Here is a 62,512-nt window from a genome sequence, read left to right on the forward strand (position 1 = left end):
TGAATATTCCTAAATATATTTTATTGTCAGTAAAACATTTGCATCTCCAGACCTCTAATTATGGAGAAGCCTTGATATTTTCTGACTTATCTCTTTGAGTGTATCCCATCTGGTCTAAGCGCCTGATGTTTGTTTAATGCTTCATGACACACGTTTAGTATCTATGCAAGTGTTACAGTTCTGAGCGAGATAACAGTCTGCCTCTCCGCCAGAGGCATAAAGGACATGTTAACCGCAACAGCTTGTATTTATATGACAATGTTAATATAGTAAAATATCCTGAGGGACCACATGGAATTGTTGTCAGACAAAATTTGTCAGTGAGTTGCATTCAGGGACATTAGGTCAGGTGACCTAAATCTTGCTTAAATAAGTATGTTGTTAATCAGGATCTAGTCCTGTGTGCTTACAGTAAATGTGCAAACACAGGTCCACTCTAATAAAAATCACTGGATAGTAGTTGGGAGAAGTTATCCTAGTCTATTTCCCTCCTCCCCCACTCTTCACCGATCCCAAACTCTAACCTAGATAGATTACAGTCAAGCTTTATTGCCCAGTACATACAGTAAACGTGATAATTATTAAATAGAATCAAAGATGTGATGGATTGTAAATAAAAGATGTCTTGTATATAATTAGCTACCTCCTTTAACAAATATGGGTGTAATCATTTATATCCCTTTATATGTTTTGGAACTGATAGAAGTACAACTGTCTTATGATAGTTTGCCAGAAGTTCAGTTCCCAAGTTCATTCTGCTTCTACTCTGACATGGATTTGCACATGCTCAGTTGATCCAAAGTTGCAATGAGGACTTTGCCATTTCCACTGCCTGTCTTTCTTGATCTTCTCAGAGTATGAAAACTGGTCTGCAATGTTAAAATCTGAGCTAAAATAGAGAGGAAATTATGGTGTTAATTGACAACGGTACTCAGAAGCAGCATCTTGAGAGAAAATATATGATCCATGTGCCTACACATGGCTATGAGCTGAAGAGTTACACCACAGAAGAGGCATTGAAGCAAGTTGTTCTTTCCATTATTTGAAAGCCAGTACTTTTAAGGAGCTAGCCAATTAGTTCCACTCTCATGTTTTTGTTTCTTATACAGTATATTCAATTTGCCTTTTGAAAGTTCCCATTGTATCTCCTTCCTACTCAGGTTGCAATGTCCAAATGCTGTTATTTCTAGTTATTGTATTTATTGTGTTAAATCTGGTTTTTCTCTTTGGTTACTCAGCAACAACAGTTTCCATCCATGTTCTCCATAGAAGCCATTACAGTTCTCTGTATCTCCATTTCTAAGCAGAGCAATCTACTTTGTTGTTTTTTTGAGGTCAGGTCATTTGAATCATTGCCCTTATATTTTTGGGTTACTGTTCCATAAATGATCCTAGTTTGTGGTGACCGAGCCTTGAGGTGTGGCCTCGCACTGATTTCAATTTTTGTTACGTTTTCTTACCAAAACTCCTCTGGATTGTGAAGTTTCCATTTGGTCCTCTGGGGGGGGGGGTGGAGGGTTATGCAATGACAAATGCACTGGGTTTGACATTAAATGCAGGACACAATTTATCCACGTAAAGCCTTTCAGCAGTGGAACCTCAGGCCCAGAGTTGGAGCAACAGAGGAAGTGTATTTCCAGGAATTGTTCCTGGTGATGCCTTTATGAGTTTGATATAAGCAATGCTGTTGGCTGACAAAGCTTTCAAACCTGCAGGTCTCATTTAACTGATAAAAAAGTAGGAAATGGAAGAAGTTCATTAGAGCTAACCATTCCCATTCCTGATTGATATCACACCATTTTCTCATCATATCCATTAATCTTTGATTTCTCCAGTGAAATAATAATATACAATTAAATGATTTTAAACCCATGTGTATTGTCTGCTTCTGTGACTTACCTTGATAATTTGTTTCATAATTCTTTTGCGTGAAATGTTATGCATAACACCCTTTATTAACCTCAGCCAATCAAGTGTTGATACTTAACCATTTGAATTGAGAACATTTTCCCTATTTGTTAATAAATAATAATGAAAAAAAATACCAAGAACTTCATTTAGTTTGCTTCAGAGTTTTTTAGCCATTTATCTGAAATCATGCTTATCTCAATACAGTAATAAATGCAGGTCCTCCCCAGATTATGAATGCCCATTTGTATGAGTGAGAGACTGGGGACCAGCAGGACGGGTCTGCCACTGCACTGAGGCTGTGGAGAACCAGGCTGGCAGCAATATTACTTAGAGGTACCACCTGGTAACAGGCCAATGAGCCCGTGCCACCCAATTACACTCATGTGACCAATTCACCTATCAGCCCACGTCTTTGGAAAGTGGGAGGAAACAAGAGCACTCAGAGGAAACTCACGTGGTCACGGAGAGAACATAGAACATAGAATAGTACAGCATATTACCAGGCCCTTCAGCCCACAATGTTGTGCCGACCCTCAAACCCTGCCTCCCATATAACCCCCCCAACTTAAATTCCTCCATATGCCTGTCTAGTAGTCTCTTAAACTTCACAAGTGTATCTGCCTCCACCACTGACTCAGGCAGTGCATTCCACGCACCAACCACTCTCTGAGTAAAAAACCTTCCTCTAATATCCCCCTTGAACTTCCCACCCCTTACCTTAAAGCCATGTCCTCTTGTATTGAGCAGTGGTGCCCTGGGAAAGAGGCGCTGGCTATCCACTCTATCTATTCTTCTTATTATCTTGTACACCTCTATCATGTCTCCTCTCATCCTCCTTCTCTCCAAAGAGTAAAGTCCTAGCTCCCTTAATCTCTGATCATAATGCATACTCTCTAAACCAGGCAGCATTCTGGTAAATCTTCTCTGTATGCTTTCCAATGCTTCCACACCCTTCCTATAGTGAGGCGACCAGAACTGGACACAGTACTCCAAGTGTGGCCTAACCAGAGTTTTATAGAGCTGCATCATTACATTGCGACTCTTAAACTCTATCCCTCAACTTATGAAAGCTAACACTCCATAAGCTTTCTTAACTACCCTATCCACTTGTGAGGCAACTTTCAGGGATCTGTGGACATGTACCCCCAGATCCCTCTAATCCTCCATACCACCAAGTATCCTGCCATTTACTTTGTACTCTGCCTTGGAATTTGTCCTTCCAAAGTGTACCACCTCACACTTCTCTGGGTTGAACTCCATCTGCCACTTCTCAGCCCACTTCTGCATCCTATCAATGTCTCTCTGCAATCTTTGACAATCCTCTACACTATCTACAACACCACCAACCTTTGTGTCGTCTGCAAACTTGCCAACCCACCCTTCTACCCCAACATCCAGGTCGTTAATAAAAATCACGAAAAGTAGAGGTCCCAGAACAGATCTTTGTGGGACACCACTAGTCACAATCCTCCAATCTGAATGTACTCCCTCCACCACAACCCTCTGCCTTCTGCAGGCAAGTCAATTCTGAATCCAGCTGGCCAAACTTCCCTGGATCCCATGCCTTCTGACTTTCTGAATAAGCCTACCATGTGGAACCTTGTCAAATGCCTTACTAAACTCCATATAGATCACATCCACTGCACTACCCTCATCTATGTGGCTGGTCACCTCCTCAAAGAACTCTATCAGGCTTGTTAGACACGATCTGCCCTTCACAAAGCCATGCTGATGGTCCCTGATCAGACTATGATTCTCTAAATGCCTACAGATCCTATCTTTAGGAATCTTTTCCAACAGCTTTCCCACCACAGACATAAGGCTCACTGGTCTATAATTACCCGGACTATCCCTACGAGCTTTTTTGAACAAGGGGACAACATTCGCCTCCCTCCAATCCTCCGGTACCATTCCCGTGGACAACAAGGACATAAAGATCCTAGCCAGAGGCTCAGCAATCTCTTCCCTCGCCTCGTGGAGTAGCCTGGGGAATATTCCGTCAGGTCCTGGGGACTTATCCGTCCTAATGTATTTTAACAACTCCAACACCTCCTCTCCCTTAATATCAACATGCTCCAGAACATCAACCTCACTCATATTGTCCTCACCATCATCAAGTTCCCTCTCATTGGTGAATACCAAAGAGAAGTATTCATTGAAGACCTCGGTCACTTCCACAGCCTCCAGGCACATCTTCCCACCTTTATCTCTAATCGGTCCTACCTTCACTCCTGTCATCCTTTTTTTCTTCACATAATTGAAGAATGCCTTGGGGTTTTCCTTTACCCTACTCGCCAAGGCCTTCTCATGCCCCCTTCTTGCTCTTCTCAGCCCCTTCTTAAGCTCCTTTCTTGCTTCCCTATATTCTTCAATAGACTCATCTGATCCTTGCTTCCTAATCCTCATGTATGCTGCCTTCTTCCACCTGACTAGATTTTCCACCTCACTAGTCACCCATGGTTCCTTCACCCTACCATTCTTTATCTTCCTCACCAGGACAAATTTATCCCTAACATCTTGCAAGAGATCTCTAAACATCCACCACATGTCCATAGTACATTTCCCTGCGAAAACATCATCCCAATTCACTCCCGCAAATTCTAGCCTTACAGCCTCATAATTTGCCCTTCCCCAATTAAAAATTTTCCTGTCCTCTCAGATTCTATTCTTTTCCATGATAATGCTAAAGACCAGGGAGCAGTGGTCACTGTCCCCCAGATGCTCACCCACTGAGAGATCTGTAACCTGACCCGGTTCATTACCAAGTACTAGATCTAGTATGGCATTCACCCTAGTCGGCCTGTCCACATACTGTGAAAGGAATCCGTCCTGGACACACTCAACAAACTCTGCCCCATCTAAACCCTTGGAACTAATCAGGTGCCAGTCAATATTAGGGAAGTTAAAATGTCCCATGATAACGACCCTGTTATTTTTGCACCTTTCCAAAATCTGCCTCGCAATCTGCTCCTCTGTATCTCTGCTGCTACCAGGGGGCCTATAGAATACCCCCAATAGAGTAACTGCTCCCTTCCTGTTCCTGACTTCCACTCATACTGGCTCAAGAGAGGATCCTGCTACATTACCCACCCTTTCTGTAGCTGTAATAGTATCCCTGACCAGTAATGCCACCCCTTCTCCCCTTTTTCTGCCCTCTCTATTCCTTTTAAAGCACTGAAATCCAGGAATATTGAGAATCCATTCCTGCCCTGGTGCCAGCCAAGTCTCTGTAATGGTCACTACGTCATAATTCCATGTATGTATCCAAGCTGTCAGTTCATCACCTTTGTTCCTGATGCTTCTTGCATTGAGGTACACACATTTCAGCCCTTCTACCTTACTGTCTTTACACCATTTATTCTGCTTCTCTTTCCTCAAAGCCTCTCTATATGTTAGATCTGGCTTTACTCCATGCACTTCTTTCACTGCTCTATTGCTCTGGGTCCCATCCCCCTTGCAAATTAGTTTAAACCCTCCCGAACCATGCTAGCAAACCTACCTGCAAGGATATTGCTCCCCCTCGAACCCCTCGAGTTCAGGTGCAACCCATCCAATCTGTACAGGTCCCACCTTCCCCAGAAGAGATCCCAATGATCCAAAAATCTAAAACCCTGCTCCCTGCACCAACTCCTCAGCCACGCATTCAACTGCCATCTCCTCCAATTCTTACCATCACTGTCACGTAGCACTGGCAGCAATCCTGAGAACGCCACCCTTGAGGTCCTGTTCTTCAGCCTTCTGCTTAGTTCCCGAAACTCACACTTCAGGACCTCATCCCTCTTCCTGCCTATGTCATTGGTCCCTACATGTATTATGACTTCTGGTTGCTTTCCCTCTCGTACCAGAATGTCGTGCATCCGGTCAGAGACATCCCGGACCCTGGCACAAACCATGTGGGTGTCCTTCTCACGTCCACAAAATCTCCTGTCTGCTCCTCTGACTATAGAGTCTCCAATGACGACAGCTCTCCTCTTCTCTGTCCCACCCTTCTGCACCACCGGGTCAGACTCAGTGCCAAAGGCCCTGCCACCGTGGCTCACACCTGGTCAGTCGTCCCTGCCAACAGTATCCAGGACGGTAAACTTATTATTCAGGGGAATGGCTACAGGGGTGCTCTGCACTAGCTGTCTGCTCATCTTTGTTTTCCCCCCTCTGACTGTCACCCAACGACCTGCTTCCGACAGCTTAGGTGTGACTACCTCCCTGTAGCTCTCATCAATAACTGTCTCATTCTCCCTTATGAGTCGAAGGTCATCCAGCTCCTGCTCCAGATTCCTTACATGGTCTTCCAGATCGTCCAGCCGTATGCACTTCTGGCAGATGTGACTCTGCGGGAGAGGGGCATTTCCCCCAAGACTGCCGCATCTCACATGAGAGGCACGTCACCGTATTCATCATATTAAGTATTCATCATACTAAGTATTCATCATACTTAATGAATACTTTGCTTCAGTATTCATTATGGAAAAGAATCTTGGCGGTAGTAAGGATGACTTACAGCAGATTGAAAAGCTTGAGCGTCCAGACATTAAGAGGTGTGGTGGAGCTTTTGGAAAGCATCGTCAGATAAGTCTCCGGGACCGGAATAGGCTACTGTGGGAGGCGAGGGAGGAGACTGCTGAGCCTCTGGTGATAATCTTTGTATCCTCAATGGAGATGGGAGAGGTTCTGGAGGATTGGAGGGTTGCAGATGTTGTTCCATTATTCAAGAAAGGGAGTACAGATAACCCAAGAAACTATATACCAGTGAGTCTTACTTCAGTGGTTGGTAAGTTGATGGAGAAGATCCTGAGAGGTAGGATTTTTGAACATTTGAAGAGGCATAATATGATTAGGAATAGTCAGCATGGCTTTGTGAAAGGCAGGTCATGCCTTATGAGCCTGATTGAATTTTTTGAGGATGTGACTAAACATGTTGATGAAGGTACAGCAGTAGATATAGTGTATATGGATTTCAGCAAGGCATTTGATAAGGTACCCCATGCAAGGCTTATTGATAAAGTAAGGAGGCATGGGATCCAAGGGGGCCTTGCTTTGTGGATCCAGAATTGGCTTGCCCACAGAAGGCAAAGAGTGGTTGTAGACGGGTCATATTCTGCATGGAGGTCGGTGACCAGTGGTGTGCCTCAGGGATCTGTTCTGAGACCCCTGTTCTTTGTGATTTTTATAAGTGACCTGGATGAGGAAGTGGAGGAATGGGTTAGTAACTCTGCTGATGACACAAAGGTTGGGGGTGTTGTGGATAGTGTGGAGGGTTGTCAGAGGTTACAGCAGGACATCGATAGGATGCAAAACTGGGCTGAGAAATGGCAGATGGAGTTCAACCCAGATAAGTGTGAGGTGGTTCATTTTGGTAGGTCAAATATAATAAGGCCATAAGACCATAAGACAAAGGAGCAGAAGTCGGTCATTTGGCCCATCGAGTCTGCTCCACCATTTTATCATGAGCTGATCCATTCTCCCATCTAGTCCCACTCCCCCACCTTCTCACCATAACCTTTGATGCCCTGGCTACTCAGATACCTATCAATCTCTGCCTTAAATACACCCAATGACTTGGCCTCCACTGCCGCCCGAGGCAACAAATTCCACAGATTCACCACCCTCTGGCTAAAAAAATTTCTTCGCATTTCTGTTCTGAATGGGCACCCTTCAATCCTTAAGTAATGCCCTCTCGTACTAGACTCCCCCATCATGGGAAACAACTTTGCCACATCCACTCTGTCCATGCCTTTCAACATTCGAAATGTTTCTATGAGGTCTCCCCTCATTCTTCTAAACTCCAAGGAATACAGTCCAAGAGCGGAAAAACGTTCCTCATATGTTAACCCTCTCATTCCCGGAATCATTCTAGTGAATCTTCTCTCTACCCTCTCCAACATCAGCATATTCTTTCTTAAATAAGGAGACCAAAACTGCCCACAGTACTCCAAGTGAGGTCTCACCAGCACCTTATAGTGTCATAAGGAGGCGGTGGCTGGGAACGGACCCAAGTGCAAGACACAGACACTGAAGTACTAGGGACAGGACTAGGATACAGGGTGAGGGCTAGGACATGGACACGAAAACCGGGAACCCGGAACAGGACTGGACAAGAGAGCTAGGAGCCCGGGCTTGGATTCTGAGCCAGAGACTGGACAAGGACCCAGCACCTCGGTCTTGCTTCTGGCTCAGACCCCAGAACTAGGCAAGGAAGAGGCCTGGCTGGCAGGCAGGACGAGGCTGGAGTCTTCAGGCTTGATGCTAGAGATTAGAGGCGAGGCCTGTCAGGAGTCAGGAGGCTGGAGACTAGAGGCGAGGCTTGGCAGGAGGCAGGAGGCTGGGGACTAGAGACGAGGCTTGGTAGGAGACAGGAGGCTGGAAACTAGAGGCGAGGCTAGGCAGGAGGCTGGAGTCTTCAGGCTTGAGGTTAGGCAGGAGGCTGGAGTCTTCAGGCTTGAGGCTCGGCAGACTCCTCCTGGGCAGGGCGCAGATTACCACCCAACGGAGGCATGGAACAGGAAGGGACAGAACCAACCGCAGGTAACAGCAAGATGGCCTGGCTTACCCGATGGAGGCAAGGGACAGGAAGGGACAGAACCAACCACAGGTCACGGCAAGAGGCCTGGCTTACCTGGGTGGAGGCAAGGGACAGGAAGGGAGCTAGGTACAGGGTGGCTCCAGGACAAGACTGCAGCCGAGATGAGGTGAGAGTTACCAGCAAGACAAGGCAAGGCTTCTGGCAAAGCAAGGCGAGATGAGAACTTCAGGCGAGGCGAGAGTTACCGGCAAGACAAGGCAGGGCTTCAGGCGAGGAAACAGAAGGCAGAGGAAGGGATACAAGGTGTAAGGACAAGAACAATCCAGCAGCCACACCCTGGTCTCTGAAGGTATTTATGCAGCCAGGCCCAACGAGCATCAGCTGCCTTAATTAGTGCTTAACAAGAACAGAAACAGGGTAGACAGGAAAACCTGGAGCAAGGGTCGATGGAGTAGACCGTGAACCGGAATAAGGACTTCAAGGACCGGACCATGACATATAGAGCCTCAACGTCACATCCCTGCTCCTATACTCTATTCCTCTAGAAATGAATGCCAACATTGCATTCGCCTTCTGCACCACTGACTCAACCTGGAGGTTAACCTTAAGGGTATCCTGTACGAGGACTCCCAAGTCCCATTGCATCTCAGAACTTTGAATTCTCTCTCCATTTAAATAATAGTCTGCCCATTTATTTCTTCTGCCAAAGTGCATAACCATACACTTTCCAACACTGTATTTCATTTGCCACTTCTTTGCCCATTCTTCCAATCTATCCAGTCTCTCTACAGACTCTCTGTTCCTCAGCACTACCGGCCCCTCCACCTATCTTCGTATCATCAGCAAACTTAGCCACATAGTCATCTACTCCATAATCCAATCGTTGATGTACAATGTAAAAAGAAGCGGCCCCAACACGGACCCCTGTGGAACACCACTGGTAACCGGCAGCCAACCAGAATAGGATCCCTTTATTCCCACTGTTTCCTGCCAATCAGCCAACGCTCTATCCATGTATGTAACTTTCCCATAATTCCATGGACTCTTATCTCGTTAAGTAGCCTCATGTATGGCACCTTGTCAAAGGCCTTCTAAAAATCCAAATATACAACATCCACTGTATCTCCCTTGTCTAGCCTACTTGTAATTTCCTCAAAAAATTGTAATAGGTTTGTCAGGCAGGATTTTCCTTTAAGGAATCCATGTTGAGTTCCGCCTATCTTGTCATATGCTTCCAGGTACTCTGTAACCTCATCCTTGACAATCGACTCCAACAACTTCCCAACCACCGATGTCAAGCTAACAGGTCTATAATTTCTTTTTTGCTTCCTTTCCCCCTTCTTAAGTAGTGGAGTGACATTTGCAATCTTCCAGTCCTCCGGAACCATGCCAGAATCTATCGACTTCTGAAAGATCATCGCTAATGTCTCCGCAATCTCCACAGCTACTTCCTTCAGAACACGAGGGTGCATTCCATCTGGTCCGGGTGATTTATCTACCTTTAGACTATTCAGCTTCCTGAGTACTTTCTCTGTCGTAATTGTGACTGTGCACACTTCTCTTCCCTGCCACCCTTGAGTGTCCGGTATACAGCTGATGTCTTCCTCAGTGAAGACTGATGCAAAATATTCGTTCAGTTCCTCCGCCATCTCCTTATCTCCCATTACAATTTCTCCAGCATCATTTTCTATCGGTCCTATATCTACTTTCACCTGTCTTTTACTCTTTACATACTTGAAAAAGCTTTTAGTATCCTCTTTGATATTATTTGCTGGCTTCCTTTCATAATTAATCTTTTCCCTCTTAATGACCTTCTTAGTTTCCTTTTGTAAGCTTTTAAAAACTTCCCAATCCTCTTATGTCTTCCCACTAATTTCTGCTTCCTTGTATGCCCTCTCCTTTGCTTTAACTTTGGCTTTGACTTCTCTTGTCAGCCACGGTTGCATCCTTTATCCAATCGAAAATTTCTTCTTTTTTGGAATATACCTGTCTTGCACCTTCCTCACTTCTCGCATAAACTGCAGCCACTGCTGCTCAGCCGTCCTTCCCGCCAGTGTCCCTTTCCAGTCAACTTTGGCCAGTTCCTCTCTCATGCCACTATAATTTCCTTTACTCCACTGAAATACCGACTCATCAGATTTCGGCTTCTTTATTTTAAATTTCACAGTGAACTCAATCATGTTATGAACACTGCCTCCTAAGGGTTCCTTCACATCAAACCCTCTAATCACCTCCGGTTCATTACACATTACCCAATTCAGTACAGCCGATCCCCTAGCGGGCTCAACAACAAGCTGTTCTAAAAAGCCATCTCCCAGACATTCTACAAATTCTCTCTCTTGAGATCCAGTGCCGACCTGATTTTCCCAATCCACTCCCCTGTTAAAATCCCCCACAATGATCATAACACTGCCCTTCTGACAAGCCTTTTCTATTTCCTTTTGTAATTTGTAGTCCACATCACTGCAGCTGTTTGGAGGCCTATAAATAACAGCCATCAGGGTCCTTTTACCCCTGTGATTTCTTAGCTCAACCCATAAAAATAATAATAGCAGAATATAGTATTAATGGTAAGACTCTCGGCAGTGTGGAGGATCAGAGGGGTCTTGAGATCTGAGTCCATAGGACACTCAAAGCTGCTATGCAGGTTGACTCTGTGGTTAAGAAGTCATACAGTGTATTGGCCTTCATCAACCATGGGTTTGAGCTTAAGAGCTGAGAGTTAAAGTTGCCGCTGTATAGGACCCTGCGGCAGACCCCACTTGGAGTACTGTGCTCAGTTCTGGTCACCTCACTATAGGACGGATGTGGAAACTATAGAAAGGGTGCAGAGGAGATTTACAAGGATGTTGCCTGGATTGGGGAGCATGCCTTTCAAGAATAGGTTGAGGGAACTTGCCATTTTCTCCTTGGAGTGACAGAGGATGAGAGGTGACCTGACAGAGGTTTATAAGATGATGAGAGGTATTACTCGTGTGGATAGTCAGAGGGTCTTTCCCAGGGCTGAAATGACTATCATGAGAGGGGACAGTTTTAAGGTGCTTGGAATCAGGTATAGAGGAGATGTCAGGGGTAAGTTTTTTACGCAGAGAGTGGTGAGTGCATGGAATGGGCTGCCGGCGATGGTGGTGGAGGCGGACACTATAGAGTCTTTTAAGAGACTCCTGGATAGGTACATAGAGCTTAGAAAAATAGAGGGTTATGGGTAAACCTCGGTAATTTCTAAAGTAAGTACATGTTCAGCATAACATTGTGCGCCGAAGGGCCTGTATTGTGTTGTAGTTTTTCTGTTTCTCTGGTTAATCAATATATAGATGTTCCAAATAGAAAGAGTGTGGTACTGGGTCTCCGAATAGCGAAAGAGTCAGGGCAGCTGACAGTAGTGTGTGTAGGGGAACACTTTGGATCTAGTTGTTCATAATGTCATTAGTTTCACAATAATTATGGAGAAGAACAGGGCTGATCCTGAATTTGAAACTCTAAATTGGTTGATAGTGTCAGAGAGGATCTGGTAGTTGTGGATTGGACAGTTTGTTTTCTGGCAAAGGAATGCTTGGTAAGTTGGAAGTCTTCAAAAATGAAATAATGAGAGTACATAGTTTGTATGTTCCTGTTAGAGCAAGAGGGAACCACAATCAGTTTTAATATCACTGGCACATGTTGTGAAATTTGTTAACTTAGCGGCAGCAGTACAATGAAACACAATAAAGAAAAAAAACAATTACAGTAAATATGCAAACAACAGGAATTCAGCAGATGCTGGAAATTCAAGCAACACACATCAAAGTTGCTGGTGAACGCAGCAGGCCAGGCAGCATCTCTAGGAGGAGGTACAGTCGACGTTTCAGGCCGAGACCCTTTGGTCAGGACTAACTGAAGGAAGAGTTAGTAAGAGATTTGAAAGTGGGAGGGAGAGAGGGAGATCCAAAATGATAGGAGAAGACAGGAGGGGGAGGAATGGAGCCAAGAGCTGGACAGGTGATTGGCAAAGGGGATACGAGAGGATCATGGGACAGGAGGTCCGGGGAGAAAGACAAGGGGGGGGGAACCCAGAGGATGGGCAAGGGGTATAGTCAGAGGGACAGAGGGAGAAAAAGGAGAGTGAGAGAAAGAATGTGTGCATAAAAATAAGTAACAGATGGGGTACGAGGGGGAGGTGGGGCCTTAGCGGAAGTTAGAGAAGTCGATGTTCATGCCATCAGGTTGGAGGCTACCCAGACGGAATATAAGGTGTTGTTCCTCCAACCTGAGTGTGGCTTCATCTTTACAGTAGAGGAGGCCGTGGATAGACATGTCAGAATGGGAATGGGATGTGGAATTAAAATATGTGGCCACTGGGAGATCCTGCTTTCTCTGGCGGACAGAGCGTAGATGTTCAGCAAAGCGGTCTGCCAGTCTACGTCGGGTCTCGCCAATATATAAAAGGCCACATCGGGAGCACCGGATGCAGTATATCACCCCAGTCGACTCACAGGTGAAGTGTTGCCTCACCTGGCAGGACAGTTTGGGGCCCTGAATGGTGGTAAGGGAGGAAGTGTAAGGGCATGTGTAGCACTTGTTCCGCTTACACGGATAAGTGCCAGGAGGGAGATCAGTGGGGAGGGATGGGGGGGGACGAATGGACAAGGGAGTTGCGTAGGGAGCGATCCCTGCGGAATGCAGAGAGGGGCGGGGAGGGAAAGATGTGCTTAGTGGTGGGAACCCGTTGGAGGTGGCGGAAGTTACGGAGAATAATATGTTGGACCCGGAGGCTGGTGGGGTGGTAGGTGAGGACCAGGGGAACCCTATTCCTAGTGGGGTGGCGGGAGGATGGAGTGAGAGCAGATGTACGTGAAATGGGGGAGATGCGTTTGAGAGCAGAGTTGATGGTGGAGGAAGGGAAGCCCCTTTCTTTAAAAAAGGAAGACATCTCTCTCGTCCTAGAGTGAAAAGCCTCATCCTGAGAGCAGATGCGGCGGAGACGGAGGAATTGCGAGAAGGGGATGGCATTTTTGCAAGAGACAGGGTGAGAAGAGGAATAGTCCAGATAGCTGTGAGAGTCAGTAGGCTTATAGTAGACATCAGTGGATAAGCTGTCTCCAGAGGCAGAGACAGAAAGATCTAGAAAGGGGAGGGAGGTGTCGGAAATGGACCAGGTAAACTTGAGGGCAGGGTGAAAGTTGGAGGCAAAGTTAATAAAGTCAACGAGTTCTGCATGCGTGCAGGAAGTAGCGCCAATGCAGTCGTCGATATAGCGAAGGAAAAGTGGGGGACAGATACCAGAATAGGCACGGAACATAGATTGTTCCACAAAGCCAACAAAAAGGCAGGCATAGCTAGGACCCATACGGGTGCCCATAGCTACACCTTTAGTTTGGAGGAAGTGGGAGGAGCCAAAGGAGAAATTATTAAGAGTAAGGACTAATTCCGCTAGACGGAACAGAGTGGTGGTAGAGGGGAACTGATTAGGTCTGGAATCCAAAAAGAAGCGTAGAGCTTTGAGACCATCCTGTTGGGGGATGGAAGTATTTAAGGACTGGACATCCATGGTGAAAATAAAGCGATGGGGGCCAGGGAACTTAAAATCATCGAAAAGTTTAAGAGCGTGAGAAGTGTCACGAACATAGGTCGGAAGGGATTGAACAAGGGGGGGATAAAACCGTGTCGAGGTATGCAGAAACGAGTTTGGTGGGGCAGGAGCAAGCTGAGACAATAGGTCGGCCAGGACAGGCAGGTTTGTGGATCTTGGGTAGGAGGTAGAAACGGGAAGTGCGGGGTGTGGGAACTATAAGGTTGGTAGCAGTTGATGGGAGATCCCCTGAGCGGATAAAGTCGGCGATGGTGTGGGAGACAATGGCCTGGTGCTCCTTAGTGGGGTCACGATCGAGGGAAATAAGACGAGGTATCCGCGAGTTGTCGCTGTGCCTCGGCAAGGTAGAGGTCAGTACGCCAGACTACAACAGCACCCCCCTTATCGGCGGGTTTAATAATAAGGTTAGGATTAGTGCGGAGGGAGTGGAGAGCAGAGCGTTCCGAAGGAGTGAGGTTGGAATGGGGACAAGGTGCGGTGAAGTCGAGACGGTTGATGTCCCGTCGGCAGTTGGCAATAAAGAGATCCAGAGCAGGCAGAAGACCAGAGCGGGGTGTCCATGAAGAAGAGGAGGGTTGAAGACGGGAGAAGGGGTCATCGGTGGGGGTGGAAGAGTCCTTGCCGAAGAAGTAGGCTCGGAGACGGAGGAAGAAAAGTTCCGCATCGTGGCGAACACGGAACTCGCTGAGGTGTGGGCGAAGGTGGACAAAGGTGAGGCCCTTACTGAGAACAGAGCATTCAGCCTCCGACAGTTGAAGGTCGGAGGGGATGGTAAAGACCCGGCACGGATGAGAGCTGGGATCAGAGGGGGGAGGGGGGAGGCTGGGGGTGTCAGTGGAGAGGGGAGGGTTGGGGTGAGAGGAAGATGGAGCCTCTGAGGGCCCAGGAGTTGACGGTGGGATCTGAGGAAGATGGGGCTGCGGAGTGGTGGTGGGGGAAGGGGAGACGGGAGTCACAACAGCAGCACATAAAGACCCGGCCTAGAGTTCAAGGCTGGAGTCGCAGTTGGTGGTTGCGCAATCGCTGTGAAGGTGTCCATGGTCCTTCCCCCCTCTCTCTGCTTTCCGCAGGGATCGCTCCCTACGCAACTCCCTTGTCCATTCGTTCCCCCCATCCCTCCCCACTGATCTCCCTCCTGGCACTTATCCGTGTAAGCGGAACAAGTGCTACACATGCCCTTACACTTCCTCCCTTACCACCATTCAGGGCCCCAAACAGTCCTTCCAGGTGAGGCAACACTTCACCTGTGAGTCGACTGGGGTGATATACTGCGTCCGGTGCTCCCGATGTGGCCTTTTATATATTGGCGAGACCCATCGCAGACTGGGAGACCGCTTTGCTGAACATCTACGCTCTGTCCGCCAGAGAAAGCAGGATCTCCCAGTGGCCACACATTTTAATTCCACATCCCATTCCCATTCTGACATGTCTATCCACGGCCTCCTCTACTGTAAAGATGAAGCCACACTCAGGTTGGAGGAACAACACCTTATATTCCGTCTGGGTAGCCTCCAACCTGATGGCATGAACATCGACTTCTCTAACTTCCGCTAAGGCCCCACCTCCCCCTCGTACCCCATTTGTTACTTATTTTTATGCACACATTCTTTCTCTCACTCTCCTTTTTCTCCCTCTGTCCCTCTGACTATACCCCTTGCCCATCCTCTGGGTTCCCCCCCCCCTGTCTTTCTCCCCGGACCTCCTGTCCCATGATCCTCTCGTATCCCTTTTTGCCTATCACCTGTCCAGCTCTTGGCTCTATCCCTTCCCCTCCTGTCCTCTCCTATCATTTTGGATCTCCCCCTCCCCCTCCAACTTTCAAACCCCTTACTCACTCTTCCTTCAGTTAGTCCTGACGAAGAGTCTCGGCCTGAAACGTCGACTGCACCTCTTCCTACAGGTGCTGCCTGGCCTGCTGCATTCACCAGCAACTTTGATGTGTGTTGCTTGAATTTCCAGCATCTGCAGAATTCCTGTTGTTTCTGGTATCTTTCCCCCACTTTTCCTTCGCTACATCGACGACTGCATTGGCGCTGTTTCCTGCACGCATGCTGAGCTTGTTGACTTTATTAACTTTGCTTCCAACTTTCACCCTGCCCTCAGGTTTACCTGGTCCATTTCCGACACCTCCCTCCCCTTTCTAGATCTTTCTGTCTCTGTCTCTGGAGACAGCTTATCCACTGATGTCTACTATAAGCCTACTGACTCTCACAGCTATCTGGACTATTCCTCTTCTCACCCTTCTCGCAATTCCTCTGTCTCCGCCGCATCTGCTCTCAGGATGAGGCATTTCATTCCAGGACGAGGGAGATGTCCTCCTTTTTTAAAGAAAGGGGCTTCCCTTCCTCCACTATCAACTCTGCTCTCAAACGCATCTCCCCCATTTCACGTACAACTGCTCTCACTCCATCCTCTCGCCACCCCACTAGGAATAGGGTTCCCCTGGTCCTCACCTATCACTCTCTCCCCACTGATCTCTCTCCTGGTACTTATCCTTGTAAGCGGAACAAGTGCTACACATGCCCTTACACTTCCCCCCTTACCACCATTCAGGGCCCCCAGACAGTCCTTCCAGGTGAGGCGACACTTCACCTGTGAGTCGGCTGGGCTGATATACCGCGTCCGGTGCTCCCGATGTGGCCTTCTATATATTGGTGAGACCCGACGCAGACTGGGAGACCGCTTTGCTGAACATCTACGCTCTGTCCGCCAGAGAAAGCAGGATCTCCCAGTGGCCACACATTTTAATTCCACATCCCATTCCCATTCTGACATGTCTATCCACGGCCTCCTCTACTGTAAAGATGAAGCCACACTCAGGTTGGAGGAACAACACCTTATATTCCGTCTGGGTAGCCTCCAACCTGATGGTATGAACATTGACTTCTCTAACTTCCGTTAATGGCCCCCCTCCCCCTCGTACCCCATCCGTTATTTATAAATATATATATACACACACACATTCTTTCTCTCACTCTCCTTTTTCTCCCTCTGTCCCTGACAATACCCCTGGCCCATCCTCTGGGTTCCCTCCCCGCCTTGTCTTTCTCCCCAGACCTCCTGTCCCATGATCCTCTCGTATCCCCTTTGCCAATCACCTGTCCAGCTCTTGGCTCCATCCCTCCCCCTCCTGTCTTTCCCTATCATTTTGGATCTCCCCCTCCCCCTCCCACTTTCAAATCTCTTACTATCTCTTCCTTCAGTTAGTCCTGAAACGTCGACTGTACCTCTTCCTGGAGATGCTGCCTGGCCTGCTGTGTTCACCAGCAACTTTGATGTGAATTACAGTAAATATATATGTTGGCTCGTGGCTAAGTGGTTAAGGCGTTCGTCCAGTGATTTGAAGGTCGCTTGTTCGAGCCTTGGCTGAGGCAGCGTGGGTGTCCTTGAGCAAGGCACTTAACCACACATTGCTCTGCAACGAGACCGGTGCCGAGCTGTATGGGTCCTAATGCCCTTCCCTTGGACAACATCGGTGTCGTGGAGAGGGGAGACTTGCAGCGTGGGTAACTGCTGGTCTTCCATGCAACCTTGCCCAGGCCTGCACCCTGGAAACCCTCCAAGGCGCAAATCCATGGTCTCATGAGACTAACTGATGCCTATTATATAAATTAAATTAAAAATAGTGCAAAATCAGAAAAAAACTGAAAAAGGGATATAGTGTTCATGGACAACCAACAGGAATTCTGCAGATGCTGGAAATTCAAGCAACACACATCAAAGTTGCTGGTGAACGCAGCAGGCCAGGCAGCATCTATAGGAAGAGGTACAGTCGATGCTTCAGGCCGAGACCCTTCGTCAGGACTCTTCCTTCAGTTAGTCCTGATGAAGGGTCTCGGCCTGAAACGTCGACTGTACCTCTTCCTAGAGATGCTGCGTTCACCAGCAACTTTGATAGTGTTCATGGGTTGATTGTCCATTTATAGATCAGATGGCAGAGGGGAAGAAGCTGTTCCTGAATCACTAAGTGTGTGCTTTCAAGCTTCTGTACCTCCTTCCTGACAGTAACAGGGAGAAGAGGGCATGTCTTGGGTGAAGATTAATAGGTTTAGGGAACCTTAGTTTTCGCGGTATATTGAGGCCCTGGTTAAGAAGTCTTCCACTATAAGACACTTGTGAGACCACACTTGGAGTATTGTATGCAGTTTTGGTATAGTAACACCGGAGAAGATTAACGAGAATGATTCCAGGAATGAAAGGGTTACTGTATGAGGAACATCTGACAGCTCTTGGAGTCCAGGAGAGTCAGGGGGGATCTCATAGAAATACTCCAAATGTTAAAAGGCTTGAACAGATTAGATATGGCAAAGTTATTTCCCATCGTAGGGGATTCTAGGACAAGAGGGCGTGACTTCAGTATTGAAGGACGTCTTTTTAGAACTGAGATGTGGAGAAATTACTTTAGTCAGAGGGTGGTAAATCTGTGGAATTTGTTGCCACGAGTGGCTGTGGATGCCAAGTCATTGGGTGTATTTAAGGCAGAGATAGATAGGTCCTTGATTATCCAGGGCATCAAAGGGTATGAGGTGAAAGCAGGGGAGAGGGGATGACTGGAAGAATTGGATCAGCCCATGGTTGAATGGCAGAGCAGATTTGATGGGCTGAATGGCCTACTTCTGCTCCTATATCTTATGATCTTTTAAGAAGAGGAGATGCATAGCAGATATAGGCAGCAAGGAAGAAATGAGATATTTGAGGAGTATAAGAAATACGAGAGAACACCTGAGAGGGAAATCAGGGGTCTAAATGAAGGCATGAGGTTGCTGTAGCAGACAAGGTGAAGGAGCTTCATACATATTAAGAGCAAAGGGATGTGACAAGGGACAAGATTGGTCCACTTGAGGATCAGTGTGGTCCTTTATGCACAGAGCCAAAAGCGATAGGGAAGATCTTAAGTCGAATTTTTTGCATCTGTATTTATTCGGGAGATGAACACAGCGTCTATAGAATTGGGACAAAACAGCAGTGAGCTCATATACCAAATACAGATTATAGAGGATCAGGTGCTTGCTGTCTTGAGGCAAATTAGGGTGGATAAGTACCCAGGGGCCTGATAAGGTGCCCACTTAGACCTTGTGGGAGGCTAATACAGAAGTTGCAATGGGGTTTGACAGAGGTACCTAAAACACCCTTAGCCACAGATGAGGTGCAGGAGGACTGGAGGATAGCTAATGTTTTAAGAGTAGGTCAGGAAATTATAGGCTGGTGAGAGTGACATCAATAGTGTGTAGATTATTCGAAGGGACTGGAGATTTGAGGGGAGATCTGATTGAGGTGTTCAAAATTATGAAGGGTATAGATGGGGTTGGGTGAGAAAAGGGCTGGAGGTCATGGGTTAAGGCTGCAAGGTGAAATATTTAAGGGGAACTTGAGGGGGGGCCTTCTTCACTCTCAGGGTGCAAGTGTGGAAGAAGGAGCCACCATAAGCAATAGATTGGGTTTGATTGCAAAATTTAGGGCAAGTTTGGATGCACATTTAAGGGAGCAGTATGGTGGACTACAGTCTGGGTGTAGGTTGATGGGAGTCAGAAGAATAACAGTTTGGCACAGACCAGATGGGCTGAAGGGCCTGTGTCATTGCTGTAGTGCTCTATGACTCTTTATTCGTAAAACTCTTGGACAGAGAAAGCCACTATCAGCCAATTGAATCTGTGCTAGTTTGCAGAGGAGCATTCTGATTCCCCCTAAATTTACAGTTCCTCAGTGCATACACTTACAGCCAATGTTTCCAGATCATGGTTTCTATGTGCAAAGAAGGGAGTTTCCTTATTTTTCCCATGTAAGTTTTTACAAAATTTTTTAAAATCTGTGTCCATTGTCCTTGAATTGCCCACTCATGGGAGAAGATTACCCCTAGTTATTATAGCCTTCTACCTAATGTCTAAAGTCAAGTTGAGTTTATAAGATGCAAAAGTACAATAAGAAACAGGTAAAATGAAAAACATTCCTAACAGCAGCATCAGAGCCATGTAAACTCAGACAATATGGAGAACATCAGTAATACATAAATTGTGCATGGATTGTACAAGACAATAAAGAAAAAGAATGCAAAACAAGACATTAGAGTAAAAACACAATCAGTGTAGAAACAAATCCTTAGGAATGCAAGACATGCATTGCTGAGATAGGATTAGGATCAGGCAGAGTGGTTTATGAACCTGGTCATTGCCGGAAAGTTCAAAGTAAATATATTATCAAAGTACATATAGTCACCGTATACTACCCCGAGATACATTTTCTTGTGAGCATTCACAGTAAGTACAAGAAACACAACAGAACCAATGAACAACACTCAATAGGACGGGCAAACAACTGCTGTGTAAAAGACAATGAACTGTGCAATTACAAAAAATGAGAAAAAAATAAATAAACAATAAATATAGAGAAGATGAGATGAAGAGTCTTTGAAAGTAAGTCCATAGGTTGTGGGAACAGTTCAGTGATGGGTGAATGACGTTATCTCCTCTGATTCAAGAGCCTGCTGGTTGAGGGGTAATAACTGTTGCTGAAACTGGTGGTGTGGGTCCTGAGGTTCCTGTACCTTCTACCTGATGGCAGCAGCGAGAAGAGAGCGTGTTCTGGATGCTGAGGGTCCTTGATGATGCACGCTGCTTTTCTGCGACTGCACTCTGTGTACAGTAGACGTGCTCAATGGTGGTGAGGGTTTTACCGTGATGTACTGGGCTGTATCCACTAGTCTTTGTAGGATTTTCTGTTCAAGGGTATTGGTATTTCCATACCAGACCGTGATGCAAACAGTTAATACTTTATACTTTGTTGTCGCCAAACAATTGGTACTAGAACGTACAATCTTCACAGCGATATTTGATTCTGCACTTCACACTCCCTGGATTACAAATATTAAATATTAAAAACATTGAAAATACACTCTCCACAACAGATCTATAGAAGTTTGCCAAGGTTTTAGATGCTACGCCGAATCTTCATAAACTTAAGGAAACAGGCGCTGCCCTTCTTTCTTCGTAATGACACTAGGACAGATCCTCTGAAACGACAAGTAGTTGTTGTAAGCAACACACATCAAAGTTGCTGGTGAACGCAGCAGGCCAGGCAGCATCTCTAGGAAGAGGTGCAGTCGACGTTTCAGGCCGAGACCCTTTGTCAGGACTAACTGAAGGAAGAGTGAGTAAGGGATTTGAAAGTTGGAGGGGGAGGGGGAGATCCAAAATGATAGGAGAAGACAGGAGGGGGAGGGATAGAGCCGAGAGCTGGACGGGTGATAGGCAAAAGGGGATACGAGAGGATCATGGGACAGGAGGTCCGGGAAGAAAGACGGGGGGTGGACCCAGAGGATGGGCAAGAGGTATATTCAGAGGGACAGAGGGAGAAAAAAGAGAGTGAGAGAAAGAATGTGTGCATAAAAATAAGTAACAGATGGGGTACGAGGGGGAGGTGGGGCCTTAGCGGAAGTTAGAGAAGTCGATGTTCATGCCATCAGGTTGGAGGCTACCCAGACGGAATATAAGGTGTTGTTCCTCCAACCTGAGTGTGGCTTCATCTTTACAGTAGAGGAGGCCGTGGATAGACATGTCAGAATGGGAATGGGATGTGGAATTAAAATGTGTGGCCACTGGGAGATCCTGCTTTCTCTGGCGGACAGAGCGTAGATGTTCAGCAAAGCGGTCTCCCAGTCTGCGTCGGGTCTCGCCAATATATAAAAGGCCACATCGGGAGCACCGGACGCAGTATATCACCCCAGTCGACTCACAGGTGAAGTGCCGCCTCACCTGGAAGGACTGTTTGGGGCCCTGAATTGGAGGAACAACACCTTATATTCCGGCTGGGTAGCCTCCAACCTGATGGCATGAACATCGACTTCTCTAACTTCCGCTAAGGCCCCACCTCCCCCTCGTACCCCATCTGTTACTTATTTTTATGCACACATTCTTTCTCTCACTCTCCTTTTTCTCCCTCTGAATATACCTCTTGCCCATCCTCCGGGTCCACCGCCCCCCCCCCCCCCCGGCCCTTGTCTTTCTTCCCGGACCTCCTGTCCCATGATCCTCTCGTATCCCCTCTTGCCTATCACCGGTCCAGCTCTTGGCTCTATCCTCCCCCTCCTGCCTTCTCCTATCATTTTGGATCTCCCCCTCCCCCTCCAATTCCAAATCCCTTACTCACTCTTCCTTCAATTAGTCCTGACGAAGGGTCTCGGCCTGAAACATCGACTGTACCTCTTCCTAGAGATGCTGCCTGGCCTGCTGCGTTCACCAGCAACTTTGATGTGTGTTGCTTGAATTTCCAGCATCTGCAGAATTCCTGTTGTTTGTAGTTGTTGTAAACTAGTCAAGGTCTTGTGCACTTCATATCAAACCTCCTCTTAACCTTTGTTTCAAGACTAGCCACAGCTTCTCCTATCAAACCTTTTAAATGAAATCCCACATTCCCAGAATGATTCTATTAAATCTTCTGCTACGCACTTTCATATTCTTCCTTACGTCGTGACAGGAATGGAATATTATTATCTATGGAATACCAGTTATTGAATCCTTTAACAGGACATTTACAATGACAAATCTCCTTATCCCTGGATCACCCAGCACAATTTACTTACCTGGACCTGAGGTGACACAACTGGCCAATCAGAACAAAACAAAGGATTTACAACCTATCCAATCATTATCCACTTTTCAAACCATCCAATCAGTAAGCACTGATCTAACCCAGTGGATTGTACGTGGCACTCAGGTGGCTCCTCGCTGGTTATGTCACAGAGCGCCTGCGCATACCGGTTCCTTCGCCGGCTGCGAGTTGCACGCAGGCGTGTTGCGGGTTGCTAAACTAAGATGGCGGTGGGTGGATGGCTGCGTTGCTTGTTGCTGTTCCTTTTCACCGCCACCCTGTGCTCCGGCCTTTATTTCCACATTGGGGAGACAGAGAAGAAATGCTTCATCGAGGAGATACCCGATGAGACTATGGTCATAGGTAAAATAAATAACGTGTGGCTGCCTGGGCCTCTGATTGACACGTACACTCTTTCGGGGCGGGCAGATAGCTGGCGCGGCCTGAGCCGGGCTTGGGGCTGAAGTCACAGTCTGCTATCCCTACTGTTGTTGATTGCTGAGGGTAGTGAGTGCTGGCTGACATAGCAAGTGTTTTTGCACTGTTTTATAAAAACATCTTTGAATGATACTGGGGCCTGTGATCTGCTTCTCGAGGGTCCTGAGTTCTTTAGACTAACGCATTTAATTTCTTTGTATTCAATTGTAAAATCTTAATCAGGTGATACACTTCTAGTTGTTGTTAGCTTTTACTTTTTATATGCCAGTAGTATGAGTCGCCACTTTATTAGGAAAGAACTGTTACTTCTTAGTGACTTGGGAGCAGCAGTCATAAATGCACTTTAGAGTTAATTAATAATTTCTCTTGAGGAAAAGGAGTGTATCTTTGCAATGTCACTGAAATTTGTATGTCGAGTGTTATGTAGTGGATGGTTCTATCAAGGTTGCTGTTGGGCCATGTCTGATGGAATTAATGAATCAAGTGAGGACTTCGATCATGTCCTTTTGGGTATGGAAGGGTAAAGTCAGAAAGTTTTACTGGAGTTGGGGGGATTTGAGGTTTATTCCAGCACTTACTGTGTGTTCTGCCAAACTCTTTCACTGCCATTCCTATATGTGAACTGGGAACCTTGCTAATTCTCCATGGATGGAATGATCTGGCTTAATGTTTAAGCAGCTTTGCAGATATTTGTGCAACATCGGCCACATTGGGAACTTTTTCTAAGTGTATTGAGGAATTTATCTCCACATTGGCAGTGAATACTAATAGTGTGTAGATGTTCATAATGCTGGCACAACTTAATGTTAAAAGTAAGAGATGTCTATTGAAGAGGGATGAGGCACAAAGGGCAGGGAGGTATTTTTTCAGACAAGTATGTGGTACAGAAAGAGGTAACAGATTAGGTGGGAATGTGGAGTTGAGGTTGCAATCTCATTAGCCATGATTTTAATGTTAGAGTATTCTGTGGGGCTGGTTATTTATGTTTTGTGTTTAAAAATGATTAGGTTCAAGATGTGAAGAATTGTCTCAAGCTGATGTGTTTTTGCTCAATGTTCATCAGCTCCTTGTCTTTGCAGCTGTTTCAAAAATTAGGAAATGTAGATGCATTCTTATGTCATACCTAGGTGATGGCAGGAATGCATCAGAATGTATTATTTTCCCATAAAAGCTGATGCTGAGAGGAAAGTGCTTTTTGATGAAGTAAAATGCTAAATTGATGGACAATTACATCTGCCTCTAGATTCTACCTATAGATGTTATTGGCAATTATATGTTTGAAGGTTTGACCCATGCCTTTGTCCTCTTTGAAAGTCATAATGCAAATTATGCTATATAATTGCTATATAGCATTCAATAAGTCAATAGGTACATTTAATGTCAGAGAAATGTATACAATGTACATCCTAAAATTCTTTTTCTTTGCAAACGTCCTTGAAAACAGGAGTGCCCTAAAAAATGAATGACCATTAAATGTTAGAACCCCAAAGCCCCCCAGCTCCCCCCTGTCATGCACAAGCAAGACAACAGTCCCTCCACACAATCAGCAAAAAGCATCAGTGCCCTCCACCAAGCACTCAAGCTTTCAGCAAGCATCAATAAAGACACAGATTTGCAGTACCCCAAAGACTACTCGTTCACCTGGTAATTCAACATACCACAGGTCTCTCTCTCTCCCCAATAAGGGAAAAAGAGCTGTCCCTGTTTCACAGCAAGAGGGGAGACATAACGAACTGATTTACGATGTTAAAAGTTTGTTGCATCGCTTTTTCCGAGCTCTGTTCCCAGAGAGTCGGCCCCAGAGAGGTGCAGCTCTTCGGGCGCACAGCCCACAGCAGGCCGTGTCATTGGGATATCAAAAAGCAGCTGGTCATGAGACCCTGAGAGCTGGTCCCATTCCCGCAAAGAACTGAAGTCAGAGTGTAACTCCAGGTCAGGGTCTTCAAAAGAACCTTGAGACATCAAAGATAGAAATAGAGCTATTTCCAAAGGTGCAAGCAAAGAATTCACCGTTTAGCTCATCGTGACTGCTCCGCCCCAGAAGTTTATCAGTATTTGCTTAGTTGACATCATGAGCCATGACACTTTGGCCTCTGGCACTTGGTGTTATCTGATGGAAAAGCTTGTTTAAAAATGATCCATGAGGATGTTAGCTGAGGATGATGAGGCTGGTCAGGCTGTATGAAGGAAAAGCTGACTCGGTACTACATATGGATGAACTGACCCATTCCAGTGTCGAGAAAATGAGTTAGCTGAAATTGTGAGTTTGATATTGAGTCTGGAATGGCTGCAGTATGCCTACATAGATATTCTTCACAGTTACATTGGGGCTCATACCTGAGCAGGAGACCAGTGGGATGAAAAGTTAATGTATCACACACCAGGAAGCTTGGTCTGTGTGCAGATGCTCTGCAAAGCTGTCATCGAAACTGCATTTGATAACCACAGACTAGTGGAGACCACAATATTAACACTGAATGCAGTACACTAGTTAGTGTAAGTGAATATCTGCTAGGCATAGAGGGACTATGTGGGTCCCAGAATGGTTGGAAGGGAAATGTTTGGAGATGCGAGCGGAGTATGAGGTTGTGAATGGAATAATTCCATGTTGGGCAAAGGAGTTGGTGTCTGGTGGTGGAATTTCATCAAAGGTAGAACAAATTGCACATAATCTGTTGAATGCAGAGGTGGGTGGGGTGGATAGTAAAAGCCAGGGAAACTATTGTTGCATGCTGTGGGAGCAGAAGTTGAGAAATAGGTGAAGTCAAAGTTCAAATGAAATTTGTTATCAAAGTACATGTATGTCACCATGTGCAACCCAGAGATTCATTTTCTTGTGGGCATACTCAGTGAATCTGTAGAATAGTAACATGAATAGAACAGGATCAATGAAAGATCAAACCAGAATGCTGAAGGCAACAAGCTCTGCAAATACAAATATAAATAACGAGAGCCTGAGATAATTGGTTGTGGGAACATTTCAATGATGGGGTGAGTGAGTGTAGTTAATCTTTTATTCAGGATGGTTGAGGGGTAGTACCTGTCCTTGAACCTGGTGGTGTGAGTCCCGAAGGTCTTGTACCTTTTACCTGATGGCAGCAGCGAGAAGAAAGCATGACCTGGCTGGTGGGATCTCTGATCGATCCTATGACCATGTTTCGTGTGATGTGCTGAGAGGTTGGGAGGGATTTACTTGTGCTGTACTGGGCTGAATCCACAATCTTTTTGTAAGGTTCTCAGTTCAAAGGCATTGGTGTTTCCACACCAGACCACAATGCAGCCAGTCAATACTCTCCACTACATAGCTACAGCAGTTCGTCCGCAAACTCCTAAGAAGCAGAGGCGCTGTTGTGCTTTCTTTGCAATTACATTTATGTGATAGGTCCAGGATAGATTCTCTGAAACAGTAACACCCAGGAATTTAAAGTTGCTAACCCACTCCACCTCTGATCCTTCAATGAGGACTGACTCAGAGATCTCTGGTTTTCCTCTCCTGAAGTTCCTTGACCTTGTTGACATTGAGTGAGAGGTTGTTGTTGTGAAACCACTCAGCCAAATTTTGTCTCCCTCCTGTGTGTAATTTGGTGAAGGGGTAACCATGGTTCAGAAGAAGGAAGTCATCTCAGAACATCTGTGTGGAGAGTCTCATCAATAGAGAAGATGTGAATAAGTTAGAGAAACTGGGCAAATGGATTGTGAATCAGCAGGAGGCAAGCTTGTAGAGCTAGTTGTAGGAGTTTGTAGATTTGTAATGGGTGTTAAGTTAATGGGCATCTCTCTCAGATGGAGGCAGGAATTGACAAAGGGATTAGTAAGAGATTGACCATATGAAAATGAGCTATGTGGAAATTGGTATCAAAAGTAATCTTTTAAAATTCTGTATGAATGAATTGAAGCTGCATGAAAGCAGTTGTCAACATACCAAGAAAAGAGTTGGGGGTGGGTCCCAGGTAGGGCTGAATTAAAATTTGCTTCATGCATCCCACCAAAAGACAGGTATAGATTAAGGCACGTATGAGTTTATGGTTACATCTTTTTATCTGAAGAGGAGTTGAAAGAGTTGTTAAGTTTGAGAATGACAGGCAGATTTATGGTAGACAAGAGCTGGGTTTCTATTCAGGGAAGAAATGGAGGGTCCTCATGGTGAAGGACTGTACTTTCATAAAGATGAGCTGGTGGGACCAAGAAATTGGGAATTTCCAAAGTGGAGAGGGGATCATTTGTGACAGATGTTAAGTGGAAGGGACTGGACCGGAGAAAAAGTGTGGAGTCAATAAGAAGAAACAGATTTGGGGTTATTACAAGCCCTCTTGGGCAGGAGATGGAAGTGGGCTGTGGGACTGCAAGGCTGGAATCCGCAGAGAGGAGATCTGAGGAACATCTCCCCACATAGTTCTAACAACTTGTTTTTGACCTTGGTTTCTCTTCCCACAGATACCTCACTTGCCCATTGCAATATTTTCTTTTGTGCTGTCTTTCTCTGTGTGTGAGTTAAAAGCTGCTGATTTATAATTGTGTAGTCCAGTATTATTATTTCTCATAATTGTCTCCAATTTCCATCCTACTAAACCTGAAAGGTTAGGGTTTAGTGCCGGAGTCATACCTAACCAGCTTTTTACCTCCACCCCAACTCACCACCTCTACCTGGCACTACCTGCTTATTATCTTACACCCCTCCTCAGTCCATCAATTGCCTTTCTCCTCTCTGTGCTGGCTATCTTGCCTCTCATTCAGTCCTGCTGCAAGGTTTGGACCCAAAACGTTGACAGTTTCTTTCCTCCCATATGCTGCATGACCTGCTGGATTCCTCCAGCACATTTTTGGTTGCTCCAAATTCCAGCATCTGCAGTATTTTGCCCCTAGCTTGTTAACATAGAATGATCAGTTGGCCAGAAAGATTTGGTTTCCAATAAACAGTCTCGGGCTATTTCTGGTGCCTGCTGGAACAGTTGGTGTAGTTTAGCAAATAATGGTCAGTTTTTCATTTAATTTTTCAGGTAATTACAAGACATTAATGTATGACAAACAGAGGGAGCAGTATTTGCCATCTCCTCCAGGGCTGGGAATGTTTGTGGAAGTGAAAGACCCTGATGAAAAGGTATAGTATACTCCAAATTAAAGTAAAACCTCTCTGGCAGTGCCTCAGTCCAAAGTAATCAGCTTTCCAAATAGGTTTTGAATTAAAATGTAGGATATTAGCATTGATTTCTTTCTGCATCTTTTCCTTCCAGTTTGGTTTTGTTTCAGGGAAAAAAACTACCTATTTATGAAAAGTTTTCTATTTGTATTCAGTGAGGTAAATCGTTGTTAAGAAGGTCTTAACCGAACATTAAAAGAAATCTGCATTGTTGACTGTTTGTGATTTATAGAATACAAGGAATTTCCTTTGTAGAAAAGAGGTATTTTGGCCAATGCTGGCCAAGAAAGGATTTTCTTTTCCAGGGAGCCCCATTTTTCAGTGTGATCCTTAGCTGTGTTGACACCTTTTTAAATACGAAGACTGTTTCAGCCAATGTTGCTATTTCAGACAGTGACTTTCCTACCTGCCACTATTCTGTATTTTTTAAATTTTATTTTTATTTGGATAAGGTATTCACAAGTAATACACAAACTTTTTTTTTACATATAACCTTTTCCATTTTTTATGTGAGTAAATCTATATTAATTTGTATATTCACAATTGCACATTGAGATAATATAGAAAATAATTAGGCACTCAAATAGATGTTTATGTGCAATTGCAATTCCACTCTATTAAAGTAAATAATGATAATTATTATAAAAATATTAATACTAATTTCCATGTATCTCTTCTGGTCCAAAATTTCCGTAGGTATTTTCTTTACTGGTGTTAATTCCACATTTTCCAAAAAAAAGAACAGTAAACATTCGAGCCAAGGGTGCTTACGTTAACACTTCTACTTTGTTGGTGAGACAAACAGTATAAACCATTAGGAGAGTCATCTAAAGTCTCCTCGCTCTGGGGTTATAAATTCAAACCATTTATTCCAAATTTGATAAAATTTTTCCTTTTGAATTCTCAGATTAGGTCATCTTTTCTATTTTAAATATTTCCAAAATGATTTCATGCCAATTGTCTGATGTAGGTGATATTGGATTTAACCATCTTCTGATGATTGATTTCTTACTTGCCGCTAAAAGGGCCTGCAGCAGCTTTATATCTTTCTTCTGTTCCAAAAACAATGCATGCCCCAAGTAGAGAGAGTCAAAGTTCAGAGGTATCTGAGTCTTAAACACCTTATCTAATGTTTTGTGAATACCTTCCCAATATAAACTTAATTTAGGGCAATCCCAAAAAATATGGAAATGATTTGCCTCCTTGGAGCCACACCTTCTCCAACACGCCACGTTTGTGTCTTTATATTTCTCCTGGTATGGCGTCTTGAAGTATCTTATAATATTTTTCCAACAATGTTCTCTCCAAATCAAAGGGTTAGTCGAAGACTACTGGAAGCTGCATATTTTCCCCCAAGCCTCCTCTGAAAGTACCAACCCCGCTTCTTTCTCCCACTTCTCTTTAATATACAATGTGTTTTCATTTTTGGCACAAGAGAGGGCATTATATAATCGAGAAATTGATTTACTTGGTATTGAACTCTAAGCCGAATTCAGAATCTTGAAAAATTCTAATTCTACTGTTGATTAAGTCTATATATCTACAACTCTGGTTAACATGATGTCGTACTTGAAGGTACCTGAAAAAAAGTCATTGTGTTCTAGGCCATGTTTGTCTTGCAGGGATTGAAAACTTTGTAATACACTTTTATGTGTGAATGAGAGGTAGGTTGTAAGACCTTTCTTTATCCACAGTTCAAATCTTTTATCCCCTCTGCTGGGAAGAAATTTGGTATCATAAGCACACCATCTGAAAAAGTTTTAACATGTTATTGATTCCACATGAATTAGCCACCTTCTGCCATACTTTTAATGTGAGATTTATCGAGCTGTGTTTAATCTTTTCCAATTGGGCCATCAATCCTTTGTCAGCTATTGAGGCCTGTAGAGGAAAACTGTCAATCAATCCAAATTCTATTTCCTTCCATCTAGCCTTATATTCCCTATTGCACCAATAACTGGATCTGGGCTGTACTCTCCAAATATCCGGACCTGCCTCTTGGTTTTTTTGCACTACCTTAACTTCCTATTTTTCTATTTTCTATTTATGATTTATAATTTAAATTCTTAATATTTACTAATTTTAACTATTTTTAATATCTTTATTTAATATTTGTAATCCAGGGAGTGTGAAGCGCAGAATCAAATATCGCTGTGATGATTGTACGTTCTAGTACCTATTGTTTTGTGACAAAGTATAAAAGAGGGGTTATCTGTGAAGCATAAAAATAATTTCTCAAACAAGGAAGTGTCATACTTCCTCCTTCCTTACCTAACTCTAAGGTGTTAAATTGGATTCTAGGTTTCTTTCCTTGCCAGGTAAGGTGGGAAATCCATTTGTCCCATTCCTTGAATTGACTATCGTCCACCTCCACAGGTAAAGTCCGGAAAAGATAAAGTAACCGAGGGAGAATATTCATTTTATGGTATTTAAAATTGAATTTAAACTTAAAAAGGGGATAAGATTCCACCTATGTATATCTGCTTTTATCTCTGAAATTAATGGCCCATAATTTACCTGTGACAATGTTGAAAGATCTTTTGGTAGGGTTATTCCTAAATATTTTAATGATTTAGCTTCCCACTTAAGATCATAAGTATCCTGCAGTTTTTTGGATGCTGTATAACTTAAGGACAAAACCTATGTTTTCCTAACATTAATTTTATAACCTGATATTTTCCCGAACTCATCCAACAGTGTAAACAATCCTACAAATGATTTTTCTGATTCACTCAAATAGACTAAAACATCATCTGCGAATAGCGCCACCTTCTGTTCAATCCCTGCCACCTTGATACCTTTTACAATTTTGCTCTGTCTTATTAGTTGGGCAAGAGGTTTAATGTATAGTGCAAAAAGGAGAGGAGAAATTGGGCATCCCTGTCTCGTTCCTCTCTAAAATAAGAATCAGAGAGGTCCCCATTTTATCTTAATTTGAGCTGTAGGGCTGTCATATAAAGTCTGGATTACTTTAATAAACTTTTCTTGAAAGCCGAATCTTCCTAACACTCTGTATAGGAATACCCAACTAACTGAATCAAAAGCTTTCTCAGCATCTAATCCCACTACCATTGTCTCTCCCGTTCTTAATAACCTGTTCTAGTATGTGTAAGGTTCTCCTTATGTTGTCCTGAGTTTGTCTTTGCTGACTGAATCCAGTCTGGTCTAAGTGGATGAGGCCAGGTAGAAGCTTTTCCAGTCTACGAGCTTATATAGATGGAAATAAATTGTAGTCCAAATTAAGAACATTGATTGGCCAGTAATTACCACATTCTAGTTTATCTTTACCCTCTTTAGGAGTAACTGAGATAATCGCCTCTCTCCAGCAAGGTGGAATTTCTCCTCTCTATAAGACCCATTTAAAGGTGTTAGTAATAATGGAACTAACTGTGACTTCAGCGATTTGAACCACTCTGAGGTAAACCCATCAGAGCCTGGAGATTGTCCAGCCTTTAATCTAGAGATGGCTGCATGCAGTTCTTTGGCAGTTACTGGTTCTAATAGGCAATCATTTTGTAAATCTGTGAGCTAAAGAATTCAGGGAAGTGTCCATATAAGGCTCATTGGAGGCCCGGGGTTGAGGGTACAGCTCTCGATAATATGTTTCAAAGCCCTCTTGAATTTTCCCTGTTGTATTCTCCACAAGCTTTGTCTTTGGGATATTTATGAATTGTATTGTCTGCTTGTTGTTTATGTAATTTATATGCTAATAATCTAGCTTTTTTCCCCTCCTACTTCATAATTCTTTTGTCTCAGGTAAAGAAAGTTTCTTTGAGTTTCCAATGTGTATATATCATCAATTTCACTTTGCACTTTCTTAATTTCCTGTTAAACTAGAACTAATTTTGTTGCTAATCTACAACTTGAAGTTGTTTAAATTTTCCTTGAAGGTCTGCTAATTTTTGTGCATTGAATTTTTTCAGTACAGCTTTCAATGTATCCCATAAGATCACTGGTGATGTTTCACCCGTGTCATTATGGTCTAGATATTCTTTGATTTCTCCCCTTAATTTCTCCATTACTTTTGGGTTATTGAGTATATGTGAATTTAACCTCCACAGTCTTTTCCTCATTTTCCTTTCCAGAATTAGAGACATAGAGACATAGCACGCCACTATTCTGTGTTTCAAAAACAAAAATCCTGAACTTCCCTCTGTTCTATTAATTCTGAATGTCCCGAGCATGCTGCCTAGGTCTCTCACAATTTTATACTTAATCTCCCATCACACCCCTTTTAACAGCCTGATTAGTCACCCTACATAGCTCAAGTTCTCCAGCCTTGGCAATGTAGTTGCAAATCTCCTTTCCTCCCGCTAAGCCTATAATGTCCACCTGCGATGTTTTGAGCAGAAGTGTACACAGTACTCTTGCTGTAGCTTAACTCTTGTGTAACCTAGTAAAATGAATTTCTTGATCGAGCTTACTGTACCTTGTATAATTAAAGTCAAATATACTGAATGCAGCCTTAGCCATTTTATCTGCTTGTCCTATTTTTTGGGATCTCCAAGCTCCCCTTGCTGCTCCCTGCTAAGTTGGATATCTTTGTGCATTTACTTTCTACCTTTGCCCCTCTCAAACACATTATCTCATATTTTGAAAATTAAATCTATTTGTCCTTTTTTGTGTCCAGCTAACTAATCCATTGGTATCTTTTTGGATCAGTGTGAGTTGTTGGGCTTTATCAGCAAGCTTGATAGAGTTCATAAAGCTTAAATTAAAAAAAAAACAGGAACACGCTAATTGGCTCCTTAAGCCTGCTCTACCATTCAGTAATGTGACTGATCCTTTGCTAGCTGCAACAACACTTTAACCACACCCCTTGACTTCATGATAGCTTAATTCTCTATAAATCTCCAGCCTGGAGAGTTAAAGGATTTAACATTTTCTACCCAGCGGCCTTTGTTAGATTATGAGAACACTCAGTCCTCTTTTATTGTCATTTAGAAATGCATACATGCATTAAGAAATGATACTATGTTTCTCCGGAGTGATATCACAGAAAACAGGACAGACCAAAGACTAACACTGACAGAACCACATAATTATAACATATAGTTACAGTAGTGCAAAGCAGTACCATAATTTGATAAAGAACAGACCGTAGGCACAGTAAAAAACAGTCTCAAAGTCCCAAGTCGATTGACTCCCGAGTCCCCGATAGCAGGTGGCAAAAGGGAGAAACTCCCTGCCATAAACCTCTAGGCACCGTCAACTTGCCGATACCTTGGAAGCAGCCGACCCTGAGTCCATCCGTCCGAAAACTCTGATACAGCTTCCCGAGCGCCATCCTCTGCCGAGTGCCTTCGACCTCTCCCCGGCCGCGGAAACACGCAAAGCCGAGGATTTCGGGCCTTCAGCTCCAGAGATTCCGGTTACCGCACAGCAGCAGCGGCAGCAAAGCAGACATTTCAGATGTTCCACTGTGCTCTCGCATCTGTCTCCTTCAAATCTGGATTGTGCATGGTCCCCTACTTGACAGATAACAGATATTCATCACCGAAGTGGCCACGCGCGCTGTCGTCGTGCCATGTTCTCCCCCTTGTTTAAAGGGTTGCAAAGTTAACAGTCCTTGAGGTGGGGAGGGGGGAGAATGCTCCTTGTCTACACTTAGTTGGGGAACCATTCTATTAGCGACTGATTAATCAGTTAACTGATCAATCAGTTAATCTCCTCAGTTTTTCACTAGAATAACCTCTCATTTTCTGCGCTTTAAATATACACTCAACCTTTTTGCATCAATCTCTTTATCCCATGAATCAAACTCGTAAGCCTTCTTCTTCACTGCCTTAAATATTATTTTTAGAGCATATCCCTTTTTAAAAATAAGGATCCAAAATTGTAAGCACTGTTGCATTCTCACAAATGCCCTGTAAAATTGTAACAAAACTATGCGGCTTTTATATTCCACCCCCTTGCAGTCAAGACCAATATTCTATCAACCTTACTAATCACTGGCTGTATCTGCATGCTAACACTTCATGTTCGATATATCGGAATTCACCACTCTCTGGGGAAAAACAGTTTCTCCTCATCTCCATCCTGAATCTTCTCCCCTGAATCTTGAGGCAATGTCCGCTAGTTCTAATCTCACCTACCAATGGAAACAACTTTTCCACTTCTATCTTGTCTATCCCTTTCAAAATTTTGTATGTTTCTATAAGATCCCTTCTCATTCTTCTGAATTCTAGAGAGCATAGTCCCAGGCGACTTAAGCTCTCCTCATAGGTTAACCCCTTCATCTCTGGAATCGAGCTGGTGAACCTCCTCTGCACTGCCTCCAAAGCTAGTATATCCTTCCTCAAGTATGGAGACCAGAACTGAACACAGTACTCCAGGTGCAGCCTCATCAGTACCCTGTATAGTTGTAGCATGACCTCCCAGCTCTTGAATTCAATCCCTCTAGCAATGAAGGCCAACATTCCGTTTGCGTTAATAACCTGTTGTACCTGCAAGCCAACTTTTTGCGATCCATGAACAAGCACTCCCAAGTCCCTCTGCGTAACAGCATGCTGCAATCTTTCACCACTTAAATAATAATCTGCTCTTCTATTGTTCCTTCCAAAGTGGATGATCTCGCATTTACCAACATTGTATTCCATCTGCCAGACCTTGCCCACTCAATTAACCTACCTATATCCCTCTGTGGACTCTACACATCCTGTGTACAATTTGCGTTTCCACTCAGTTTAGTGTCATCAGCAAGTTTTGCTACACTGCACTCAGTCCCCTCTTCCAAATCATCAATGTAAATGGTAAACAACTGTGGGCCCAGCACCAACCCCTGTGGCATCCCAATCAGCACCAACTGCCAACCGGAGAAACACCCATTTATACCAACTCTCTGCCTTCTATTGGTTAACCAATCCACTATCCATGCCAGTGCACTTTGTCCAACTCCATGCATCCGTATCTTATTTATAAGTCTCTTGTGCGGCACCTTATCGAACACCTTCTGGAAATCGGAGTATATGACGTCCACCTGTTCCCCTCTATCCACTGCACATATTTTGTCCTCAAAGAACTCCAGTAAGTTTGTCGAACAGGACCTGCCCCTTCTAAATCCATGCTGTGTCTGTCTAATGGAAATACTACTTTCTAAATGTTTCACTATTTCTTCCTTAATGACAGCTTCAAGCATCTTCCCGACTACAGATGTTAAGCTATAATCACTTCAGGCTCAGTTGTTCTGAGACTTGAAAGCCCACCCATCTTTATATCAGCATGCACTTAGCTATTTGGCCCCTTTACCCATTAATCTAGGTTACAAATAGTTGAGCACCCAGCACTGTACACCTTCAGGCAATGCACCAGCCAATTCAAAATTGACACTTTTATCCTGACTATATTTTCTGTTAGCTGACAATTCAAGCATTATTACACCCGGGCCTGCGTTTGACAGAAATTGAATGTCTTCTGGAAGTACAAATGCAGTATATTTATCCATTCTTCTTATCTATGGAAGTGTTTACTATGTTTTTATTTTTTGTTTCTTTACTTTAATGCCCTATCTTTTCCCTCAATTATATTTTAGTCATAGCTACAAATTTCCCAATACTCTGGCTTATCACTAATCTGAAACATTCATCTTTGTCCTGTTATACCTTAGCTTCCTTAGTCAGACTCCACATTCTTCTCATGGAATATTCCTTTCAATCTATTGAGATTCATCAAGTACCAATTTCCTTTACTATGAGATTATTAATTCCATCGCACTCACAATACTAGTTCTAACATAACTTGCTTCCTGATTGATTCATCAGTGTATTGCCAAATGACCATCAAATATAGTACCCAGTGCTCCTTGTTGATTCCTCAAAATGATTTAGTCCTTTTGGTCAGAAACTACCAATATCTAACACATTCACCATAACTGTCTTCAGTCACCTTGTGTCTCTCAGTGCAGATTTAAGCTGTCTCTTGGAGTTTTTCTAATAATTTTCCCAATACCAGTTTCCCAGCCCTTGGATCTAGAACTAATCTTGGATCCTTCTCAGATAATTTTGTCATTTTCATAATGACAAGTTAAGTTCAGGTTTGTTGAAAGTTAACACTCAAGTATATTGTTGCTGTTGATGGCCCATGGGTTTATCAGCCCAGCTTATTTTAATAAAATAGTGTGGATATTTTTCTACGTGCCAGACTGCTAACTGCCAGTCCAGTATTTTATCATGTGCTCAAGGTTCAAAAATGGTAAAATAGAGAAAATCAAATATTTACTGTATTGCCTTCTTATCCTGTGCAGGTTGTTCTCTCACGACAGTATGCTGCTGAGGGACGATTTACATTCACCTCTCACATTCCAGGAGAACATCAGATCTGCCTGCACTCTAATTCCACCAAACTCTCTCTCTTTGCATCAGGAGTGCTGGTAAGGAATGAATGTACGAATGACACCAATTCACACGGCGAAGAGAAGGCTAAAATCAGTAACAATAAATGTTTTACTATATAGCATAGGTCAGTACTGTTTTATCATGCCATTAACTCTCATTCTGCTTCGTTCACTTCCACAAGTGTATTCTATTTCATTCTACCTATTTATCCAGCATTACTTTCAACATTTTTAGTTGTTCATCTATTCTGTGTGACATGTTCATATTCTTTCTCCTGCTTGGTAAAGAATTTTTCCTGAATTTTAGTATTGAGTTTTTCACTGGCTATTCTAATGTCTTTTTTGTTGTGGGCTAGCCAAAAACAAAAGAAAGATGTATTTATTTATTGCTGTTTAAATTACAAGTGTTCTGAAATATTTTGCAGTTAAGGAAGTACTTAAACCTTTATCCTAAAGAATTCTGCCAATAACCACCTCTGTTGTCTCTTGCTTTGTTCTTTCATCAATAGAGGTTTTATTGCAAGTTGATCCATTTTTGTCATATCTTCAAATCTGTACTACATCTTTTTCATGCCTATTCTTTATGTAATTTGAAGAACAGAGTTGTGCATGTAACACGAATGTAATTTAGCAAGGTGCAAAACTATACCCTTATTTAAAAGGCAGACTATTCTACCTTCCATTTTCTGTAGCTACTCCGCACCATTACCACCATTAGTTGTATAAATTGTCCCTTGGAGATGGTTTGAGAACGTGAATGACTGACTTTTTATTCAAATGCTTAAGCTTTTTCATTGGATACGGCGGCGGGGAGAAAATGGCTTTGGAATTGTTTTCTGCAGAAATGTTGGATAAAAACTAGTTTGCCTGATTGATCACCAGAAAGCGAAAAATACTTGAAAGTATATTGGTCAGGTGGGTTTGCACTGTTAATGTGAAGCAATATTTAGCTTAAAAAAAAATGAAGTTCCTCCTTTGAGATTGGTGTCCTAGATTTGGTCTCGCAATCAATTTTATGGGAATCAAAGATTTCCTGGGATATTTTAATTGATTTTGCTTGTGGATGGATGTATAAGTGTAGAGGAAAATGATAGTCAACAAATTCAGGCTGGTGTCCCTAATTTGGCTTGTGACTTTATGTTCATAGTTTGACACTCTCATTCAATGTAGAAAAAACATCTTGCCTAAAGTTTCATTATCGATTCCTTGCTTTGTCTCAGCATAGTGGTGACTCGACCATTTGCACAGAAGGTGTCTTAATTCAGGATTTTCTTTCTGTTACAGCGCGTTCATTTGGACATTCAGGTTGGTGAACATGCAAATGACTATGTTGAAATTGCAGCGAAGGACAAGCTCTCAGAGCTTCAGCTTCGAGTGAGGCAACTGATTGAACAAGTGGAGCAAATACAGAAAGAGCAGAACTACCAGCGGGTAAGTTGGCAGGAATTTTGGGAGTGGTGATGGTGGAAGTAGGTGGCCTAATATAAAAGTATTACAAAGTTGAGTATTATAGCTGGACTGGTAGTGGGGATAAGCTCTCACCACTTGGTAAATGCGTGCATCTCAAATAGCCTCTAACAATCAAGTCCACCTTCTGGTGTTCATGTGTGGCTTAGCTACCAAGTCTGGTGGAACAGTTTCTAGTGACAGTAGAAGGGCAAACGTGGGTTACTGATGCCTTAAAACCAGCTGCCTTGGGCAGATGGGGCCCTTCAGCCATGGTTGGCAGCTCGTATAGGAGAAGGAAAACTGATCTTGGGCTACACCCACTCGCGGGGGAGGCTTTGGGAGAAAACCCTGAGGAACAATCTAGAGCTGTAGTCCCTAAGACTGGCCAATGTTGAGTTCAATGCTGACTGGTAGCTCCTGTGACCCTCTGATACCAAGCTGTATCAGTCTCTGCTGTTCCTTTGGGTTCATCAGCAGTCTGGAGAGGGGGAGCCTGCTACATGGACAACAGCTTGCTCTCCATATCGTACTGGCCTGACTTGTGTACAGGCTTGCTTATCCTGTAGACAGCTGGGATGCACCATCCATGGTCGACCTTGACCAGTGGAGGGTCTCATTAAGGTGACTGCTGATTTGTGGTAATGATAGTAAGGAGGGTGTATTGTAGCCTTGTTTGCAACTGTTAAGGAGATGTGTGAGGGAACCAGGAATGCTGGTGTGATCAGAGTAAGCATACAACCATGGGAGTAAATGAGAGGTTTATTTGTAATTATCATTTGATTAAGGAGCGTGAAGGGACATAATTAATGGAGGGGTAGACTGGGCGGGAGGAGAGGCTGAGTTGTACAGTGCTGTGCGCACATGTTTTAAAAAAAATTCTGTAAAGCAAAGGTGCTTTCAAAGATAATCGTAAAGTTTATAAATATAGGAAAATTTACAATAAAGTGCAGAAAACACTCTGCATTCTTTTGGTTACATTGTCATGCAGCTTTATATATAAAAAAAAAATTGGCTGGTAGATTGTTCTAGGCATCTTGGAGATCTTGCCACAGTTCTTCTATAGACTTTGGCTGTCTTACGTGCTTCTGTTTCCAGGTCATCCAAGACAGCCTCTATGATGAGGAGATCAGGGTTATATGGAGATCATATCATGCAGAACCACATTTTAAAAAAATCTAGGCTGCCAAAGGCTTGACCAGTACAGTAACTCTCAGTGGGAGGATAAAGACAGAAATGAAAATGGGAAGTAAGGCAAGAGTTTGAGTTCAAAGAGTGGGGAAATTGTAGAAAATATGGCAAAAGAAATAAACTATGAATGTGGATACGCCACAGTAATAAAATTTGGTACAAGTCCCTATATTCTGTGTCAAGGAGTTGACTATGGTCACTGTGCTTGGGTTTACTCCACACCTATTTTTGTTTTCTGGCTTAGTAACAGTATTGTGGGTTACCCAGAGTTGGTTGTGAAAATCAGATAAAGATAGAGGTCACTTTGAACTTCCTTGGGTAACATTGCACCAAATTTGATAGTCATTTTCAGTGGAGCAAATCCTCCAGGGGGAGCATTTGCTACTGTTGTTCAGGAGCATTTAAACTAATGTGGCAGGGGGATGAGAACAAGTGCAGAGAGACAGAGAGGTGTAAAATAAGGGTAGAAGCAAGAAGTAGTAAGGTGAAAAGTAAAAGTGGCAGGCCGGCAAATCCAGGGCAAAAATCAAAAAGGGCCACTTTTCAACATAATTGTATAAGGGCTACGAGTGTTGTAAAAGCAAGCCTGAAGTCTTTGTGTGTCAATGCAAGGAGCATTTGTAACAAGGTGGATGAATTAAAAGTGCAGATTGTTATGATATAGTTGGAATCACAGAGACATGGCTCCAGGGTGACCAAGGATGGGAGCTCAACATTCAGAGATATTCAATACTCAGGAGGGATAGACATGAAAGGAAAGGAGGCGGGATAGCATTGCTGGTTAGAGAGGAGATTAATGCAATAGAAAGGAAGGACATTAGCCAGGAGGATGTGGAATCGATATGGGTAGAGCTGCATAACACTAAGGATCAGAAAACGCTGGTGGGAGTTGTGTACAGGCCACCTAACAGTAGTAGTGAGGTTGGGGATGGCATTAAACAGGAAATTAGAAATGTGTGCAATAAAGGAACAGCAGTTATAATGGGTGACTTCAATCTACATGTAGATTGGGTGAACCAAATTGGTAAGGGTGCTGAGTAAGAGGATTTCTTGGAATGTATGCGGGATGTTTTTCTGAACCAACATGTCGGGAACCAATTAGTGAGCAGGCCATTCTAGACTGGGTATTGAACAATGAGGAAGGATTAATTAGCAATCTTGTCGTGAGAGGCCCTTTGGGTAAGAGTGACCATAATATGGTGGAATCCTTCATTAAGATGGAGAGTGACATAGTTAATTCAGAAACAAAGGTTCTGAACTTAAAGAAGGGTAACTTTGAAGGTATGAGACGTGATACTTAAAGGGTTGACAGTGGATATGCAATGGCAAGCATTTAAAGATCGCATGGATGAACTACAACAATTGGTCATCCCAGTTTGGCAAAAGAATAAACCAGGGAAGGTAGTGCACCCGTGGCTGACAAGGGAAATTAGGGATAGTATCAATTCCAAAGAAGAAACATACAAATTATCCAGAAAAGGCGGCTCACCTGAGGACTGGGAGAAATTCAGAGTCCAGCAGAGGAGGACAAAGGGCTTAATTAGGAAAGGGAAAAAAGATTGAGAGAAAACTGGCAGGGAACATAAAAACTGACTGTAAAAGCTTTTATAGATATGTGAAAAGAAAAAGATTGGTTAAGACAAATGTAGGTCCCCTACAGACAGAAACAGGTGAATTGATCATGGGGAACAAGAACATGGCAGACCAATTGAATAACTACTTTGGTTCTGCCTTCAGTAAGGAGGACATAATCTTCCGGAAATAGTAAGGGACCGAGGGTCTAGTGAGATGGAGGAACTGAGGGAAATGCATGCTAGTAGGGAAGTGCTGTTAGGTAAATTGAAGGGATTAAAGGCAGATAAATCCCCAGGGCCAGATGGTCTGCATCCCAGAGTGCTTAAGGAAGTAGCCCAAGAAATAGTGGATGCAATAGTGATAATTTTTCAAAACTCTTTAGATTCTGGACTAGTTCCTGAGGATTGGAGGGTGGCTAATATAACCCCGCTTTTTAAAAAGGCGGGGGAGAGAGAAACCGGGAAATTATAAACCGGTTAGCCTAACATCGTTGGTGGGGAAACTGCTAGAGTCAGTTATCAAAGATGTGATAACAGCACGTTTAGAAAACGGTGAAATCATCGGACAAAGTCAGCATGGATTTGTGAAAGGAAAATCATGTCTGATGAATCTCATTGAATTTTTTGAGGATGTAACTAGTAGAGTGGATGGGGAGAACCAGTGGATGTGGTATATTTGGATTTTCAAAAGGCTTTTGACAAGGTCCCACACAGGAGATTAGTGCGCAAACTTAAAGCACATGGTATTGCAGGTATGGTATTGATGTGGATAGAGAATTGGTTGGCAGACAGGAAGCAAAGAGTGGGAATAAACGGGACCTTTTCAGAATGGCAGGCATGACTAGTGGGGTACTGCAAGGCTCAGTGCTGGGACCCCAGTTGTTTACAATATATATTAATGACTTAGATGAGGGAATTAAATACAGCATCTCCAAGTTTGCGGATGACAGGAAGCTGGGCGGCAGTGTTAGCTGTGAGGAGGATGCTAAGAGGACGCAGGGTGACTTGGATAGGTTGGGTGAGTGGGCAAATTCATGGCAGATGCAATTTAATGTGGATGAATGTGAGGTTATCCGCTTTGGTGGCAAAAACAGGAAACATTATTATCTGAATGATGGCCGATTAGGAAAAGGGGAGGTGCAAGGAGACCTGGGTGTCATTGAAAGTGGGCATGCAGGTACAGCAGGCAGTGAAAAAGGCGAATGGTATGCTGGCATTCATAGCAAGAGGATTCGAGCACAGGAACAGGGAGGTACTACTGCAGTTGTACAAGGCCTTGGTGAGACCACACCTGGAGTGTTGTGTGCAGTTTTGGTCCCCTAATCTGAGGAAAGACATTCTTGCCATAGAGGGAGTACAAAGAAGGTTCACCAGATTTATTCCTGGGATGGCAGGACTTTCATATGATGAAAGACTGGATCAACTAGGGTTATACTCGCTGGAATTTAGAAGATTGAGGGGGATCTTATTGAAACGTATAAAATCCTAAAGGGATCGGACAGGCTAGATGCAGGAAGATTGTTCCCGATGTTGGGGAAGTCCAGAACGAGGGGTCACAGTTTGAGGATAAAGGGGAAGCCTTTTATGAGCGAGATGAGGAAAAACTTTTTCACACAGAGAGTGGTGAATCTGTGGATTTCTCTGCCACAGGAAACAGTTGAGGCCAGTTCATTGGCTATATTTAAGAGGGAGTTAGATATGGCCCTTGTGGCTAAAGATATCAGGGGGTATGGAGGGAAGGCTGGTACAGGGTTCTGAGTTGGATGATCAACCATGACCATCAACTGAATGGCGGTGCAGGCTCGAAGGGCCGAATGGCCTACTCCTGCACCTATTTTCTACATGTCTATTGATCATTTGCTTGTTTTTGTGGCTGTGGCATTTAGCATCAATCTCTGCAGCAATCTTGGGGACAAATTTAAAAGCAAGTAATGCTCTTCTAACTGTGGGGAGATATTGCTGTTGAATGAATGCTCTGGTGGTTTAAGGGTCAGAGACCTGGGCAGGCTGGTGAAATTCATGCTCCATAGAGTTGAAGAAGATTAGAAGTTTTCCATTCTTCACTGATGTTTGGGTGACCTTGCCAGCACAGCGCTCAACAACAATAACTGATGTTTTGTGGTGCAAATGGTTGAGGCAAGGAAACTGAGAGTCCATGTCTTCCACGGGCAAGAAGACAAGGCATATGTGTGAGGTTGTACATACAGTTGTAGGAGCTCAGATTTCAAAGGATAGAAAATAATTTGAATTATAAATTTTTTTTCAGACAATCAGTTAATAAATACTACTTGTTCTGTGAAGCATCAAGTATTTTTCCAATTACTATGTTGAAAAATTCGTAGGAGATGGGAGCAGTGCAACAAATAAGATCCAAGATTTGAATTTCCAAATGAACACCAAGGCACCCTGAAATGTCTGCAAAACTGGTTTAAACAGGGTTAAACCAATTTCATTTACTGCCATGCTAAATGATGCAGTTGAACACTAAACAATTGAAGGATAGTGATAAACCAAAATCGCAAAGAACTATTAATTAGCTATAACTCTCCGGGTATAATGCATTATTCTTGCAACAGTATAATATATGGAATAGTGTACATGGAGTATGTTTGAGTATCATTGGAGTGATGTGAAGGTGGAATTTTGTGTCCCTAATGATTAAAACATTTTCAGTAAAGCATTAAGTTGCATATTTCCATTTGCAGAGAGCAGCAGCTTGCTTGGCCCAGCTTATGTGTGTTAAAAGTAAAGGCTGTGCTATTCACCACCATGTTCAACTAGATGTGCAGAGTGCATGAAGCATCTTGGCTTCCTCTATCAGAAAAGTCAGTCATTAGCCAAGTCACTTCAGTTAACGAGATAGCAAAACAAAGCTGAGAATTCTAGACAAAGCAAAAAAAAAACTCATCCCTGCTGAAACGCATTCCAGAACCCGCAAACTGCTTTTGTATGGTTATAGCCCTATAACTACCTAATAATGTTTCGAGCATAAACGAGCAGTGCACATTTATTTTCCTATCGATTACCTGCTTTGAATCATTAGCAACCATTGGTTTCCTTCTATTATCAGTATTTTGCTAACATGTTCAGAAGAATTTAATTTTAATGTCGATCGGACTAATTCTCTTAATATTTTATACCCGTTGAAGTTATTGAATGATCTATTGAATGGTGACCACTTATCTCTGAGATCTTGTACAATGGAAAACTGGAATGGGTGTTAACTACCTGCATTTGTATGGAGAGTAGGGTAATAAAATGAGGTCTACAAGATGTGGCCTTCTGTGCTGTAAATGGTCTATATTCTGAAAATATTTTTCTCATTTCAGTATCGGGAGGAACGATTCCGGGGAACTAGTGAAAGCACCAATCAGAGAGTATTGTGGTGGTCAATCGTGCAAACGCTGATACTTATCCTGACTGGAATCTGGCAGATGAGACATTTGAAAAGCTTCTTTGAGGCCAAGAAACTTGTATAGGGCATGGTTGCATTAATCTGTTCTGATTTGATTTAAATACAGCACAAGGTTGATTGGCCAAAAGCTTATTTTCAGTTACACAAGTCATGGCTCATTGGATTTTTCCTATCTTCCATCCTCCTGTCCCCTTCGCAACCTCTGACACGTAGTGCCTCCAAATGAAACTTGGCAAGGAGCAACAGTTTTTTGCCATTTGAATTTTTAAAAGACGCCTTGGCTGTTAAAAAGGCAGCTCTGCCCAACCAACATCAGATGGTTGAAGCTAACTACTTTGTTGCCTCTGGACTTCCAGTATCTTGTCAAGCCACTGTAAATGTTTCCTTTCTTCAAAAACCTCGTTAAGTAAGTTGACTAATTTTAATGTTTTAGAAATTTTTATGCATTGTGTCTTGTGAACATTCCCTTGAAACTTGCATAACACATCTTTGTAACCTTTCATTTTATCTATAATATATTGTGTAATAGCATTCTCACTTATGACGAAATGTGATCCTGGAGTTATGAGTTGTGATTTTGGATGTTATAGACATGACACTGTCTATATTTCTAAGCAAGAATTATTGATTTTCTAGGTGAAATTGAACTCCTTTGGGGGGGAGAGAGGGGTAACATGGCTGATTAATTATCGCTCTGATTTTCTTATGTGTACAAGATAATATATAATTGTATTGTCATTGTAATTGAAAACTTTGGTTGTGTGAAAGTCATTGAGGGACAAGTTCTTTATAAACTTGAGTTTGGAAGGAGTGATGTTACATTTATTGAGCTGTAATTATACAGACAGCATTAAATATCTGTAACAAGACTTTGTGACAATCAGGAATCCAGTGGCATGCAGCCAGGAGTAGAAACTGTAGGTTTCCTACCCTGGCAAATTAACTTTTCCAGTGGCCCATTAATAAGTCAAGCAAAATGTACTGTACTCAAAGTTTGAATTTAGCTTTCTTTTTAATGGAGTAATAGTGACCCGGTGGAAATTTCATGAGATTTTTTGGAACCTTTTTTTCTCTTATGGATTTCTTAGTGGGGTAAAGGAATGAATGTAGTCATAGCAACTGTTTGCTGTTGTAAATTGGGGGTGGGAAAGATCCCCTTGGTTGCTTTGAGAAACTGTTGGGTAGAAAACCAAGTGGTGAATCATTCAGGACCTACTAATTCAGAAGGGAGTAAGATTCTCTGATGTGGAGCATTCAGAGCTGTCAACTACTTTGCATCATTTAGTACAATTTGTTAGGGTCATTAATTTGCTTAATTGGAAATTGTTTCCTGTTTGTAATAATCTAGTTTAATCATTTGCATAGATATGAATGTTGTGACCCACCATTTGCTGCCGTCTTGATTATTCTTTTAGCAGATTATTCAAGGAAAAGTACCTGCAATCCAGTTCTCCAGGATTAAACTGTTCCAAAAACTGAGGTAATCTTGCAGTTGAGCAGTCTCCTTTGGATTGTTGGTCCCATATCCTGTTGTCCAAACCATATGCTATGGTTGCTTTATTATAAATCATGCTTGTCAAATAATTTTGAGCTCTATTTCTAGTTGAATCATTGCTACAGTCTGTGCCCCAGCCTTTGATCATAGGTGGGTAAATTGAATGTTAATAAATGGATGTGTTTGCTCCCGTTTAAAATAATGAATTTTACACTGGTTTCTCCTAAAGCTAATTTCCTGGCTTGAAAATCTTTTGGAAGCATACCTCTATTACCAAAACAGTTCGTATTAGTCCCCTTGGTTAGGACAGTCATGGCCATAACCTATGGTCTTAATTGCTCCTCAACCTCAAACTTGATGGGGAATGATTTTTATCAACAGTCTCAAGCAGAGTTGTCAAGGTGATGTGACAACTCTGTGACATCTTAAGTGCTGCAGTGTTACATACTCTAGTATTGTGCAGCAAACTGAGCTTATTACAGGAGAATAAAGGGGAAAATAGGAAAACTATTCATTGTAGAAATGTGGCTAACTAAAACATTAATTGGGACACTCAGGCCTGGAGTTAAAAGTTGGATTAAGGATTCAAGAATTGTACTCCTTGAGGAAGTGGTATGATGTTGCTACTAATAAAATGCAGGTTCTCTCAGCAATATCTGTGAAGAGGCCTTGGTACATGGATACTATTTAGTTGTGTTTAAGGGGAGGAAGAAAAATGGATGAAGTGGTTATTTGTGCCTCCTCTCTTTGGTTAACTGCAAATAGCAGCATCTGTTTAAAAACAGTTCTGACAGCAGAATTTTAAGTGGAGTTGAACAACGAGGAAATTATGAAATTTAGATAAAGGGTTGTAAGATAAACCTGGAAGTTTATTGCATGGAATCAACTACTGACAGTGTTCAAAAAAAATTGTACCCCAAAAGTAAATTTATGCTTGCTTCTTTAACACTTTTTGTTTTTACACCCTTCAATTTTTACTTGGAACTTTATGCATTTTGTTTAGAGGTTCATTACTTAAAGAGCTTCCCTCTTCTGTTTGTTGCAGTAAATGATTTGTAATTAAACATTTTTCACATGTTCTCAATTTTTTTGAAATAAACTTTTTTGGTCTTTAAGTTTCTCATTATTCATCTTGTATTTGCTGTACTAAAGAGATTTGCAGTTTTGAACAGTTGCTGGGTTGGTGTACCTTATAAGTCATCAATGCTTTAAAGCATGCCATCGTCTCATTGAACTGAGGTCTGTATGCAGAATAGTCTTGTTAGAAGGATAATGTTTCTACAGAGCACATGCCACCATATACTGAGCTTCTCATTTTAATATAACATCAATGGTAGAGAATTGTGATGTTCCCAAACCTACTTTCAAAAACACAATTATCCATGCATAGGACCTTCAAGTCTGGCTACAGTGTTCAGGAATAGATGAAACTTGTCCTCTGAATTCTGTACAAGGTGCTTTTATTTAAATGAGGTGATATTAGCAAAAGGATTTAAGATGAAAGCCCTTTATCAGGTTGCACCTCCTGCCTATTTATTAATTTGCTGGATGTGTTAATACATGGGATTATTAGAAAGCAAGACTACATTACACTACCCTACCCGTGTGACATTGTGTGGTACTGATAGGACATGAATTAAACTGACTTTTGATTGGTTTATGCCACTATTAGGCTACATCAGTGTCTTGAGTGGGGAAAATGCCCACTGGTCCCTAGCAGATCAGATTCAGGCATGGTTTTAATCTTTGCAAGTAAAAAAACTTGCCCTTTATCTTTGCCAATGAAGAACAATTACTCGGTTGAGGTACTGGCAAATGTCAGCACTAATTTTCTGAGAGACTAGTATGTAAATGACTATCTACATTGAATTTAAATTCACAAGTTCTTGATTATTGTACTGAAATTAAAATACATCCACGTTTAGATAAACTTCGTACATGTATGATGGATTCTGTAAAGTGAAATAAAATTAAACCTAGGATGACATTCAAATTGTATATCTGAATGCATTTCTGTGACTGACTACAGTCTGCTTTAAATGTGTGTTCAGTATTTAAATTCTGTGGTGGAACTGCCATAGTTAATTTTTCAACAGAGCAATAAGATGGTATTTGTAAGAATTATTTTAAAACAATTTTATTTTTCACTTAAACATGTTTAATAAAATTGTTCACACATCCCTCCTCCGTTGTCCTCTTGGCATTTGTGAAGTCCTGTTTTTGATTACCTTGCACCGACCAGAGCTTGGGCACAATCTTCAAATTCACTGTGTATGAACCCTTGGCACCAATCCTGATTGTAAGGAGCAATTGTGGATTTGTATGGGTCACTATTTACTAAAATGTTAAAAAATTTCACTTCCCATGCTGGTGATAATAGACCTGATTCTGAAATGCTGGAAAAATATTTTTGCTTATTGCTAATAGAAAATGTATTTAACTGAATTCAGGGTGAGTCTGCCATTCTCTAATAAAAATAAGTAACCCTGAAACATTTCTCAATGCTTTGTCCTAACTTGGCATTCAGATGTCATTGCCTGACTTGGGAGTACTGTAAATGGAAGTGTTTTGTGCCTCTCAATATGCAGGCCTTAAAATACTAATAATACAGGTTGAGCAAGCACCCCTTGCCTGAAATGCATGGGGCCAGAAGTTTTTGGATTTTGAAATATTTGCATCTATAGTTACAAGAAAAGGTTTGTAATCCGTTTGCAGTTACCTGGTTTTCTGCATTAATCGTGCATAAAAAGTGATTTGATCTTCAAGTCAATAGTAGACAAACACAATCTACCTAAATTAATAACACAAACCATTGTACTTCTCAGCAGTACTGAGTACACCATTTAAACAATCTCAGTCTATGTTCAAAAACATGTGAACCTCTGAAGTAATGCCTTCTACAAAAGCTGTTTCAAAGGTACATTTAATGTCATAGAAGTGTATATACAATATACATCCTGAAATGCTTTTTCTTCACAAACATCCACGTGGCTGACAAGAGAAATTAGGGATAGTATCAATTCCAAAGAAGTAGCATACAAATTAGCCAGAGAAAGTGGCTCACCTGAGGACTGGGAGAAATTCAGAGTTCAGCAGAGGAGGACAAAGGGCTTAATTAGGAAGGGGAAAAAAGATTATGAGAGAAAACTGGCAGAGAACATAAAAACGGACTGTAAAAGCTTTTATAGATATGTAAAAAGGAAAAGACTGATAAAGACAAATGTAGGTCCCCTGCAAACAGAAACAGGTGAATTGATTATGGGGAGCAAGGACATGGCAGACCAATTGAATAATTACTTTGGTTCTGTCTTCACTAAGGAGGACATAAATAATCTTCCAGAAATAGTAAGGGACAGAGGGTCCAGTGAGATGGAGGAACTGAGCGAAATACATGTTAGTAGGGAAGTGGTGTTAGGTAAATTGAAGGGATTGAAGGCAGATAAATCCCCAGGGCCAGATGGTCTGCATCCCAGAGTGCTTAAGGAAGTGGCCCAAGAAATAGTGGATGCATTAGTGATAATTTTTCAAAACTCGTTAGATTCTGGACTAGTTCCTGAGGATTGGAGGGTGGCTAATGTAACCCCACTTTTTAAAAAAGGAGGGAGAGAGAAACCGGGGAATTATAGGCCGGTTAGCCTAACGTCGGTGGTGGGGAAACTGCTGGAGTCAGTTATCAAGGATGTGATAACAGCACATTTGGAAAGCGGTGAAATGATCGGACAAAGTCAGCATGGATTTGTGAAAGGAAAATCATGTCTGACGAATCTCATAGAATTTTTTGAGGATGTAACTAGTAGAGTGGATAGGGGAGAACCAGTGGATGTGGTATATTTGGATTTTCAAAAGGCTTTTGACAAGGTCCCACATAGGAGATTAGTGTGCAAACTTAAAGCACACGGTATTGGGGGTAAGGTATTGGTGTGGGTGGAGAATTGGTTAGCAGACAGGAAGCAAAGAGTGGGAATAAACGGGACCTTTTCAGAATGGCAGGCGGTGACTAGTGGGGTACCGCAAGGCTCAGTGCTGGGACCCCAGTTGTTTACAATATATATTAATGACTTGGATGAGGGAATTAAATGCAGCATCTCCAAGTTTGCGGATGACACGAAGCTGGGTGGCAGTGTTAGCAGTGAGGAGGATGCTAAGAGGATGCAGGGTGACTTGGATAGGTTGGGTGAGTGGGCAAACTCATGGCAGATGCAATTTAATGTGGATAAATGTGAAGTTATCCACTTTGGTGGCAAAAATAGGAAAACAGATTATTATCTGAATGGTGGCCGATTAGGAAAAGGGGAGGTGCAACGAGACCTGGGTGTCATTATACACCAGTCATTGAAAGTGGGCATGCAGGTACAGCAGGCGGTGAAAAAGGCGAACGGTATGCTGGCATTTATAGCGAGAGGATTCGAGTACAGGAGCAGGGAGGTACTACTGCAGTTGTACAAGGCCTTGGTGAGACCACACCTGGAGTATTGTGTGCAGTTTTGGTCCCCTAATCTGAGGAAAGACATCTTTGCCATAGAGGGAGTACAAAGAAGGTTCACCAGATTGATTCCTGGGATGGCAGGTCTTTCATATGAAGAAAGACTGGATGAACTGGGCTTGTACTCGTTGGAATTTAGAAGATTGAGGGGGGATCTGATTGAAACGTATAAGATCCTAAAGGGATTGGACAGGCTAGATGCAGGAAGATTGTTCCCGATGTTGGGGAGGTCTAGAACGAGGGGTCACAGTTTGAGGATAGAGGGGAAGCCTTTTAGGACCGAGGTTAGGAAAAACTTCTTCACACAGAGAGTGGTGAATCTGTGGAATTCTCTGCCACAGCAAACTGTTGAGGCCAGTTCATTAGCTATGTTTAAAAGGAAGTTAGATATGGCCCTTGTGGCTACAGGGGTCAGGGGGTATGGAGGGAAGGCTGGGTTCTGAGTTGGATGATCAGCCATGATCATAATAAATGGCGGTGCAGGCTCAAAGGGCCGAATGGCCTACTCCTGCACCTATTTTCTATGTTTCTATGTTTCTATGAAACAAGAGTGCCCCAAAGAATGATTGACATTTAAACATTAGTACCCCAAAGTCGTCCCCCCACTCCCCTACCTCGCGGCAGCAAGCAACAATCCTTCCTCCCTCCCCCTACCAGCAAAATTAAGGCATCAGCACCCACCACCGAGCACTCAAGTGTGAGCAAGGCAACAGTAAAGACAGACTTGCAGTACCCCAAAGACGACTACTTCACCACAGGTGTTCCCTCCCCCTCAAGGGAGAAAAGGGTGTCTCCTTTTCACAGCTAGAGGGGAGACATAACAAAGAACTCTGGTTTATGATGTTAAAAGTCCGTTGCATCACTTTTTTTCAAGCTCTGTGCCCAGAGACCTTGGGTCTCTGGGCACACAGCTATAGATCTTCCAAGTCCTCCGAGTCGGGTGTTCCAATCAATGATGAGATTGGAGGTGTGGGTTGTACAGGTGCCCTGCCCTATTAAAAAAAGACACATGAAGTCAGGTTGCTGTCAGAGCCTGCTGTTCTCCAGAAAGATCTGTGTATATGCACCATGCTTCAATCAAAACAACTTTCAGAGGAACTTAGAATTGTAGAGATGCATGAAACTGGAAAAGGCTACAAAAGCTTTTCTAAAGACCTGAGTGTTTATCAATCCACAGTAAGATAAATTATCTACAAATGGAGGAATTTCAGTAATACTGCTGCTCTTCCTAGAAGGAGTGGGTGTTCAGCAAAGATCACAATACGCAATACTGAAAGAGGTGAAGAAGAACCCAGGGGTAACAGCAAAAGATCTGCAGAAATCTCTAGAAAGCACTAGATTTTTTTTTTCTCTAGAACTTGCTAATGTCTCTGCTCACGTGTCCACTATAAGAAAAACATGCGAACAAGAATGGTGTTCATGGAGGGACACCATGGAGGAAACCATTGTTGTACCAAAAAAATTGCTGCATGTCTCAAGTTTGCAAAAGACCACCTGGATGTTCCACAATACTTCTGCGACAATGGTTCTGTGGACAGATGAAACGAAAGTTGAACTTCTTGTCAGAAATGCACACCACTATGTTTGGAGGAAAAAGGGTCCTGCACACCAACACCAAAACCTCATGCCAACTGTGAAGCATGGTGGAAGGAGCATCATGGCTTGGGGCTGCTTTGCTGCCTCAGGGCCCGGGCAGCTTGTAATTGTTGAAGGAACAATGAATTCAAAATTGTATTAAGAGATTTTACAGGAGAATGTCAGGTTAGCAGTCCATCACCTGAAGCTTAATAGAAGTTGGATGATGCAGCATGACAATGATCTGAAACACAAGAGTAAATCAAAAACAGAATGGTTTAAAAAGAAAATTGGTGTTCTGAAATGCCCAAGTGAGAGTCCAGACCTTAACCCAATTGATATGCTGTGGCATGACCTGAAATATTGATGAACTGAAACAGTCTTGTATGGAGGAATGGTCTAAAATTCCTCCTCGCCGTTGTGTAAGTCTGATCAGCAGCTATTAAATACAAGGGTTCACAACCTTTTTGAACCTAGACTGTTATTGTTAATATGGTGTACTCAGTATTAATGAGAAGTAGTACAATTGTTTGTGTTAATAGTTTGGGTAGATTTTGTTATTGTGACTTAAATGAAGATCAGACCACATGTTATGAGTAATTAATGCAGAAAACCAGGTTATTGCAAACTTTTTCTTGCAGCTGTATATAATGAGATACCTTGGGGATGGGACCCAAGTGTAAGCATGAAATCCATTTACATTATGTATGCAGCTTATACATATTCCCTGAAGGTAGTTTTATATAATTTTTAATTTTGTTCATGCAACAACGTGTACAATGAAGCATCAGAAAGGTAAGCTGTCACTGTCCAGGTAAGCAATCAGTGCTTTTGGGCGTCGCCATCTTCCTGACTCTGAATTTATGTGCTACTGGTAAGCAGTCTCTTGTCTCACTGTGTACTGTTGCAGCTGTTCAGTGTGTTAGATTTTCACCAGCAACAATCTTGGCAAACTGATCAATGAATTTCTCTGCTGCTTCATAGTCTGCGGACGTTTTATCACACAAATCTTTAAAAATTTAAAGCCATGCCTTCTCTTAAATTTCTGCAACCAACCTGCTGAATATTCAAAATTAATTTTCAGTTTGTTGTGATAGATCTTGTTTCACGATCAGTATTCTATTCATAGGTTCACTCTAGTGCTGACGAATCCACTCTTACTACACGATCAAATCATTTTTCATTTTATGCAGTGTTTTTCAATTTTGCGTTAATTTCTGTTGAGGTCATTTCTCAGAACTGTCTGGTGCACAGAGACCTGAGCATCGCCTGGAAACTTCCCAATTGCCTTGTGGACTTTTGCATTTGTGACATCATGTCAGCACTCAAAAAAAATAACGACTTTGGAGATTTTTGAATTTTGGAATTTCAGATCAACCTGTAAAAACTTAGTTATAGAGCACTTTTTATACAAATAATGTAGTTCAAAGTCCTTTAAAGTGGGACAAATTGCGAACGTAAAAATAAAAGGCAAAATGATGGTAGTTAAAAGCAAGGTTAAGTAAATAGGTTTTGAGCTGGCTTTTTAAAAGTGACAACTAACCCTGCATCCTTTATATTTTTAGTTATTGAGTTTCACAGCTTAGGAGTGTAGTTTTTATATAAAAAAAAGCTGACCTGCCAATTTTCTTTAGAAGGATATCGTCTAAATTTAAGAGACCAACAGAAGAAGACCCAAGAGATTGAGCAGGATTATAAAACAAGTGATTCTGTGATGTACCCTGGTCCCAGGCCATTGAGATCTTTAAAATCTAGTAAGAAAATGTAAAAATCAACTCTGAAAGATACAGGAAGCCAATGAAAAGTAGTTAGGATGGGACTGATGGGCTCCCTCATCGTAATTTTTGTTAAAAGTCTAGCAGCGATGTTCTGAATGAGTTAGTTTGTTGATAGATGGTTTTGGAAGGCCAGCAAAGTGTGTGTTGCTGTAATCTAGTCTATCCAATAAAAAGGCATGAATTAGTTTTTCAGCATCATTATGTGACAGCAACAGGTGTACCATTGCAATGTTTCTTAAATGTAGAAATATTTCTCTGGTCACTTTCTCCATGTGGGATTTAAAATTCAAATCTGAATAGGACAACATCTAGACTTGTTACTTATGACTTTACAAGGGGAGCCAAATTTGTCGAAGTTTATTTCTTTTGACTTTAGGACCAGCTGAAAGTATTTCAGTTTTATCTTCATTTAGTTTTAGGAAAAAAGTTAACAAATTTCATGACGCATGCCAGTGATGAACCTGATTCTGAAATTACCATCAATCTATAGCAGTGGTCTCCAACCAACGGGCCTCAAAGCATGTACTACTGGGCCGCAAGGAAACGATATGATTTGGTGATATGAGTCAGCAGCACCTTTCCTCATTCCCTGTCAAGCCCACTGTTGAACTTGACTCCACGTGAGGTCATTACCCATGTGAGGTCATCAATCGGTATAACCTACAACTACTCGAGTAAAAAACAAAGGTTGTTTGAGAGTTTCTTTGGAAGAGATGGTAGGGGACATAAAAGGCCTAATGATGATGATAATGCAAAGACAGCTGAGGTCGAGACTGCAAAAAAACAGAAAGCTTCCTTCAGCAGAAAATACGATGAGTCGTACATAAAATATGGCTTTATTGTGACCGGTGACTCGCACGGTCCAAACCCCCTGTGTGTGATATGTGGAGACAAGCTGTCTAATGAGACAATGAAGCCCTCAAAACTGCTTCGGCACCTTGATTCCAAGCACCCTGCATTTAAAGACAAACCCGTTAAGTTTTTTGAGTGGAAAAACGTGAGTAGGCGGGACAGAAGCAAGTGCTGAGAGCCACCATCTCCACAAATGCTGTTGCTCTGAGAGCGTCGTACTTAGTGGCTAGCCGTATTGCTAAGGCTAAGAAGCCTTTCACTGTTGGTGAAGAATTGATTCTGCCTGCTGCCAAGGACATGTGCCCTGGACTGTTGGGAGAAGCTGCAGCTAACAAGATGGCACAGGTTTCTCTTTCAGCTATCAAGGAGAATCGATGACATAGTGGACGACATCGAAGAACAGTTGTTGGAAGGGCTTAATGAGTCACCATGGTATGCTATCCAGGTCGACGAGTCTACCGATGTCGACAACAAGGCAATACTGCTGGATTATGTGCGATATATATTTCAAGACGATGTGCACGAGGATATGTTGTGTGCACTGCCGCTGCCAACTAACACAACTGGGGCAGAACTATTCAACTCTTTGAATGACTACGTCAGGCAAACTGGACTGGTCATTCTGTGTTAGAATATGCACAGACGGGGCTGCAGCTATGACTGGACGGCTGTCTGGTTTCACTACCCAAGTCAAAGAGGTTGTTCCTGAATGCCAGTCTACACACTGTGTCATACACAGGGAAATGCTGGCTCGCCGAAAAATGTCACCTGATCTTAACAGCGTACTGAGTGACGTTGTTGAAGTTATCAATCACATCAAAGCAAAGCCCTTAACTCACATCTGTTTGAGCAGCTTTGCGAGGAAGTGGATGCAGAGCACAATCGCCTTCTCTCACACACTGAAGTCAGGTGGCTATCAAGGGCGAGAACTCTGGTCAGAGTTTTTGAGTTAAGAGAACAGCTACAGAGATTTCTTTCAGGAGAAAAGTCACCACTGGCAGCACACTTCAGTGCCGAGTAGTGGATAGCAAAACTTGCTTATCTGTGTGACATCTTCAACCTGCTCAATGAACGCAATTTGTCACTTCAGGGGAGAATGACAACTGTCTTCAAGTTGGCAGATAAAGTGTCTACTTTCAAAGCCAAACTGGAACTGTGGGGACGGGTAGTGGACAGGGGCATATTTGACATGTTCCCAACATTAGCTGGGATTTTGGGAGAGACTGAGGCTGCGCTGTCCTTCTCACAGCCGGTGCGCGATCACCTATCTTCACTGTTGACAGAATTCGAGCGTTACTTCCCAACCGCAAATGACCGAAGACGTGCAAAGGAATGTGTCCGTGACTCATTTGTGAATGTCCCTGGTGAATCATCCATGTCAGCGCGGGAAGAAGATCAACTCCTCGAGCTTGCAAATGACGGTGGGCTAAAAAGTATGTTTGATATAACATCTCTGCCGGCATTCTGGATCAAAGTCAAGGCTGAATATCCTGAGATAGCCGCGAAAGCACTGAAAGTGTTGCTTCCATTTCCAACATCATATCTCTGTGAAGCGGGTTTTCTGCAATTAATGCAACGAAAACTAAATTGTGGAATAGACTGGACAATAAGGAACCCCCTTCGAATATCGCTGTCTCACATCACCCTCGATGGGACCGTCTTGTTGCAGGGAAACAAACCCAGGGCTCCCACTGATTCAGCAATATTGGTGTGTTGCAATGATTTTATATGTTCATATGAGGAAAATATGCGCTGTGTGTTTAATATCCAAGCGTTCCTTAAAATGTTATGATGCTATTGACTTATAAGTGGCTTATAATTGACTGATCACTATATTCATGCCAGGAAATTATGCGCTGTGTGTTTGATACTAAATTCGTTAGATAAAACCTTTTAGAAAGGAAATTGAGTGTATTAGCCACTTATAAGTGACTTCCAGTTTCACCTATATTCCGGTCATGATTAACACCCCCCCCCCCACCCGCCCCCGCCATCGGCCGGTCCGCAAGAATATTGTCAATATTAAACCGGTCCGCGGTGCGAAGAAGGTTGGGGACCCCTGATCTACAGGACATGATACCCAGGGACTTACAGTATATATTTTTTGTGACTCTGGAATGAAGAGGAGATGGACTGGATGACTGGTGTTAGCATTAAGCTTAACACTGACACTATGTTCCACAACAATTTGTCATAATCCATGGCCCTTCTAGGGCCCAACACATTGATGTAATCACAAAGAAGGCATGCCTATGGCTCTACTTCATCAGGAGTTTGAGGAAATTTGTATGACATCAAATACTCTGGCAAATTTATACAGATTTATGGTGGAGAGCATTCTAACTGTTTGCATCATTACCTCCTACAGAGACTTTAATGCTAGAGCCTGGCGATTTTTGTAGACTCAGCCAGTTCCATCATGGACACAACCCTTCCGGCCACTGAGGCCTTCAAGAGGCAGTGCCTCAGGAGGACTGCGTCCATAATTAAAGACGCTCACCACCCAGCACACGCCCTCTACATGTTACCACCATCCAGGAGGAGGTACTCGAGCCTGAAGACCACACATGGTTTTAAGGACAGCTTCTTCCCCTCTGCCATCATATCTGTGAATAGTCCATCAACACTACCTTGTTATTGGTCTTCTGCACTATTTAGTTTTGCAACTTGATAATTTTTGTCTTGCAACTGCTGCAGAACAACAAATATCATAACATGCCAGGGATAATGAACCTGATTCTGATAGCAGTAACATTAAACGTAAATTGATAAACTTGAATGGTAGTCAATTATAAACAAAATGGCGGGCTCATACAAAATGTAAAGACCCACTGGCAAGCAGGTCTCATTCATTTTGGGCGATCCCTTAATAATGCAGGCTCTGTTTCATGTAATAGCTTCTTTAATAGCACAAATATGATCAATATTGTATGATTCATTATACTCCCCTACATCATAACTAACAGAATTATATTTGAAATCACAGATAACTGTGATCCCAGCTCAATTTTTCTAGCACGGATTACAAGCTTCTGTTAAGTGATACCCCTCCTCCCACTGTAGGGCCCAGGTGTTGGCAAAAGTTAAGTTTAAGTAATAGGTCATCATATCCTAAGATGAAAATTGGAGATAGATGTAGGATAAAATCTGTAGTATACTGCTGGCATCTTCAAACAATATTCCAGTTTAAGGACAGATGTAACCACAGCTTACCTTTACTGGTAAATTGTTATTCATTGTTCTATGCAATATAAAACATTGACTTAATGCTGGCATGTCTCAACCCTTGCTCTGAACACACAGGAGACTGGTGTCAGAGTGCAACTGGTTTCTGTTTCTCTGGGCCTTGAAGGGGCCTGTTTTTTTTAAAAAAATGCGACAAATGGTTTATAATCAAAATTGCTATGCTGTCATTCTTGCTGAAGGATGCGTTTGTGTGGACGTTAACATCAGCCTGGAGTTTGAGACCCAGCGCTGACCTCAGAATCAGACCATGCACGTGGTTGAAGTACTGAAGGAAATATTTCACCCAGAAATTATTGCTGGTGTGATCTATTCTGGGTCAAACTGCTTTATGTGTAATTAACACTTAAAACAGGGATCAGTCAATCTGATTTGCAGCCAGATATTCTTTCCACTTAGGTGCAATGATTCTGCTTGTACTGCCAGTCCATTCTTCTCACATTCCTGAATGGTTTCTTTTAAAATGATGTGTGCTCAGCTCTGCCAGCTCAGATAATTTTTCTATCACTTTGCATTATCTGCAGCTTAATGTGAAAAAGACTAAGGAGCTGATGGTAGACCTGAGGAGAGCTAAGGTACCGGTGACCCCTGTTTCCATCCAGGTGGTCAGTGTGGACATGGTGGAGGATTACAAATACCTGGGGATACGAATTGACAATAAACTGGACTGGTCAAAGAATACTGAGGCTGTTTACAAGAAGGGTCAGAGCCGTCTCTATTTCCTGAGGAGACTGAGGTCCTTTAACATCTGCCGGACGATGCTGAGGATGTTCTATGAGTCTGTGGTGGCCAGTATGATCATGTTTGCTGTTGTGTGCTGGGGCAGCAGGCTGAGGGTAGCAGATACCAACAGAATCAACAAACTCATTTGTAAGGCCAGTGATGTTGTGGGGATGGAACTGGACTCTCTCACGGTGGTGTCTGTAAAGAGGATGCTGTCCAAGTTGCATGCCATCTTGGTCAATATTTCCCATCCACTACATAATGTACTGGTTGGACACAGGAGTACATTCAGCCAGAGACTCTTTCCACCGAGATGCAACACAGAGCATCATAGGAAGTCATTCCTGCCTGTGGCCATCAAACTTTACAACTCCTCCCTTGGAGGGTCAGACACCCTGAGCCAATAGGCTGGTCCTGGACTTATTTCCTGGCATAATTTACATATTACTATTTAATTATTTATGGTTTTATCACTATTTAATTATTTATGGTGCAACTGTAACAAAAACCAATTTCCCCCAGGATCAATAAAGTATGACTATGACTATGAGATGAACAAGAACAATGGGAAGGCCAGCAGCAGAAGCTTCAAAGTTCAAGGCACACTTATTATATGCATTATACAACCTTGAGAATTGTCTGCTTACAGGCAGCCACAAGGTTGTACAGGGCAAATCAATATTGTGTTGCATTACAATGTTGAACTATCAAGCTGCTTTTAAAAGCCGGGTAATTTTCAATGGTGTTTTACGGACAGGTAGTAAAGAAGCACTGACAACAACTTGCAGTTCCTGGACCAGCTATTATCAGACAAAATGTACCTTTCAGAAAGTGGGAGTTGAACTCACATCCACTGGCTCCACAACTCTGCATTTTGATAGTAAATGATATGGCCAGTAGCAGGTAACTGGCTTTTTGGATGGATATCATGGGTTCCCATTGCAGCATGGACCTTGATATCTGAATGAGAAGCAACAAGGTAATTCTCATCAAACTATTTGTGTTTCTGAGACTGGTTTTCTTTCTTTATTGAAGGCACAGTTGGAATTCATGGCCATCTAGTACCTCACTGAAATGATCATTTTGTTTTGCGTGGGTCCAAATAGTGGTGTTAGTATAAAGTATATCATCTTTTATGACGTATATACACGTTGCTCGAGTAACTTGACTGTATTCAGGATACAGTACAAACAGTAAATTTGGCAGGAAATTTCCACTAAATTCTTCCTTTAATCCAGGGTTTCCCATCCTGGACGCCTTGCTTAATGGTATTGATTCGTGGAATTAAAAAGTTTGGGAACCCCTGCTCTAATCAAATTATGATTTGGTCTAAATATGTCTCCCTTTAGGTTAATCTCTGTAGAATTATGATTTACCCTTTTTCTTCTGAAGGATGATTGAAGGCAGGCACCGGCTTTCCTCCCATCAAATACACATATACAGAAGAGGGCCAATAACATCACAATGGATCCTACCCAGCCTGCCGTGGATTGTTTTCCCCACTCCCATCAGGGAGGAGGCTATGTAGCATCCACACCAGGATCACCAGCCTGAAAAGCAGTTACTTTCCCCAAGCAGTAAGGCTGAGCAACACTTCCACCCACTAACTCCACCACTACTTTATTATTTCTAGTCAAGCATCTTATGTACAGCCCAGCACCACTATATGGACATACAATCCATCTATTTATATATACTACCTTACGTATTTATATTCATTGTGTTTTTTATTAGTACTGTGTTCTTCCTCTTTCATTTTTTTGTGCTGCATTGGATTTGGAGTAACAATTATTTTGTTCTCTTTTACACTCGTGTTTAATGTAATTTCCTGTACGATCTTGAATCCAATATGGAGTTGGCCCATTGACAGAAATCGAGGTAGAGTTAATTGAGTTTGGATGAATTGGCATTTGTTGTGCTGGAGTTCATCTTAGCAACTATGGGTGGGGAAGAAGGAAGAGTTACGATCAATTTCTGGTTGTGGCTTCTGCAACCGGTGTTTTATTGGCTATTGAATAAAGCAACTTACCCATTTTGATAGCTAAAGGAATATTGGTGTCAGGGTTGGTTTTGCCCAGCAATGAGGTACAGCTCCTGCTGAGGTTTGTATTGATTAACTAACATTTTGCCAAAATTACTTCTCATTTGTCGGGACATTTTAACCTGTTGCCTTGCGTCTCCTCTCGATTCACTGGTGTGCTGTCCCAGCAGATATCCCTGAATCCTGTGGTTGGACGCCATCAAACCCACTCACCACTTCACCTTGAAGCCTAATTCGTCAGTCCAGTCTCACTCACCTGGGAACACCTGTTATGTGAGGTGTGACAGATACATTCCCGACCATCTGCAGCATGGCCTCATCATCCAGCTTCCCACTGGCAACATGTAGGGTGTCATCCCTGGAGCTGGTACATTAATCCAACAGGGTTAAAGAAAGATTTTGAAAAATTACCCCAGTCAAGTCAAATTGCAAATTAGAGTATTGTGTTCATTTCTGGCCAGCTTATTTTAGGAAAGATACCATTAAGCTGGAAAGAGTGCAGAAAAGATTTGTGTGAATATCCTCAGGACTTAGAGGACTGTGAACTGGCTAAGGCTTTACTCCTTGGAGCAGAGGAGAATGAGGGGCGATCTTATAGAGGTGTGTAAAATCATGAGACGTGGATGGGTAAATGCACAATTTTCCCAGAACTGGGGAATCAAAAACTTGAGGACACAACTTCACAAAAAGATTTAATAGGAACCTGAGGGGTAACTTATTTTTTTTAACAGGGGGTGGTATATACATGGAACAAGTGACCAGAGGAACTGGTGGAGGCTCATATAATGACAATATTTAAAAGATATTTGGTCAGGTACATGGATGGAAAATGTTTATAGGGATGTGGGTCAAATATGGGCAAATGGGACTAGTTAGACTGGTATCTGGGTCAGCATGGATATGTTGGGCCGAAGGGCCTGTTACCCTACTGTTTGACTCAATAACTATTTGCACTCTGCCATCAGTGTGTCCCCATTTGGAGAGCTAACAACTTAGTCTCATTGGTCACATCTGATAAATAAATGATAACGAAACAGAAAACAGCAGAACAAAACTTTTATAAGTGTTTAAGAGTTGTAAAGGATAATTGTAGGGCTGGTGAAATAAAAACAGGGAAGTACTGGAGACACTCGGTAGGTCAGGCAACATCTTTGGTGGGAGAAACAATATTAACATCTGAGGTCCAGGACTGGGAAAGACGGAAGACAAGTTTGTTTTCAATTGCAGAGAGGTGGGGGAAGGGGATGTGTAGGACAAAGGGAATACTGCTGATGGGGTTAGACCAAAGGGGTTTAGGTGAGAAGTCCGTATACTTCTTGTCTGCGTCATGCATTGCTAACAGAAAGGCTCTGGGATATGCCCAACAGCACAGATGGTGCAACCTGGAAGAGAAAATCTAAGTCAAAAAGGCAGAAATGTCCAGTTCTGATACCGACAGAGAAAAGTTAGACAGTTCAATGCTGATCGAAGAAGATGATGTTCCTCAGGCTTGTAGGAAGCCACAGAGTGTTAGGTCAGAATGGGAATGTGATGGCAGTTTAACGTGATGGGAAGTGTGCTGTGCAAAGCAATGTCCCGAGCCATGGCCTGCTTCTCCAGTACGGAGGGGAGCACAGCTGTCATCGCTCAATGCAGTGCTCTAGATTGGAAGAAGTACCCATGGATTGCTGCTTCAGCTGGAAAGAACATTTGGATTCCTGGCTCCTGCAAAGAGAAGAGGTGAAAGGACAGGTGTAGCATTGGGAAGTGCCATAGGATGGATGGGGAGTAGCTGGTGGGGGCAGAAAGGTGGACGGTGGAGCCACAATGTGAATTATCCTTTGAAATAGGGAGGGGAATCTGTCCCCCTGCAGGGCTTCATTTTGCCTTACAGAACACCAGTGATTTCTCTTTCCTTTCTCATCTTCAAGAAGGAGATGATCTATGTTCATATCACATAGATTTCTATTCAAATCCCAACCCTCACAATTTGGGCCTAGCTAAGATCACAGGTATACTCCAACAATCCAGTTTGTACTCAGGCAGTGTTGTGATGGAATTGAGTTCACTATCTGCAAAGCCCTGAACACAGAAGGAGATTTTAAGCCTATCAGATATAGGTATCCTTACTACAGGAGGTTGTTGTGTATCAATCTACTCTTCAAAGACCAGCTTACTTCCCTGTCTAGTCTCTGTGGCGAGGTCTAGCTGCCAATACCCACTATTT

General features: G+C 42.8%; 1 protein-coding gene across 1 annotated transcript; it reads left to right on the top strand.

Moving 5' to 3' along the window:
* Positions 1-22,771: 22,771 nt before the first annotated feature.
* LOC134349404 (transmembrane emp24 domain-containing protein 9-like) lies at positions 22,772-47,795 on the top strand. The gene is made up of 5 exons (XM_063053661.1): positions 22,772-22,946; positions 28,019-28,119; positions 36,401-36,526; positions 37,775-37,921; positions 44,031-47,795. The coding sequence occupies exons 1-5, from the start codon at positions 22,808-22,810 to the stop codon at positions 44,178-44,180; spliced, it is 663 nt and encodes a 220-aa protein (XP_062909731.1). The 5' UTR covers positions 22,772-22,807; the 3' UTR covers positions 44,181-47,795.
* The last annotated feature ends 14,717 nt before the right edge of the window (positions 47,796-62,512 follow it).

This window comes from Mobula hypostoma, chromosome 7 (assembly GCF_963921235.1).
Source record: "Mobula hypostoma chromosome 7, sMobHyp1.1, whole genome shotgun sequence".
NCBI lineage: Eukaryota > Metazoa > Chordata > Chondrichthyes > Myliobatiformes > Myliobatidae > Mobula > Mobula hypostoma.

What these genes read in the sequence shown, in the direction of transcription:
- LOC134349404 (XM_063053661.1), top strand. Translation starts at nt 22,808, where the DNA reads ATGGCGGTGGGTGGATGGCTGCGTTGCTTGTTGCTGTTCCTTTTCACC. An exon ending in TGAAAGACCCTGATGAAAAG is followed by an intron (nt 28,120 to 36,400) that starts GTATAGTATACT and finishes TATCCTGTGCAG; the next exon opens with GTTGTTCTCTCACGACAGTA. An exon ending in AAGAGCAGAACTACCAGCGG is followed by an intron (nt 37,922 to 44,030) that starts GTAAGTTGGCAG and finishes TTCTCATTTCAG; the next exon opens with TATCGGGAGGAACGATTCCG.